This window comes from Salvia miltiorrhiza, chromosome 2, assembly GCF_028751815.1.
Source record: "Salvia miltiorrhiza cultivar Shanhuang (shh) chromosome 2, IMPLAD_Smil_shh, whole genome shotgun sequence".
Taxonomy (NCBI): Eukaryota; Viridiplantae; Streptophyta; class Magnoliopsida; order Lamiales; family Lamiaceae; genus Salvia; species Salvia miltiorrhiza.
In genome coordinates this window covers 64,422,828-64,477,380 of record NC_080388.1, presented here as the reverse complement: position 1 = coordinate 64,477,380, position 54,553 = coordinate 64,422,828, and the positions used below count along the sequence as shown (strand labels likewise).

Genomic DNA, 54,553 nt, shown 5'->3' with positions numbered 1-54,553 from the left:
TTTCCATCAGAGGAGCCAATAAACGCGCGGGAAGGTCTCCCGCGTACTATCGAAATTACCAGCATACCCTTCCACCACGCAAGACGCATGCACCGAAGATGTTTTTACTATTTTACCCCTCCGCCTGTAAATCTATAAATAGGGCCCGAGCTCGTGTATTGTGATTTACGCTATCTCACATTTTCAAATACAATAGTGATTTTCTCTCCTGCGCAAGATTTCCGATCAGCTACTTTTACTCTTTCCGATCTTCACAACTAGGTAGAATTTATGATTTCCCTTTATAGATTTAGGTGTTGGTTACGTTAAACACCAACTGGCGCCGTCTGTGAAAAAATTACTGAATTAAGACGTGAGGTTACGGTCGCCGGCGTACGCAGATCTGTAAATCCAATCGGATTTGCGGGCGTCGGCACCGATCGGTCCGATAATTCGGACATCCAGCTGTGTTTAATCGGTTAATTGCGTTTGCTGGTTTAATATGTTGTTAATTTGCTGAGCTCTGCGTTGATTTGTGTTTTGGGTGCATGGGGAAAGGTGGCGTCGGGCGTAAAACATGATTCAAGGAAATTTACGTTTATTCACCGCTTGTTGGGGGTAGTTATCTGCGAATAAGGGGTTCTCTTGTAGAATTGAGGTTTCCTTCGCCGATCTAATGCTTTGCATGAGGAAATTGTAATTAGGTACTCTGTTCCGATTGTGTTCGTTGTTTCCTTATGGATCCCCGACATTTTGGGTTTATGTTGCTTGTATGTGGTTGTTTTGCGTGTTAATACGATAATTGTAGGCGATCTTCATGTTTTATCTTGTTTTCGGTGAAGCGTGTGGTTATTACTGTTAATTCATGGGTTTGCATCGATAATACGCCGATTAATACTTTGCTTCTGTTGTACTCGGGTTCGCGTTGCTAATCCGTGGGTATTCTTTGATCGCAATTGATAATTACCGTTACATCCTATGTTTTGGAGACTAATCCTCGCTTTGTATCGCTGAATCGGGGGTGATAATCTGTTTTTGTTATGTTGATTCGGTGCCAGGGGTTTTTAGACGTTTTTCGTTTAAGGGAGGGGGTTTACGGGCGTTTTCCATGTTTTTCGTGGTTAATCTTCGATTTCAATGATTGAATTGGAAGTTCTGTTCTGTTCCTGATATATTGGGGTTTCTTGCTGTGGATCTATGGGTTTTGTGGCTAGTCTTCGATCTCAAGAGTATTCATTGTCGTTGATGCAAGGGATTTACCTCAATAATATGATAATTAAACACTTTGTCTTAGTTATGGTGAGATTCATATTGTTGTTTTGTGGACGATCTTCACTTATGGGAAACTATTATGCATGTTCTCCATGTTTTTCTTGCCTAATCCTCGCATTATGGTAGTATTTTACATAATTCTTTTTGTTATCATGTTTAATGAATCGTGCTAACATGTTTTCTGGTGGTTGCTCTGTTTGCACTTATCTCTGGGTATCTCGCGTCTGCTGGATATTACTGAGGGCTCTGTTTTTCCCAATCTATACTCTGGGTTTATTTTCCAGAGTGTAGAATTACTCGGAACTTTTTAACGGTCTTTGTACCGGTGCTCGGGACTCTTTATTGGATTTCTTATATCGGAACTCCAGTCGGCAATAGGGGGTTTATTCTTTCATCGTTGCAATGGTTTCTCACTTTGATTATGTGTAGGTACCATGGGATCCTCCGATGCACACCGCAACCTGGAAAAGGAGTTCGACTCCGCTGCGCTTACCACTGAGGTGCCTACCTCATTGTTCAACAACTTGCAGGGCAACACAACCTTCACTACGCCACCGGGATTCCCCGCTGTCTCGGTTACTCCGCTGATGGGATTGAATGGTAACTTCCAGAGGACTGCTCTGGTGACGCCAGGATCAGAGGTGCCGAGCTTGGCCCCCACATCTGGTGGGGGAAGTAAACCCGCAGGGCACTGAGGCCCCACCTCCAGCTGCTCAGGAGGTAAACACTTTAGCAATCAACAAACAGGCTGCGATGCCTCTGGAACTGCAAGGGGACCCTGCTGACAGGGATGTGGAAAGAAGACCAGAGGGGAGTCGGGTCAGACTCAACAGTGTTGTGAGGAAGGAAAGGGTTGACGAGTCTGATAGTCAATCCGTTTCCTTAGTGTTCGAGGAAGAGAGACCAAGGGAGAAGGCTCGTCTAAAAAACCAAGTGTCTCAGCTGAAACATCAACTCCAGGATCTGGAGGAATCTCTGAGGGAGAAATCCCGAAGGGAGGACAGGGAACAAAGGTCAGGAAAGTCGCACCGGGTAGAGAAGTCCCATCGATCGGAAAAATCGCGCTACACAGAGAGGTCAGAGGAACAGGAACTGGAGTATTCCTCTGGCAGACATGAGTATAGAACTCACAAGCGCCACGCTCATGACGCACCCAGGAACAAAAGGGAACAGGGGAGACATAAGGGGGATAAGAGAGCTAAGGCATCGAGGTACCACCCGATCAACAACCGTAGTCCCTTCTCGGACGATATCTTGGCAGATACCTTACCTAGAAGCTACAAGCCCATCCCATTGGATTATGATGGCACTACCGATCCGGAAGTACACCTCAATCGGTTTGAAGGGTTGGTTACGCTGCACATGTACACAGAGGGCATCAAATGCCGCATCTTTTCAACTACGCTTACTGGACCGGCTCAGTTGTGGTTTGGGACGTTGCCCCCAAATTCCATTCACTCTTTCGAAGAATTACAGACTCGTTTTTTGCGTCAGTTCGCGAGTTCACGGAGGGTAGGGAAGTCAGCCCTTTCGCTGATGGATATTAAGCAGGAGCAGGGAGAAACGCTACGGGAGTACACAGCGAGGTTCAATCTCGCTGCTCTGGAGGTGCCAGAAGCAGAATCGCAAATCAAGAATTGCGCCTATGTCAGAGGACTCAGGCCAGGAATTTTCTTTGACGAATTGCAAATTCGTCCAGCAAGGGATTTTGATGACATCATGGCAAGGCTGCCGGGTTATCTACAGTTGGAGGATGCCAAAATGGCGAGGAAGGTGGAAAATGAGAAACACAGGGTCAAGAAAGCTGAGGAAGCACCCGAAAGACAGAGACATCAGGATAGGGCCCCATTCAGAGGGTTGCCTCCGAGAGTACTCCCACCCCAGGGAGGAATGCCGCCCCAACAACAGCGCATTGTGAATGAGGTTACGCGGTTCACCGAGTACACGCCCCTGAATAAACCACAGGACGAAATTTTTCACTTGATAAAAGATCAGCAGTTCTTTCGGGCACCAGGAACCTACCGGACTGGGCCGCCACAGGAGGGGCCTAATAATAAGTTATGTGAGTATCACAATTATTTCGGGCATTACACAAAATACTGCGGCCATCTTAAGCACCAATTAGAGCTACTGGTACGACAGGGATACCTCGACCAATTCATTGATAGAGGAAATGAGGGTCAGAAGCGGAATGATCAGAGGGATCAAAGAGATCAGAGGGATCAGCGGGATCAGAGGGATCAAAGAAATAACCGAGATCAGCGACAAGAGCAAGGGAACAACAGAGATCGCAGGGTTGATGACAACCGGGATAATCGTAGAGAGGGGGCAGACAGGCAAGCTCCTCCTCCCCCCCCCATACAGACGGGAAGTTCACATGATTTGCGGGGAGAACGGGATACCCACATCAAATAGGGCTAAAAAGCAAGTCGTCAGAGCAGTCAAAACAGGGTATTATCCTAAAAGGGTCATGGAAGTCACCAGCGCGGCAGAGGAGCCGGCGATCACTTTTGGGACAGAGGATATACGTACATTAATGTACCCGCATGATGATGCACTGGTCATAACGGCAGACATCGCCGGTTGCATTATCCACCGTATTTTTGTGGATTCGGGCAGCGTTGTAAACATCTTGTATAAGGAATGTCTCCAAAATATGGGAATTAACGCTCATATTGAGCCGACAAATGCTCCTCTGTTTGGGTTCGGGGGAGAAATGGTCATGCCTCTAGGATACATAGAGCTACCATTGATTCTTGGCAGTACAGTTGCGGGCAACAAAACAAGGATGGTACGTTTCTTAGTGGTGGATATGCCTAAACCCTCGTACAATGTCATACTCGGCCGGCCTGCCTTAACGGCGTTCAGAGCAGTTATTTCTTTGTTTCACCTAAAAATGAAATTTCCCATCGAGGGAGGGAGAGTGGGAGAAGTTTGTGGCGATCAAACGGCATCAAAAGCATGCCATGTACAAATGCTGACACAGTCAGCGGGGCAGAAAAGGGAAAGACTGACAGAGGGGGCGGATAGTCGGAAGAAGGGGAAGGTAGGTGAAGTGCATGCCCCAGCCGAGGAGCGCCAAGAATTGACAGATTTACTGCAAAACAGAGACTCTACAGGGAAAACCGCGCTGGTATCCACCAGTGATATGTGCAACATGATCGAGTTATTTCCAGGGAAAGAGGGTTTCCAGACTAAGGTTGGATCGGCCATGAGCGATCAGGTCAGAGAGGAGCTCATTGGCTGTCTTCGACGAAATGCAGATGTGTTCGCTTTCAGTACCTCAGATTTGAAGGGAATCGATAGAGGGTTGGCGGAGCATTGCCTCAACGTGGACCCTAAGGTCAAGCCGGTAAAGCAACGGACAAGGAATTTTGGGGCTGAAAAGGACGCTGCCATCAGAGAGCAGGTCTATGAACTATTGAAAGCTGGACATATTGTGGAAGTGCAATATCCGGAGTGGATTTCAAACGCGGTAATGGTACCTAAGAAAACAAACACCTGGAGGATGTGTGTAGATTTCAGAGATCTAAATGCTGCCTGCCCAAAGGACCACTATCCTCTGCCGAGGATCGATCAGCTAGTGGATACCACTTCCGGGTGTGCCTTATTGTCCATGATGGATGCATATCAGGGATACCATCAGGTCAAGATGAATAAGGGAGATATCGCCAAAACAGCATTTGCTGTCTGTTGTGGAGTATTCGGATGGAAAAGTATGCCTTTCGGCTTAAAAAATGCGGGAGCTACATATCAGCGGATGATGGAGAAAATTTTCAAAGAACAATTGTCAAGGAACATTTCAGTTTACGTGGATGACATGCTTGTGCGAAGTGTCAGGGCAGAGGATCACGTGGCTGATCTGGAAGAGATCTTTACAGTAGTCAGAGATCACAAACTCATGTTGAACCCAGCCAAATGCACTTTTGGGGTTACAACAGGGAAATTCTTGGGGTATAAAGTCACGCCAGCAGGGATTGAGGTCAACGCCGACAAGGTCAAAGCTATTTTGGAAATGACACCGCCCAGAGGAATCAAGGAGGTACAGACTCTGAATGGACGTATCACTGCTCTGAGCAGATTCATCTCGCGATCAGCAGAGCGGAGCATGCCATTTTTTAAAGTGCTGAGGAAGGGCAGTAAGTTTCTATGGACAGAGGACTGCCGAGTGGCATTTGAGGATCTTAAAGTGTACCTAGCGAAACTCCCTACTCTGACCAAGCCGGTCCCGGGAGAAACGTTATATCTATATATAGCGGTGGGAGAGGATGCGATCAGCTCTGTGCTTATCAGAGAAGAAGGAAGCCATCAGAAGCCCATTTATTTTGTCAGCCGAATTATTCAAGGTTCCGAATTGAATTATACAGAGATCGAGAAGGCTGCTCTGGTAGTCATGATTACGGCAAGAAAGCTGAGGCCTTATTTTTTGTCGCATCGGGTGGTGGTGCGCACTGCTTTACCTTTCAAACAAGTTTTGGGACGCCCGGATTTGTCAGGGAGAATGGTTAAGTGGGCTGTGGAGTTAGGAGAGTATGATGTGGATTATGAACCGAGAACGGCGATCAAGGCGCAAGCGCTGGCAGATTTCCTACAAGAAATAACTCGGCGTCCCGTGCCAGAGTTCTGGTTGCTTTCGTAGATGGATCAGTAACAAAAGAAGGGTGTGGAATTGGGGTTTATATTACTTCGCCGGGTTATGGGACATACCAGTTCGCCATCAAATTCACCTGTCGGTTATCTAACAATGAGGCGGAGTATGAGGCCGTGGTCAGAGGGGCTCACATCTTATCAGAGCTTAAAGCTGAGTGTGTCATTATAAAGACAGACTCCCAGTTGGTTGCACAACAATTCTCGGGAAGTTACAGTGTCAAGGATCAGAGGATGAAGGCGTACCATACCAAAATTAGCGAAATGAAAGAAAAATTCATGGAGTTTAAACTCGAACAGATTTCTCGGGAGGAGAACACGAAGGCCGACCTACTGGCGCGCATGGCTAGCGCAGTAGAGCAAACTTGGAGCGACGAGATTATTTTACTCTGTGATACCAGAGAGATGGAAACTTCGCAGGTGTTCTCGGTAGAGATCAGAGATGATTGGCGGGCTCCGATTATACACTTTCTGAAGACAGGGGAACGACTAAGCAGAGAATCCAACCAAAGGGCCCGCTATGAAAATTACTGCCTAATCAATGATCAACTCTTCAAAAGATCTTTTACTCAACCTCTGCTAAAATGTTTATCGCCAGAGGAAGCTAACTTTGCTCTGAAAGAGATTCATGCAGGTTGCTGCGGCGGGCACACCGAATTTCGAGACCTTGTACGCAAGATCATTCGGGCAGGTTTTTATTGGCCTCACATCAACCAGGAAGCCAGAGAGTTTGTACGCAAGTGTGAGGCTTGCCAGCGGCATGCCGGGAAAATCAACATACCAGGGGAGCCCATGGGTGTAATGTACACTGCTTGTCCGTTTGATAAATGGGGCATTGATATAGTTGGGAAGCTGCCTACAGCACCTGGAGGGAAATGTTTTCTCATTGTGGCAGTGGACTATTTTTCCAAATGGGTCGAAGCTGAGGCCGTGAGCAAGATCGATGAAGTTACAGTGGAACGTTTTATCTGGAGGAATATCTGTTGCAGATTCGGAGTGCCACGCATCATCGTGTCTGATAATGGGACTCAATTTACAGGGCAACGGGTTGCGGACTTCTGCGATCGAATGGATATCACACAGCGGTTTGTCTCGGTGGCTCATCCACAGGCAAATGGACAAGTGGAATTGGCTAATAGGACCATATGTGAGGGCATCAAGAAGAGGCTAAATCAGAGCAGAGGGAAGTGGGTGGAGGAGCTGGATACCGTTCTTTGGGCTTACCGAACTAGTCCAAAAACGGCGACAGGGGAGGCACCCTTCACACTAGTGTATGGATCCAATGCGGTGATACCAGCAGAGGCACGACTAGAATCATACCGGATTACCACGTATGACACTGAGCACAATGAGGAGCTCCGCCGAGCAGAGCTGGACTTGGTGGAGGCACAGAGGGAGGAAGCACGTGTCAGAGCGGCCAAGTACAAGGGCATTATCAAAGCAGGATATGACAAGAGAGTCAGAGTGAGGAAATTGGCAAAGGGTGATTTGGTTCTCAAACGAGCTGATGCGTTGAAGGCGGTGGGCAAGTTCGAAGCCAATTGGGAAGGGCCATACATCATCACAGAGGTCTTGGGAGGCGGTGCATACATACTGTCGGATTCAGACGGCAGAGCTCTCCCCAGGCCATGGAATATAAACACACTTAAAAAGTTCTATGTATAACTGCTTCTTAGCAGGAATGACCGCTTTGTAGACCGGATACTCTTTTTCCCCACAGGGGTTTTAACGAGGTCTGGGGCCATAATATCAATAAAACAGATATGTGGTTCTAGGGAATTCCCTGGTGTCGTTTTATTTACTTTATTTATCATTTTCTTACATTACAAATACCACTTAACATGTTCATGCAGAGCATTGCACATGTCACCAGAGGGGGGAGTAGGGTGTATACCCGTAATCCTCAATTTACAAATTCAAAATAAAAAACTGCTTCTTAGCAGGTCAGAGGGAAAACAAACATCAGGGATGAACACCTTTTCTTCCACGATCCAACACTCCGAGTTCTTCTTCATGGCTGGGACACGCTCACCTCTCAGATCTACTTCAACTCCACTTTGTGTCTGCAGAATACCAAGAAAAACAACAAGTCAAAATGCCAAAAAGAAAGAATACAGAGGAGGAACAAACCAAAGGCCAGATCTGAGGAACCAACGCTCAGATCCGGAAACCCAACACCCAGATCTGGGAAATCAACGTCTAGATCTGAGAAGCCTGGTTATAAAACACTCAAGCAAGGGAACTCCACTCGTTACAACCACAAAGTTAGAGATCTACACCAGAAGCACAGGGGAAAAGGCGGAGCCCTCAGGGATGTGAGTGTTTAGAGGGGAAATTCCCTTACTTGAGTGCCTTACAACCGATCTAGGGAGTCAAAACATCAACAGAATCCAGGGTTTGAAGGATCGGAAGAGGATATATATAGAGACGATTCTGGGCTTAAGAAATGGGCTAAGGAGTAATGGGCCCGCATGAGCTTATGGGCCGGAGAAGGGAGTAAGAAATAATTGGGCCAACATGTTCATAACAGAGTATTGCACATGTCACCAGAGGGGGGAGTAGGGTGTATACCCGTAGGTCCCAATTTTTAAATTCAAAAATTGCTTCTCAGCAAGACTAGGGCAAACCAGAGGAATTACGCTCCACCAGAGCAGAGGGGTCACGCTCAACCAGAACAGAAGGGTTGCTGACAATCGTAAGCCGCGAAAGTTGGTTGTGCCACTCGGGCCCTCCATGCTCCGCGCAGAGGTTGCTGACAATCGTAAGCCGCGAAAGTTGGTTGTGCCACTCGGGCCCTCCATGCTCCGCGCAGAGGTTGCTGACAATCGTAAGCCGCGAAAGTTGGTTGTGCCACTCGGGCCCTCCATGCTCCGCGCAGAGGTTGCTGACAATCGTAAGCCGCGAAAGTTGGTTGTGCCACTCGGGCCCTCCATGCTCCGCGCAGAGGTTGCTGACAATCGTAAGCCGCGAAAGTTGGTTGTGCCGCTCGGGCCCTCCATGCTCCGCGCAGAGATAGCACTTAATCGTAAGCCGCGAAAGTTGGTCGCACCCCCCGGGTTTTCCATGCTCCGCGCAGAGGTTGCTTTAACCGTAAGCCACGAAAGCTGGTCGCACCCCCCGGGTCCTCCACGCTCTGTGCAGGGTGTTCCTGACAATCGTAAGCCGCGAAAGTTGGTTGTGCCGCCAGGGCCCTCCATGCTCCGCGCAGAGGTTGCTGACAATCGTAAGCCGCGAAAGTTGGTTATGCCACCCGGGCCTTCCATGCTCCGCGCAGAGATAGCACTTAATCGTAAGCCGCGAAAGTTGGTTGCACCCCCCGGGTTTTCCATGCTCCGCGCAGAGGTTGCTTTAACCGTAAGCCACGAAAGCTGGTCGCACCCCCCGGGTCTTCCACGCTCCGTGCAGGGTGTTCCTGACAATCGTAAGCCGCGAAAGTTGGTTGTGCCACCCGGGCCCTCCATGCTCCGCTCAGAGGTTCCTGACAACCGTAAGCCGCGAAAGCTGGTCGCACCACCCGGGCCCTCCATGCTCCGCGCAGAGGTTCCTGACAATCGTAAGCCGCGAAAGTTGGTTGTGCCACCCGGGCCCTCCATGCTCCGCGCAGAGGTCCCTGACAATCATAAGCCGCGAAAGTTGGTTGTGCCACCCGGGCCCTCCATGCTCCGCGCAGAGGTTCCTGACAATCGTAAGCCGCGAAAGTTGGTTGTGCCACCCGGGCCCTCCATGCTCCGCGCAGAGGTCCCTAACAATCGTAAGCCGCGAAAGTTGGTCGTGCCATCCGGGCCTTCCATGCTCCGCGCAGAGGTGGCACATAATCGTAAGCCGCGAAAGTTGGTTACACCCCCCGGGTCCTCCATGCTCCGCGCAGAGGTTGCCCTTAACCGTAAGTCACGAGAATTGGTCGCACCCCCAGGGTTTTCCATACTTCGTGCAGGGTGTTCTATTAATCGTAAGCCGCGAAAGTTGGTTGCACCCCCCGGGTCCTCCATGCTCCGCGCAGAGGGTTACTATTTAATCGTAAGCCGCGAAAGTTGGTTGCACCCCTTCTGGGTCTTCCATGCTCCGCGCAGAGTGTTCAAGCTGGGATGGCAAGCAGCTCGGATGGGAAGCAATTTGGAAGGGAGGCGCAAAATCATTGACAGAGAAATCAACCAAACCCTCGTAAGAGGAGGCGGTGAAATCCCTATCATAAAGGTCAACCAAGTCCTCGTGAGAGGAGGCGGTGAAGCCTCCACCATAGGGGTCAACAAAACCCTCGCCAGAGGAGTCATCAGAATCCTCGCTAGAGGAGTCGTCAAAACCCTCGCCAGAGGAGTCATCAAAATCCTCGCCAAGAGGAGTCGTCAAAACCCTCGCCAGAGGAGTCATCAAAATCCTCGCCAAGAGGAGTCGTCAAAACCCTCGCCAGAGGAATTGTCAGAATCCTCGCCAGAGGAGTCATCAACAAGCAACGAAAACAATATAGGCAACAAAGATAAAAGAGGCGAGGAAGGGAAAGAAATTTCATTAAAAACGCGCCCGGAAGGCAGAGCTATACATCAAAAAATGAAGGTAAGTGTTTAGTTGGTACAAATTAAAAGAGTTACAAAAATTTCTTTTGGGTAAAGACAGGAGCATCAAGAGGGAGGAATAGAGGCAGCTTGGGCAACAGCAGAGGAGACAGGAGCAGAGGCAGATGGAGCAGGGGAAGGAACACCACTTGCAGAAGCATGACCAGAAGCGGTTTTCTCTGTGAACACGGGCAACATGCCAGTTTCCTTCACTTGAGGAAGACGAACTCCCAAATCCAACAACTTTGCAGCCTCCTGCACATACAGATCCTCATTTTGGTACAGGTCGAACAGCTGTTCCACTGCAGCGGGGGAAGAGGCAGAGTCGGTGAAGACAGAAGCCGCTAAGTCAGAGGGCAGGGGAGGCTCCAGGCCGAATTGGGAAAATGTTCGGGAGCTCTTGCCAGAAGGATCCCGCAGCCGGTTCACAAAGCGCAACAGGGAAGCAGAGAACGCAGGTGCATACACGGGAGTAGAGGGCAGCGAGTCAGATCCAATCCCAAGAGAAAAATAGGGAATGGCTTTCTCTAGTACTGGGTACCACCACTCTGGCTTCTCTGGAGAGTGCGCAGGGATCCCCATCCGCTTATTTATCTCCTCATCCTGGAGGTTATCCATCAGGGCTCTGAAATTCAAAGTGGCAAGTTGCTCTGGGGTGGCCCCCGCCATCTCCAATGCCTTGGAAGCTGTTTGCTCTATCACATAAGCAAAGAGGGGTCCAAAATCCTCCAAGTATTCGGGAGTCTTTTTGAAAGCCTCCAAAGTGCCTTCCAGCATCAATCCCAGGAAATGTTGACCCCGCGGAGACAAGAAATACTCCAGGCGTTGATCTCGAGCCCCCAGGACGAACGCGCGGTTCTGAGCTTCCATAAGTATCCTTTTCCAGCCCCGCCTGGCTTCCTCGTAGTCTCTTTCATAACCAGCTTTGAACCTGGCCAGGCATTCATGGCCCTCTTTTGTGGCCCTCGACAATTCGGAGGCCAAGGACGCTCTCTCCACCTCCACCTGAGCTAATTTAGCTTTCAACTCAACAACCTCCGCCTCAGCCTTGCTCAAGCGCTCCACAACCCCAGCAACAACATCATCGCGCTTGGCAACCTCTGCCTGCTCTTTTTCTCTTTCCTTCTCTGCCATATCATAGTCATGGATGCACTTAACAGCACCCCATAACCGTGATTCCACCTGCAAGCAAACAGAAGGGGGCCCGACAGAACAATAGAGAGGTTAGTAACTCGAATTTTTTATGGCAAAGATATAATATGCAGGGTACCTGAAGAGCCAGCTGGCATAGCTGAGCAGCCAAAGACGCCCGAGACAAATTCTCCACTTTCTCCTGGTCCTCCGAGTGGACACGAGCTATCAGCGCATTAATCAATTCCTTACCCGATAAACTCGAAATTGGCCCAGGAACAAGATCCTCTGACTCAACAGCCGAGGGCACCACAGCTTTGCCCTTACCCTTTCCACCGGCAGAGGGGAGAACATTGGAACCACCAGCTGACTTCTTCGCTGGCCCTTTGCCCTTGTCCCCAGCAGGAGGGAGAATCTTCACACCACCAGCAGACCTCCTCGTTGGCTCTGAGGACTTGCCAGCCTTTTTTAGGCCCTCCTGTCTCTCCTTCTCACCCACAGAGATCAGGGAACCTCTCTTCCTCTTCTTCGTAAGATCGGCAAGGGTGGCATCGGGAGCCGAATCAGGTGAAGGAACCTCATCGGTAATATCCACGACTTGGATATCTTCTTCACGGGTGCCAGCGGCATCACCAACACTGGAGCGCCTACCTCTGTGAACAAGAGCCCCTGCATCAAAGGGGCGCGAGGCTTCCACATCCCCCTCTGGGATTTCAACTACAGAGGGAATGGGGATCAGTTCGGCCCCAGTAGGCTGCTCCGAAGGACTTGTTCCGGAAGCAGAACCGCCTGGGCCATGTGCTTCGCTGCCAGCAAGAGAAGGGGTGTCAGGCAGATTGTCCCCACATTTCGATCTCCAAGACATATCTGCAAACCAAAATTTCACACCATTAAAATCAGGGTAACAAAAGCTAAATGCGTTTTCTAATGTATATTTTTTACCTATTGATCTCGCTGGATACAGGGGAAACAGACCATTATATGCCAGAGAGGAATTGTTCTCGGCCAGGTACCTACAATCTAGAGGCTGGGCCTTATTCATAGCATTAAGATGAGCTATAATACTCTGGTCACGGGTAGAAGGGACTTCGGGAGAGGCTGGTTTATAAGTAGTGCGACTCGTATGCCATTCCAGCTCCAAAGCACGATAATCGCGCCAGTTGCCAAAAAGGGTGCGCACATAACAATAATATTTCAGGAAGCCCTTATCCAAGGAATTCAGGGAGGAAAGAAAAGTAGTAGGATATTTAGGGTGAGAGGCAAAACTATACAGAGGACTGCCCTGCATGCGAAGGGTCTGGGTTTGACAAAATAGCTTGGCGGTGTCCCCAACACCGTTAGCCCGGCATAAAACATGGAAGGCATATAACCTCCGGATAGCAGAAGGAGCGACTTGAAAAAAGGGGATGTGAAAGTAATTACAAACATCGACCAACAAGGTAGGAGGAGGGAGCCTTAAACCAGCATCTATCTGGGCTTTCCAAACAACTATCAACTTGTGATGGTGAAGTTTCTCGGGAGGCGTTGAATCCTTAGAAAAGGCCTCGAACTTTAAACCTACAGGACGCCTACATTTGCTTTTCAATTTCTCCACCTCCGCGACACTAAGGCGGGATGGAGGAACACTTTTGGGGGGTTGGCGGGGCTTTTTCCCTTTTTTCTTAGGTGGAGAAGGAGGGGGTGCAGTTTGAGATTCGTCAGAAACAGAGGGGGAAGGAAGATTTTCAAGATCTTGCCGCGATGGGGAGGAAGATGAAGGGTCTCGGGCAGAAGGAGAGGGCGAGCGAGAGGGTTGAAGGGCGGAGGTGCAGGCCATGATGGGAGATGCCAACCCTAGGGTTTCTAGCACGCTCAATCAGAGCACCAACAGTTATACCACTACACTACGATTAAACACAAAATTGCAGTGAAGAGGATACGCGAGTTACCTAGACCAGAGAAAGATGGATGGTAAAACCTGGAGCGGAAGGGTCGTGGGAGAATGCCGGAACAGTGAGGAAATCGCCGGAAAATGCAGAAAATTCGCTCGGAAAACTTGGAGAAGAAGAATAGTGAAAAAAGGGGAGTTCGAATCGGCTAAGTAAGATTGTACGCGGGTAACCACCAGCACGCAGGATGAACGGCACGTGGCATACGGAAGAAATCAACGGATGAGAATTTTTACGGAAAGGCGAAAGGACGCAAAGGTTAAAAAGTAACCTCGGGGTACGGGGAAAATACTGTAGACTGGGCAGACATTTAATGCGGATGCCGTCATCCACGCGGGCGAGTCCTCTGACTGGTTGCACCTCTCCAGAGTGAACTAGCCAGACCAGGGGGCGGGAGTAACAAAAACGCCAGAGAACAATTTACAGGGCTTCTTTTTATTTTCTCATAATGTCAAAATGCTTACGTCTTTATGATTCACAGGGGTCAAGGAAAACAACAAAGTGTTGATGCTGGTAACACACCACTGATTGAACACGAAGAATACCCGGTTCAACCAGACTAGAGGGGGGAGTGGTTGGTGAGGAGCAATATATGCAGAGTAGGGAGAGAGTACAAATCAGAGGAATCACTCTCATCAGAGGAGCCGTATGGGTCAGAAGAACCATTTTTACCAGAAGGATTTCATCCATCAGAGGAATGATTCTAGCCAGAGGAGTCATCCGCACCAGAGAAGTCATTCTTGACAGAGGAGCCCTCTTCTCCAGAGGAGTCATCCGCGCCGGAAAAGTCACCATCGCCAGAGGAGACGCCTTTTACCAGAGACGACATGTTTACCAGAGGAGTCCTTCATGCCAGAGATGTCAACATCACTAGAGAAGACGCCTTCGCCAGAGAAGACATTTCCATCAGAGGAGCCAATAAACGCGCGGGAAGGTCTCCCGCGTACTATCAAAATTACCAGCATACCCTTTCACCACGCAAGACGCATGCACCGAAGATGTTTTTACTATTTTACCCCTCCGCCTGTAAATCTATAAATAGGGCCCGAGCTCGTGTATTGTGATTTACGCTATCTCACATTTTCAAATACAATAGTGATTTTCTCTCCTGCGCAAGATTTCCGATCAGCTACTTTTACTCTTTCCGATCTTCACAACTAGGTAGAATTTATGATTTCCCTTTATAGATTTAGGTGTTGGTTACGTTAAACACCAGAACTATTTTGAATTTGTAATTTTAACGTGATTTTTGAAGTGTGACGAATTAAATCACTATCGTTTCAATTTTTGTAATATCGTTCATTCAATTTTTTTCGATCATCAGAGTGTTGAATTAGAGCTTACGTGGATTAATAAATACGACGTTCTTTTTGTTGAGCTTAAATGACGATGTTTCGTACAATTTTAATTAAAAAAATTCAATTTGCATTATAATTTTTAATATTCAATAATTTCATAGAAAAAAAGTTCATAACATGAATATTTATGTGGCGAATTAATCCACGTAAATTTCATTTCATCAATTCGATGATCAAAAAGAATTTGAAAGACGAAATTGCAAAAAATTGAAAAGACGATGGTTTAGTTTACCACAATCCAAAAAGCCGATATTTTAATTTTCAGAACAAACGGAGTCGAGTTGGACTTAGCTCAAGACGGCCGCTGTGATTGTAATTCCGAGCACTGCAATCGCTTCGCTGTTCGAAGTTTCCAATGGTAATGTCTTCCTGCATTCACTGATTTGTCTGTTTCTACGCACAATTTTGTCTCATTTCATATATTTTCTGGTTTCGGCTTGTTAAAAGCCGAGTCCTCGATTCGATTGAATTCAAATACTTGCTAGGCATTCCAAATTAACGCAAATTCACTATACACTGTTTCTGAAGCGTGGTAGAAGTTGATGATACGGTTCTAGAACCAAAGCATAGAGACTAAAAGCAAAGGGGGAAAAATGGTTTCAGAGATGTCGAGCGCGGATGGCGACACAGCTGCGAGTTTGCAGCGCACTTTCAAATACTTATTAGGTTTCTCAATTTTCACGCTCGCCTTTATCTTCGATTTTTTTTTTCAGCTTGTGATACAGTATTTACGTGTTACAATGTGTACTATGTAGCTACGCAGTTTCTGTCGAGGGGAATCCCATTCATATTCAACTCCTGGATTGTCAGACACTTATCTGAGGAAGATTATGCGGTAACTATTTTGAGAGCTTTCATATATTTTTGGGGAAATGAATGTGAATTTAGCGGTTAACTTAATTGTAGAAATCAATTGATTTGTTTTTTGGTGCTGGGGGGTGTCAAAATTGATTCTTTCTTGTTTCATTGAATTTCTAGTAATTTCTGACTTGTAATATTTCAATTGTAAGAATTCATATGACATTTGTCCACTTCCACTTTACATTATTTGAGAAAGATTGTGATGTTCAGAAGCTTTCCGTCCAACCTTTTGTCTATCATTTTAACACTCCCTGTCTTTAATTTAGTGTACACCTGAATTAGTTCAGATGTTTCTATATGAGCTTTTCTTCTTATTTTTCATAGTTCAATATAATTAAAATACATGTAGTTGACTTTTATATTCTCACAATATTTCTTGCTGACTATCCTTGTGTTCTTTGTTTCTTCTGAAAAACTATCTAACATTATGTGTTTCTTGACACAATGCAGGTTTATGCCGTGCAGTTCCATTTGTTTATTACTTGCATATTGTTTCTGAGTAGAGAGGGGTTCCGGAGAGCCTGCATGCGGGCAGATATCAGATGGTATTCTTAAATGCGTTTTTTATAGTTACTGCTTATAACGTGTATTTTAGTCTTGTTGTTGTATACCTGTTCCCTGTGCTCACTTGCCTTCAATATTCTGCATATGCTTGCTTCCCTTAATTAGCTAATGTCTTCCAATGTTGTGTAACATTGCCATCTTTCCATGAATTGTCAGTGTCATTAGGTCACACAGAACAACTTCATCAGTGCATAAAAAATGTTTCTTAATTCAGTTTCTTCATCCATTATCTAGTTCAGTTGTGATTTTTTTTTATTGTGGTAATAGCAGATTTAAACTGATCTTATAACTAGAAACTTATATAGTCCAGATCATGTTTCAGTTTATGTGCTTCTTCTGCTGATTTTCTAAATACATATGTTTGCCAAATGTTCAGGTCCTTGATGATCTTTTTGGATGTACATGTTTCAAATACCAGCACATGCATGGATATTTTAGTTGTGTTTGGTTTTCTGAATGTACTCTGAAAAATTGATTTATCAGTGATGGTGCTTCAGCAACAGGAGCAAATGCGGCTAAGCTTTTGAAAGTGGCCTGGATGACCTTTCCTATAGGAATACTGGTTACACTTGGAGCATGCATATTTGTATTCTGGTGGCAAGATCTAAGTTATTCTAGTCCATATGCACATGCTATCTTGATTAATGGTAAGCTAATTATCCATGCACATACTCTAAAAATCTAATTATCTCAGTGCAGCATATAACCTTGGACATCAGGGATGTGGTGCTTTGGTGTTATACAACAGTAATATTTAGATAAATCTGATAATAGAATGTCTTGCATTTGAAATAATATTTGAATTGCATTACTGACAATTTAATAATGTAAAATCAAGTATATTGGTCTCTTCTGGTCTAATAATTGTTTGTATTTTGTTGCTTCACAATCATTTTCGCTAACTTCTGATTTTGAATCACTCTAAGCTTGTTGCTATAAGCAAAATATATTACTCTTTAAATTTGAGATAAGAAAGCATTAAGTGTTATTTCTTTTAATCAATTGCTCTCTTTGAGAACAAAATGGTTAAGTGGCATATAATAAATTCATATTCCATAAATCCTTCTCACTCTGTTTGAGACCTAGATTTTATCTGTTTGTGTATTTGCAGGTTTTGCATGCATTCTTGAGCTACTGGCAGAACCATTTTATATTTTGTCCCAGACATTGGTTCTTCTGAGATTGCGGCTTCTTGCTGAAACTGCTGCCACTCTTTCACGCTGTATTATAACATATATTCTCATCCTGAAGCAGCCGAGCCTGGTACATATTAGTGCTTGCATTGCATGCTCAAACATAGAGGAGTTTTTACTGTCCCGTCTTACTTTAGTTAAGGGTTAAGCAAAAAAAATTGACTAAAACTATATGCTTTCCTCCAAAGGAGTCTTTACTGTCCTTCATTACTTAGGGAATTAGGTGCCTACAGGCTACAACCTCATACACTATTTCGCAGGGTTGAACTTGACACCTGAACGATTTATTTTTTTGGTCTCACTAGCCCCCTAAACTCTAAGAATTGAAGCAGAAATATGTTTTTAATAATAATGTTTCATGAGATGATTATTTAAATTAAAAGACTAACATCATTTTATACTTGTTGAAATAAATATTTTTGATAAGAAATAAATATTGAGTGTAATATATATACTTTGATATTCAAAACATTAAAATCCTTTATTTATATTCTAAGAAATATATAGTACAACAAAAGAGAAATTTTGAAAAAGATAAAAAACTGAAATAACAATTGATGTAACACTTATGCAGGGGCTCATTTGCTCCAATTTTGATAGTATAGGGGTAGATGGAATAAAAATAGTTTAGGTGTTACGTTTGGCCCTGCCAAATAATTCAGGGGCTTCAATTACCTTATTCCTATTCTTTACTTCAGAGTTGAGTAAGCAAATATGTGCAAGCTGTTTCATTTAAGGAAATTTCTGTTGAGAGATCATAAAGAGTGTGTCTCAGAGTTGCTTAATGATTATCATGTAACTTTTGGTTAGGATAGCATGGAACAGGACATACAGAAATTAACTTTCCAAGTTAAAAATATTATCCCTATGCTGACTAAAAATTGGAACTTCCGAAGGTAAATTACATCTCCTTAACTTTTGGTTAGGATAGCATGGAACAGGACATACAGAAATTAACTTTTGGTTAGGATAGTATTTTCTTTTTGCTGCTTTCCAGCTCTTTTGGTCCTTATTTGATGCACCTTCTTAGTGCCTCACATAATGGTCGTATGTTCTTCTCTTGATTGTGAAAACTAATCATCATACTTGTATTCTCAGAGTGCCTTTAATTAGTAAAATACAGATATTTTCAAGTAAGCATAATTATGGTAGAACTTTTATGTGTTTGTGTGTGGTCTCCAACTGAGTTGTACTATAACTGCTGATTATCAAGTACTATATGAACTACAGGAGAAAGCAGTTGTATTTGCACTGTCACAAGTTGCATATGGAGCATTTATTTTCTTGGGTTACTGGGGCTACTTTCTTCTCTTTCAAGTATACAAATACTCTGTTCTCTTTCCGTTCAGGTATTAATTTCTTTGTGGCCTCCATTATATGAGCTGCACTTATTTTCTACTAAGACTATAACATGGAAAAATCAAATGGCTGACTTCTTAGTGAATTATTTATTGAAGTGTATTGGAGATTATTGTTTTCATTATATGTTCTGATTCCTGGAAAAATTTAGTATCTCTTTTATTATATTCCTTTTTCCCTGTCATACTTGATTATATGGCTCCATCTTTGTTTCGAATACTTAGATATATCAGTTTGAGACTGAATAGTATGATTGTTCAGTAGCTGGTGTTCAGAGGAAGTCAGCCGGCTTCTGAATTATGAATTATTATCTGGTTACAAGATATATCTCTTATGCTAGTGGACATTCTGTGGTGAGATCTCAAAAAGGTGTCAAATTGGATAACATCGTAGCATCCAATAATAATAATGATCTTAATTTCACATTTAGGATCACATTGTAATGTCTATCGAGCTTTTTCTGGCATACAAAACCCATGTTGTCTTCTTTCAACATGCTTAATGAGTGATATGTTATTTGAAGGTGTAGCATATGTAATATTTTGGGGAAGTTTATAATAGCAGCCACTTTTCTCATTTATTTGCTTCCAATTTTACTAAAGTTTCTCTGAGTCTTTTTAAATTGATACTGCTGTTCAGGGTAGGAAATGCAATGAGTTATGATCGACCTCTTGCCAACATGTGTATGATTTTTACTCTTCAATCTTTCCGGAAGTTGATTCTTCAGGAAGGTGAAAAGTTTGTCCTTGTTTGGTTGGATACACCATATAACCAAGCAGTCTATGGACTCGTAGACAAACTTGGTAAGTCGATCATGCCCATTTTCCTTGTGTTCTTTTTATTTGCAACGATAGTATTTTCTTCAAATGGATGCTTGCTTGATAATTGATATGGAATATGCAGGCAAGGTTTAGCTCTTTTAGAATCTTTCATCTGCTATTTAGTCAGTATTCGGGAAGATAATATGTTTTTCTTGCAGGAAGCTTAGTGGTGAGGTTGATTTTTCTTCCATTTGAAGAAAGTTCTTACGTGACTTTTGCAAGGTCTGCGTCAGGTTTATATCTCTTCTTTTATGGGAATATCTCTTCTTTTATGGGAACTTTTTCCAGCAACCAGAAATGTGTCTATCCATTCTGTAATTGACAATGAGTTACTTTATAATTATCAGAATTAACTTGGTAGCGCTATTTGTATGATGACATGCTAAAATATTTGTTGAGATATAGAATGGGGGTACCTTTCCTTATGCTGACTAGTGCTTGTGTTGTTTTTTTGCTTAACTAAGCTATTAATTTAATATAAAGGGATACAGGTGAGCTTAGCTTTGGTAGAGATTATAAAAGAATCCACGGACAATATATTACTTTCTTTGATTCTAGACATGAATTTGGCTTTCTTTGATAAATTAAGTGACTCTTATAGATTGTTCAAAAGACATTGTCATTCAACAAAATCTGATTTCATTCGGCAAATTGTTGAAGCCCAGTTCGGGCCATTTGACAATTTTCAATATTTAGCCTATTGTAGATTTACATGACATTCATTGCTAAGAAGCATAGACTTTCTAACTTTGTATCCATGCAGGAGATCCCGAAAGAAAAGTAAAAGATCTCGGGAGGAGTCTAACAGATGCTCTGAAGCTTGTTTTGCTAATAGGTAGCTTTTGCAGTTACCTGAACATACTTATTTCTTGGTTTAGTATGGTAGGCAATATTCCTTGGGCGGTGACACATCAGTTTATCTTAACAGAATATACTCATAGTAACCAATCAAGCTTGTTAATATATATGAACAAAATTAAATCGGAAATGAATGAGCTTTATAATGGAATGATGATGGGAAATGAATGAACCATGTAATGAAAATTCATTTTGTAGGTATCCAAACGAAATGAAATGGTCATTCCTTAATTTATCTCATTACCACTGTTGGTAATGTGTGAATTGTGATGAAGTATGCTAATTTCAAAGTAATCAATTTACACTTTTAGATATTTGTTGTAGAATATTATTGTATGTGATTCAAATTACATGATAATTATAGTGTAAGCTAATTGCAAATGCAAAATAAAAAGGATTATGTGAAATTAAATTATTAAGGGTTTAAATAATTTAGCGCCATCTTTAAATATATCTTTTTAAAAAAAAGGTCCAAAATTTGATTTTTTTTCTCAGAAGACAAAAGTTCCTAACACAATATACATAGTTTATAAATTGTAAGCCCTTAAACAATCTACGTTAAACGTGCTTGCGTGCTTGAATAACACAAATTTCCTCAATATAATCAATATCTACTGTTTCATCAATTGAAGCCACAAATCATTCACCAAAATTGATTAGTAATCAAGAACATGATCAAGTATGAAAATATTTAAATTAAGGTTAAGAATTAATAATCCGTTATGTGTATTAGGTTTCCCAAGAGGTATAATTTTCAAAGAAAAAGGTTAAGGATAGTTTTGTCGAAAGATGAAGTAAAATCTTGATAATTAGGAATCATAATACCAAATGAGTGGGAGGAATGGCTAATCCTATGCTCATGGGAATACTTCTTGTTACGGGAACGATGATCCCTAATTGCAGAACTATATCAACCATGGAAGTAGGTTCATTTCATTCGCAATGCGTTCCTGCATGCCATAATAGCAAAATAAGTTGTGTATTGAAATCTAGCTGGCGTGTTGCAATGGTCTTGTTTGCTAGCTATGTATCTTTTATTCTTTGCTGAAACCTACGTTTCATTTATTTTGCAGGTCTGGTGGTTATTGCATTTGGTCCGAGTTATTCCTATTCCCTCATCAGATTGCTGTATGGCAGGAAATGGAGCGACGGAGAAGCTTCGACTGCACTCCAATATTTTTGCCTTTACGTGATAGTTGTAGCCATGAATGGTAAATGATTGTACTTTCTACTCTTCCAATTTATTCTCATTCTTTCCTATGGGTCACACTATATTTATTCTGTTTCATTCTTGTTTTCTTTGTGTGGGGTTTTATGCTGCTCTTTAATTATATTTTTCCGTAAGTATCACAGTTTTCTGGAAGACCAATAAATAACAGTTTCTTACTAGTTAAGGGCAACTACATGATTAAAAGTAGTTTGACTGAATCAAAATCTTACACCATGTTACAGAGCTTCTAATACGATTATAAGCCACAATATCTTTCTCTTTTCTATCAGGAACATCTGAAGCATTTTTGCATGCAGTTGCAACAGAGAATCAACTTAAACGATCAAATGACTCATTGCTAGTCTTCTCATTGATTTACCTAGTCCTGAACGTCTCACTTATAAGATCAGCAGGGGCAATTGGTTTGATATTAGCGAATTCCTTGAGTATCCTTTATGATTTTTCTGATTCTTATTAGCTTGCTCCATTGGTAATTCTAATCTGCCATATCTTTTGCTTGATGAAAGTTTATTATGTTAAGTAGCATCACATATGTGACTATGAGGGTGTTTGGCTAAGCTTATGTTAGAGAGCTTATAAGCTCCAACAACTTATAAGATGTTTCAAGAGCCTATACGATGTAATATCTCAAGAGCTTATTAGTTGTCAAAATGTTTGGATAATTGAGCTTATAAATTAGAGAAAGAAAATCCTAGTTAGTGAGAGAAAATTGAACAGAGATTAAAAGGGTATATGATGGAAATAACAAACCATAGTAAGATTATTTTTGTAAAATAATTGTTGCTTAATGCTCATAAAATTATGCAAAAATAAGTTGGAGTTGACGAACTTATATTTTGGAGAGCTTGTAAGTTGGAGCTTATTTTTACGGCTTATGAGCTGTTTAGAAATTATTTTGCCAAGCACTTCTCAAGAGCTTTTAAGCTTGGCCAAATACCCCCTTTATCATTTTTCTATGTGTTTAGAACTTTATATTGTCTGGATATTATGCTAAAGCCTGCTTTAAGTTGAAGCTGTTCAATTTTGAGCTAGTATCATGTGAGCTTAGCATATAGTTTATTGGTTATATTGTTGGGGTGATAATGACCAAAATATCGTGCTTAAATGATGAGATTGGGCTTCCAAGATATTGTAATGGTTAATTTTCTACCTTTGGCAGAAGTTGCATTGTCAGTCATAACTTGTGTTTTATGTGAACACTGTTGAAGTGGCAGTTATCTACATGCTGCTCTCTTTATTAAAGTGATTTCTAGGGCGTCTCAGGTTTATATAATTGAGATTTATTCTCACTTTTTTAATGGGATATAGCAATTCATACTTAAATTTGAATATTTTTTCTTTTCCTTGGTTAGAACTTAGCATCTACTACATTATTTAAGTCAGTGACTTTGCTATAGTAAGAATCAATCAGTGGCATTTTCTGGTCATAAGGAAAAGCTCCATATAGCTCATCATCTCATTGCCAACCTGCAATAATAGTAGTACTTGCACCAACAATGGTGATGATTAATTGATAATTTGAAGTATTTTATTCCTTGACGTCGATAAAGACATGATCTTCAGGATAGTCTACTCAGCAGTTTTCATCAGAAAGTTTTTCAAGGTATGCCTATGTTATACAACTCTATATGGCTATAACGACCAGAATTCATATTACTTTTTACTAATGTATACTTTTCACTCATTGTACGTCATCTTCGCAGGAATCTTCCTCCTTTTCCTTTAAAAGTTGCTTGCCTGGCGGGTATGAGTTTCTTCTGGTTTCAGGTGTTGCCACCTTCATCTTGGAAAGGATATATCTTGATCACGATAACTTCTGGGCCACCTTTGCTGTGCACATCTCTTTTGGTTTGTCCTGTTTCATTGTATCCGCATATGCAATGTGAGTATCACTTTGTGGATGTTCTTTTTCCCACTATATCTCATTGAAAATGCTCTATAACTTTCTTGTTTTATCTAGTCCAGCTTTGCAGGCTTCCTATCTAGTAGTTTTGATATTTCTAATAATAGCACTCTTGCCTTCAGCTATCGGAAGGAGAAACCATTCATTAGCAAAATCATACACTTCCGCGAACATGCTGATTGAATCTGCTACAAATCGCAGGTTACATGTTTATTTGCAGTCAATCTGTTGTAAAAGAGCTATATTTAGTATTCATTCTTACCTTTCTTCACATCGTATCAATACATAGGTTGCAACATCACCATGCACTTCGAATCACAGTTTTACAGAAAGATACTTGTATAATCTTGATTTTGGATTTAGCTGAGTGTAACATTGTAAGTTTAATGGAGTACATAACAATTTAAATGAATTAGTGAGTCTGACAAATTACTAGTAGAATGAGGATCTTGTTCGCTGTCAGATCGACGTGTTATGATTTTTTTTTTACTTTTTAAATATTTTATTTGTTGAGCAATGAAAGTTATCCATCATGCAAAAATTGCATACCGTTGTTTTTTTAGGGGGCGTATTAGCTTTGTTACTAAATACGGGAAAGTAATATTTTCCTCCAGGAGTGTGTTATCTTTGATTGTAAGTTATCACTACAAAAGAAGGAAACAGAAAAGTTGGGTAAATTTTATCACACTTTAGTAGTTCCCACTTTTTTTATTGATGTTCTCTTTGCCCTTCGGTGTAAAAATATATAACAAGAGGGTTGGTCTCTTGTGTGCGGTTGACCGCATCCCATGCGGTGGGTTACTTTTAATAAGCATAAGATATACATTTTTTCGTACAAATGTATACTAATGTAATAGTGCAAGTTTTCATGAATAAAAGTAACAATTATCGTGAATAAATGTAATAATTTAGAAATATTACATTTCATTGTAACAATAATTACTTTTTAGGGCAAATTGCATGAAAATACCCCACTTTATACCAAAATCTGGTTTTTTGACAATCTTTTCAATTGTAGCAAAAATTTGAACTACCTTTCAATTTGTTGCAATTGACTTCCGGAGTAATTTTCCGGCCAACTTAATGCTGATGTGGATTCCCGTAAAGTTGATGTGGCACGCCTCGCCAGCTAATCAAACGACAAATTGCATGAAAATACCTCACTTTATACCAAAATATGGTTTTTTGATAATCTTTTCAATTGTAGCAAAAATTTGGACTACCTTTCAATTTATTGCAATTGACTTTCGGAGTAATTTTTCGGCCAACTTAATGCTGATGTGGATTCCTGTAAAGTTGATGTGGCATGCCTCGCCGGCTAATCAAACGACAACGTCTCTAATTACCTTAAACGATGTCGTTTTCCACGATTTTAAGCAAATTACAATTTCTAGTTTTATATATTTGTTGATTAGGGCTTCAAATGTCCTCATTTCTTGTCCCAAATTTTCTCATCTCAGTTGAAATTCTTGTTCCATAAATTTTCTAAAGAAAAAAAAACATATGAATTAAATAAAAGTAGCGCCTCTCCGGATTAGTCACACTATTTGAAGCCTTCAAGATGCATGGCTCTGGTTCTTCGCATCTGCAAAATTTTGGAGGTAAAGGGAAATTGTATGAGCTCAGTTGTCCCGTTTGAGAAGAAGAATCCACCAGCTCAAAGATTTTTGCTGCAAATGAGAATTTATGGAACAAGAATTTCAACTGAGATAAGAAAATTTGGGAGAAGAAATGAGGACATTTGAAGCCCTAATCGACAAATATATAAAACTAGAAATTGTAATTTGCTTAAAATCGTGGAAAACGACATCGCTTAAGGTAATTAGAGACGTTGTCGTTTGATTAAGTTGGCCGAAAAATTACTCTAAAAGTCAATTGCAACAAATTGAAAGGTAGTTCAATTTTTTGCTACAATTAAAAAGATTGTCAAAAAATCAGATTTTGGTATAAAGTGGAGTATTTTCATGCAATTTGTCGTCCGGCGAGGCATGCCACATCAACTTTACGGGAATCTACATCAGTATTAAGTTGGCCGAAAAATTACTCCGGAAGTCAATTGCAACAAATTGAAAGGTAGTTCAAATTTTTGCTACAATTGAAAAGATTGTCAAAAAACCAAATTTTGGTATAAAGTGAGGTATTTTCATGCAATTTGCCCTACTTTTTATTATGATAATGATTACTCGATCAAATAGTTAAGAATAAAAGTATTAATGAGTGAAAATAACTAAAAGTAAAAGTTCTTATGAATAAAAGTAAACATTATTGTAAGGAAATATAAAATTGCTCCTGGGAGAAATTGAACTCACGACATTAAGGTGATAAGCAAAGTATCTAACCACTAGGCTACCGCAATTTATAAAGAATGAGAAAGGTGAAAAAAAATGGAATGCAACAGGATTCAAACACAACGTCCTTAGGGCATAATCAACATACCTTTACCATTGCGCCACAATTATGTTTGTTTGTTTTTTTTTTTTTTTTTAATATGACACAATAGAAATGGACACGAAAATTAGAATTAAATATTAAGAATGTAAAGTGAGTAAGAACCACTTATTTTATGTGTGTACATCACACTATTTTGGTCGGATACTGACAAAAATTTCCATCGATAAACCCAAAAAACTCGTCGGTAAAAGGAGGCACAAACGGACTTACGTCGAATTTTACCCGACGCTAACATGCAAAAGTAAAAAAGTTGATACTTTTGGTATTAAAGTATAAATTTCCCATATTATGTTATCCTTTGGTACTGGAATTCTGGAAATAACTTCAAGAATCTCATAAATAGTGGAGTAATTTTTATGGTAGTTTGACGAGTTAAAGAGTTTTTTAGGATAATAATTTAGATGAATTTGAAAATTAGGGTAAAAATTTTCGAGCTTGCAAAAGTAGGACACTAATTAATAAATATGCATCCATAGGACAATTTTTGCAAGTTCGGAAATTTTTATTCTAATTTTTAGATCAATCTAAGTTATTGTCCTAAAAAATCATCTAACTCGTTGGTTCACTGGAGTAACCCATTGTATGCTCCCGTTTTAATACCACTGAATGTTAATGATGCTTGTAGTTGTATGAAACACTGCATTCATTAATCTCCTTGCATGAGAAATTTGCCCTGATTTAAATTTTTACCTTGTATGGAGGCACCTAACGCTAACAATTTGGACTTTTTGTTAATTGGGCCATTCAATTAGGAAATGATCTAGTATTTTGTTTTGGTTGGTGCTTGTGTTGATTTTTTGCTTAACTAAGCTATTAATTAAATATAAAGAGAACAAGTGAGATTAATTTCTTTGATACTAGACATGAATTTGGCTTTATTGTTGTAAGTATGAGGGAACGATAAACTAAACGACTCTCATAGTTGTTCAAAAAGAGTTGTCATTCAACAAAATTTGATTTCATTTGGCAAATTGTTGAAGCCCAGTTAGGCATTTGACGATTTACAATATTTAGCCTCATTGTAGATTTACATGACATTCATTGCTAAGATGCATACACTTTCTAACTTTGTATCCATGCAATGCAGGAGATCCCGATCGAAAGAAAAGTTAAAAATCTACTGATGATCCTTTATGTCAAGCTTGAATTGAGTTTTGGAAAACTTAAAATTAACTTCCTAAATCTAATCAAGCTTATTTTGAGCTTAATCGAGATTAAAATGCCTTGTAAATATAATTTAAAAACTTATTAATAATTGTCGAGTATATGAATATATAAAAATATAATATAATTGGTGATATCTAATCTATACCTATTTTTTAATTTATTTTAAGGGCAATAATATAATATTATTTTATTATGATTATTGTTATTATTTTTATTATGATTATTATTATTATTATTATTATAAACATAGAAGAATCCCACACTAATCACAATTCTTTGTTCTTAAGCGATGCTAATAAAAAAATATTCTCATACATATTGTGTACTCATTGAACTCTAAATATGATTAGAATCACTCTTTCTTGCCAAAATCTCATCTTTAATCTAATCCTATTTGTTTCTCTCATTGATTTTCATAGATTAGTCTAAATAACTCAAACATTAGTTATTGGATCTGGGCAACTCTCGTTCTCTTCACATGCACACTCACGCGAACACAATTCTAGAGCAGTAAAAGCCTTTAAGGTATATCAATTAATTTCATTCCTATTATGGACTGAATTAAGATTTTATTAAAAAAAAATCCTAAAACCCTTGAAAGCACAAAATTGCAGACTAAGGGTCCAAGCCTCATTAAAACTTTTATGGTGAGAACCCACACCAATAAAGAGAAAAGAATACTCGTCTAAAAATACAAAACCTCTTTACTTAGCATTCTTTTTGTGTTACTTGTTTGCCTTCACTTTTGCTTTGTCTTTAGTTGACACTCCTTAATTGGATACCTGGGAACAACATTAATTCCTTGAAGCTGCTTGACGATAAACTATCCATTTCTTCCAAGTAGAACGTCGCCTTAGTTTGTCTCCCTACAAAATATATGTATATATATTTCAATGACATGCAACTCGATCACAATTAAATTTGAGGAAACTAATAAACAAATACCAAAAAATAAAAAAGATAACTTTTTTAGCTCCTCTTTAAAACTAACTCTTTTGTATACCAAAATCTGTGAAAGGACTAAAATACCCCTTACGGTGCCCACCACTTGAAGCCAAAGTCAAACCCGTGTCCACGATGGCGGACACGATGGCGACGATCGTGGACACGACCGTCGTCCATCGTGATCACGATGGTGTCGCCGACCATCGTGTACACGCGAGCCGTCGTGTCCAACGTGGGCACGATGGTGGACACGACCATCGTGCCCATCGTGGGCACGCGAGCCATCGTGCCCACCCCGTCCATCGTGTTCACCTCGGACGACGCCCCCATCGTGCCCACGCCGAACGACGAGGCCCCCGACGTGCCCACCCCGCGAGCGCGCAGTCGTGCCCACGACGGTCGAGGCCAATTGCCCGTGGGCACGATGGCCACGACGGGCCGAGGGGACGATGGCCACGACGGGCCGAGGGGACGATGGAAGCTCACGATAAATGGCTCGAACGTGGTCACGACGCCGTGAACTCCGGAATGTCATTAATGAAGTGCAGATTTGGTGAATCTTTTCGGTTGAGACTAGGAATAACTTTTGTGATGAAGAGGTTGTTGGTGATAATAATTGTGGAAGCTTGTAGTTGTTGTAAGAACGAAAGAAATCCAAAACCACGAATTAAAACCAAAGAACGAAACAAAAAGAACCACGAATTAAAACCTAAACCCTAATCAAAGAAATCCAAAGATCAACCATAAAGGAAGAAGAAAACAACAAGAGGCGACGTTCCTTCGTTCATCTCGCTTCATATAAAGGTATGTATGTTTTGTTCCTCCGTCTACTACTCACAAGCATGAAATATGAAAAAAAAAACGTGAAAAAACATTCTAAAAACGGCTTTTATGATTGTTTCGTTGTTTGAACGTTTTGATCTCATGGAAGTATATATGTTGATCATGAATATTGTTTATTTTGTTTCAAATAGGTCACACATTAGAGTTTATGTTTCGACGTCATGTTATTAGGGTTTAGGGTTTAGCCCACATATTCGAAGCACACCATCGTCATCACGATGGCACTCACGATCGTGGCCACGATCGTGTCCACGATCGTGAGTGCCATCGTGATCATGATGGTGTGCTGCGATCGTGGGGTTGACAGTCCATGTTTTAAGGTACTTTTAATGGTTTTCTGACTGTTTATATTACATTTTGTTAATTTCAGATGTCGGGGCGACGTATTATGATACATCATGGCGGTCGTTGGGAGCGATCAACATATATAGATGGGGAATTCTTTGTTGCGTATATCGATTCCGGTACAATTAATCGTGCTAACCTCGTGGATCTTATTAGAGAGGGTTTGGGATATCGAAATGAGACCGAATATACGTTATGGTACGTCACAAACATCAATGGTATTAAAGCAAAAGTTCTATTGAGGGGAGATATGGAGTTGCTTCGATGGTTAGCAGATCCTAGAGAGGATCCAGAAGTTTATGTGATTGAGAAAGGCGGTTCTTCCGGCCCCGATAGTAATGTGAGCCGCAACACTATGAGAGGATGTACCTCGGCTGTACATCATGATCAAAGAATGCCGTATCATGAGGAAGATGATGAAGAGGTATTCGATGAGGATTATGAGGAAGATGAAGCAGAGTCTACATCTGAAGACGATGTGGAAGATCGTCGCAATGAGTTGCGACATTTTTCATCGGATTATCAGACTGCAAGCTATGTTGAGCATGAACATGGCTCGCGCGATTGGGATATTCCATTTCCGTACATTGAAAGTATATTACAGTTGGGGTGGGAAGAGTATCATCCAATAGCCTACGGACTGCTCGAGGTAGGGGCCATATTTCGATCCAAAGTAGAGTTGAGGATAGCTATAGGAATTTATCATTTGGAGCACTATCTAGAGTTTGCAACCGATCGTTCTACAGATTCTCGTGCAGTGTACATATGCAAGAGTGGTAGGAAGAACTGCACTTTTAGATTATGTGCAGTAGAGGCTGCAACTCTTTGGAGAATTACTAAGTTGACATTGGATCACACATGTCAGGCGGATTTGAATCGTGTTACTACAGCACGGTCTGTGAGTGGCGAGGTGGCTGCATATTATTTTGCCAAAAAATTAATCGATGAGAAGGTTGTTTTGAGGCCAAAGGAGATGATTGCTGAGATGCGTAGTAAGTATGGCGTTCAAATGCTATATTGCTTCGCAGTCAGAACTAGGCAGCAGGCGATAGAGAGAACGTATGGTGACTTCAATATGTCATATGTGAGGCTTCCATCGTATCTTTATCTATTGAAACAACGTAATCCAGGGACTGTTTATGATTTGCAGACGACTCGTGAGGGTGTGTTTTGCCACATGTTTGTTGCCCTCGGGCAAAGTATTCGGGCTTTTGAGCAGTATCTTCGACCGGTGATTGTAATAGACGGAACCCACTTGAAGGGAAAGAACAGAGGAGTGTTATTTGTTGCTGTGACAAAGGATGAGAACGATCAAGTGTTTCCTCTAGCAATTGGCCTCGGACCAATAGAGAACGATGAGTCGTGGACTTATTTTCTCTACAATCTACGGCGGTGTTACAATCCTCCAGAAGATTTATTAATTGTGAGTGACCAACATAAAAGCATTCGGAATGCAGTTCAAGCCGTGTATCCAAATGCATTCCATGGACTGTGTTATCACCATCTGTTGAAGAATCTAACGCCCTATGGGAAGACAGTGGCCACGGTCTTCTATGAAGCAGCATATTCTTATCGTCACGAAGTGTTCGAAATTTTTTTTTCATTGCTGCACGACGCTAGTCCGGATGGAGCTCACCGACGACTTTCTCAAATTGGACCGGAGAGGTGGGCTAGGTCAAAGTGTCCGGTGCAACGCTATGGATTTATGACGTCTAATGCAGCGGAATCGTTTAACTCTCGGTTGTGGTGGGCTAGGCGTTTACCAGTGTGCTCTTTACTTGAATCGTTTCGCACACTTTTGGAGGATTGGTTTGACGAGCGACGTACATCGTCTGAATCGAGAGATCATGAGTGATAAAATATGATTTTAAACATAATATAATACACTAAACAAGTCAGTAATCGTATTTAAATTCGAAATTGAATGATTTTAATAACCACACGATGACTACCACAAGCCATCGTGGCCATAGTCGTGAGTAAGACATCGTGGGCACGATCGTGGCAACCTTCGTGTCCAACCATCGTGATCACGATGGTTGCCCACGATGGCCATCGTGTCTGCACGATCGTGGGCACGGTCGTTTGGGCAGGGGAAGTGGAACACGACGGGAGGGCAGGACACGATGGGAAGGACACGACGGGAGGGTCACGACGGGAGGGAAGAACACGATGGTAAGGACACGACGGGAGGGTCACGACGGGAGGGAATGACACGACGGGAAGGACACGACGGGACGGTGACGACGGGATTGCAGGACACGATGGGAGCTTCCCATCGTGCTCACGATGGGAAGCCCCCATCGTGATCACGGCAGCCCATCTCACCTTCACGGTAGCCACCATTACCAACAACATACGATGGCAATATACAAAAATCAACATCAAAAAGTGAACAACATACCAAATTAAAAGCAAATAACATGAAATATGTCTCAATAAATCTCAAAATAAGTCTCAATATGTTTCAAATTTGAGTGAGACAAAATATTCTAGATCCTACAATCCACCTATACTTCTTGATATATTTTTCGTTGATTTGTTCCGAATGTCTCAGCTTTTTGTCAGGAGTGGCAACTAAACGATCAAGATACATGCAAGCGAAAGGGCCGCAACTGTGGTTGTCGACCTGGGCGAACTGGGCACTACTCGGCATCTTACGAAGCTCCATCTCGTCTTCTCTCTTTATCCGAGTTGTGTTCTCCCAATAACCGGAGAGCTCTAATAGACGAGGCATGAGACGAGTAATGGGCTTCATCTCATCGTCGCGCACAGAAGCCTTGCCTTCATCAAACAGGTGTGACAATGAGTCATACAACTCGACCTTCCAATCAACAAGTCGAATTCGCACAGTGACCCAGTGATTTTTGCCCACAAGACAAATTGCAACAATCTGTTGAAAAAAAAAATATAACTTATAGTTTAATAAACCAATAAGAATACCAAATGCAAATTACACTAGTATACTATACTTACAAAATCTACATTCCACCACGGAGTTGAATTTGTCGTATCTAGCCCTTTAACCAAGCGTTCGAGTCCTTCAGGTAAAGTCCATTTGGGATATGTTGGCTTTCCCTTCACCTTCTTAAAATTGGGATCCTTTGGATGCAGTCGGGTAAGGTCGGCATGCAATACAACCTACAAAAAGTTGCAAGATACAAGTTCAATAATAATGATAGGAAAACAAGAATCACAAATGAAGGATCATAGTAAAACTTACATAAAAATCAGTGCCGATGACTAAAGTAGTAGACATGCTTTTTTCTTTGGCTATCCCAAGACGTGTGCGAATAAAAAGCACGTATTGGTCTATGACCTGTGAAGCATAAACTTTGAGGTTAGTTAAGGATGTACATAACACAATACAAATTATGAATTAAAACTTACATCTTGGGTGAAGTCCATGTCGGTATTCTCAAGATCATCGAAGAACTCTTGATTTAAAGGAGCTTCTGTCGCAGTCACAACTGCAATGGAATTAGGTCCACTAATTCTGAATTTTCTGTACTGAGTCCTCAATACCTCAGCAGTAGACGGACTTTGACCCTTAAAAGGAGTCCGAATAGCAGCAGACGGTCTACGCTCTCGAGGCCCCAAACTCTTATCGCCCGTGTCCTCATCCTCATCCTCCCCAAACTCCTCGAGATCATCCAAATCAACACTAGGCTCAGATGTTTGTACCTTATCATGTGGCTTAGACGCTTTCTTGGCCTTGTCAGGAGAATGTAAGGTACAAACCTTATCATATGGGATATAGGTCTGGTAAGAGGCTCCCTTGATAGGAGAGTGCGACACAGGTACCACAGACTTGAAGAGGTTGGTAAACTGTTGCAAAGCAGTAGCCTCATCGGCGGGGGCATGCTGGGGCTGCAAAGGAGTACCGGCCTCGTTGGGGACGTGCTGAGGCTCCCAAGAAGCACTGGTCTCGGTGGGTATGTCCTGAGGCTGAAAAGCAGTAACCTCCTCGGTGGGTATGTCCTGAGGCTGAAAAACAATAGCCTCATCGGCGGGGGCATGCTGGGGCTGCAAAGGAGTACCGGCCTCGTTGGGGACGTGCTGAGGCTCCCAAGAAGCACTGGTCTCGGTGGGTATGTGCTGAGGCTGAAAAGCAGTAACCTCCTCGATGGGTATGTCCTGAGGCTGAAAAACAATAGCCTCATCGGCGGGGGCATGCTGGGGCTGCAAAGGAGTACCGGCCTCGTTGGGGACGTGCTGAGGCTCCCAAGAAGCACTGGTCTCGGTGGGTATGTGCTGAGGCTGAAAAGCAGTAACCTCCTCGATGGGTATGTCCTGAGGCTGAAAAACAATAGCCTCCTCGGTGGGGGCATGCTGAGGCTGCAAAGAAGTACCGACCTCGGTGGGGACGTGCTGAGGCTGCAAAGAAAAGGCCTCATCGGCAGCGACATGCTGAGGCTGTGGCTGGCGGGAGCGACTCTGAGAGTGGTGGGAGATAACATCCTCTTCCCGGAAGAGTGGAGGACTCCTAGAACGCCTCCGGCCGGAAACTGCCCTCAATCTGTCATCGATAACTGCTCTCAATACAGCAAGAAAGCCTGTATCAGAATCATCAGTCAAAACTGCCCTCAATCTATCATCGATAACTGCCCTCAATCTGTCCTCGATATCATGCCCCCTGTCAGTGCCCCCTTCGTTGTCTGGGCAAGGCCGTCCGTGCACACAACACACTCTAGCTCTCTCTCCCCCCTCTGTTGGAGTGAGAAGTGGAGTGCTCTGTCGGGGGCGCTTCGTCCCGCGTCGTGCTTTCTGTACAGGCGCCTTCAATGTTGTCTCATATCTTGAGGCAACGCGTACAGGAGCCTCGAAACGAACATCAAACATATCCCCATTGTCGAAGCTCATCATATAGTACTCATCTAACTCACTAGATGTAGCTTCCAACACAGGATATACCGGCCGCTACAAAACAATATAACATGCACAATATTAGAATTCGAATTTTAATATAAAAAAATTATATAATAAAAAGATAAAACGTACCCGCTTCTCTAAAAAAGTTGCAAAATCAATCTTCCTCATCTGTCGAGTGCTCCATCTCAAACAACGAGGCAATATCTCCTCGCGCTCTCGAAAGCCACATTGGCTTCCCAAATCTGGAACGGCCTCGTACGACCAAATTTGTAAGGCCCAAACCGGACCATAAAAGTGGTAATCTTTTTCAGCTTGGTCCGGGGCAATCCCAACAGTGTCTATGTAGTAAGACAATGCGCCATACGTGTATGAGCCCCATGGAAAGGCATCCCAACGCTCAAAATCCTCAACTAATGTCCATGCCCAATCCTCGATCACTGGATTATCCCGACATAGGAGGAATAGATAGTACACCAAAAGATTGGCAGCCTTCAAATAGTCTTCCACATCCTTGCCAAGGCTCTTCTCATTGAATCTCTTGCGCAACACATGCACCTTCGTGGATACACCATTGAAGAATCGATTGAATATACCATTCCGTGGAGGCTTGTGTTTTGCATATGGATCAAAATCACTATTGCCAAAGTGAAGTCCCGTGACAAGGGCATACTCCGTCGGCCTAAATCGAATGGTCTGTCCACCAACTTGAAACCAAGACTCGTCACATGGTATATCGCTACCTTTCAATTGACGAGCTAGCAAGTGGTGTAGAGCATTACTTGCACTATGGTTTCTCTTGATATCAATCAACCGTCCTACTACGCCTTCTTTAAATCTCTCTAGAGCCAACGGACCGCCTTTATCAAGTAAAACATTCTTGACCTCCTTCAATATATCGGTCCTCATATAAAGATTAACTCCACGGGTCACGTAGATCAATGTAGGCCTTTTCCAATCACAATTAATCTACAAAATCAATGTATTAAAAACAAATTAGAAAGATAATCATGTATTTGAAACAAATAATACAACAATAAAAAAAAAAAAAAAACGAAGCGGGGTAGGCGGACTGTCGAGATCACGATGGGAGGCTCCCGTCGTGACCACGATGGACGCCATCGTGGGCCATCGTCGTGACCTCGACGGCGCCATCGTGCCCACGATGGGGAGCCTGCCATCGTGAATCCGACGACGAGACCCCCGTCGTGCCTACCCCGCCCCAAACCCCCGTCGTGCCCACCCCGCCCCAAGCCCCCGTCGTGACCACGATGGACGCCATCGTGGGCCATCGTCGTGACCTCGACGGCGCCATCGTGCCCACGATGGGGAGCCTGCCATCGTGAATCCGACGACGAGACCCACGTCGTGCCTACCCCGCCACAAGCCCCCTTCGTGCCCACCCCGCCTCAGGCCCCTGTCGTCGTGCCCACCCTGCCCCAACCCCCGTCGTCTCCATCCACGATCTTTCCCCCAATTTCAGCCGAAAAATTCACAAAAAACACCAAAATTCTCAAGTTGTTTTCAACAAATCTCAACAAACTCTAGCTATTTACCAACTAAACATGATTCTCAAAGCATTATAACACATATACATGCATTTAACAATGAATTTAGGCTCCAATTTTTCAAGGGAGGCAAAATTGGGCGAAAATTAGGGCTCACTCACCGGAGGAGTAGGATGTGCGAGACGCTCCTCCTCTTCGGAGCTTGTCGCCGACACCGAGTCGTCGTCGTTCCGGTCGCGGTCGCCCATCTCGACGTCGTGACTGGAATTCGATCGTGAGGTGGCGCCGGTCGTGAGCGTGTCGTGAGTTGGGAGAGAGAGAGAGAATTTGAATTTGGGGGTGGAGGGAGGAGAGAGGAGGGGCCGATGACTTCTCTTTTTTTTTTTTTTTTTTGCTTTTCTTTAATGATATAATGTAAGGGTATTTTAGTCTTTTAACTGATTTTGGTATACAAAAGAGTTGTTTTTAAGTTGAGGCTAAAAGAGTTATCTTTTTTAATTTTTGGTATTTAAAAACTCCGGCCCCATTAAATTTCATAACATAGCATTAGCAAAGAATGAAAAAAAAAGGTCAAACCTCGACTTCGATTGTATCTGAATGTTTCAAGCTGTCCAGAATCAACTTAATATCATCTGTCATCTCTTTTATCTGTCAAGTCAAAGTTTCCATAAATATAAATATAAATATACAAAAACAGAAAAGCATGAGCAATATGCATGAGTCTTACTCGATTAAAATCGGCAATAACCTCAATCGAAACCCATCCGTTGTCGATGTCCATTTGGTCTTTCAGATGAAGATCTTTGGCAAGATTATTGTCACTGCAACACCAAAAATTATTTTCAATTAGTATCTTAGTTAAAAGAAAAAAGAAATATATATATATATAAAGTACAAATGAATTAAATCGAACCAAAAATAATATTCAATTTGTTTGAGAATCTTGTGGCTCAAATCTTCTTCTTTCTTTGGAGGGAAGGAATTGGAAGGTGGACGCAACGGTAAAGGCGGTGCTGATGGTGTTGGTGTTGGGAAGGAAGGTGGATGCATTAATGGTGGAGTAGTATAAGCTAAAGGAAAAGGCGGTGCTGGTGTTGGTGTTGGGAAGGAAGGTGGATGCAATGTTTGAGTATTGTTCCAAAAAGGCAAAGAAGGCGGTGTTGGTGGTGGTGGTGGAGAAACAAACGAAGATAATGAAGGCAATGTTTGAGTATAAACGTAAGTAAGGTTGTCCCAAGAGGGTATAGGTGGTTGTGGACGAACAAACGACCAAGATACAGGCGGCGGCGTGTACGCGTATGGATGGTTATAAGGTAGCATCGGATAAGGGAAGAAAACTGGCTGTGGCGGTGGCGGTGGTGGTGGTGGCGCCACCCGACGTCGATCATTAGGCATTGATCTTGCAGCTGACGATTTCATGGCCGACTCAGCAAATTAACTAATGAATCAGAGAGTTTGTGTGTAGGAAGAGAAGAGGACCCAAATATATAATGATGAATGTGGCGTGGTTTCGATCGATCCTTATAGTTATAGGAGATGGATTTCTAATTAGTATCAATCTGGATTTTGATTCCTTATATACGAGTAGTACTATGATACTAGGAAACCAAATTGATGAGTAATGATATATGAGAGATAAAATAACGCGCGTAGGATCCTAATTGATGAGTATGATAACATATCTCCCATATCTCCACTGCTTGATATATGAAGGAAGCATTATATATGGCATGATATTAAATGTTTTACTCTCACAGTAAAAGAAAGGAAGCTATAAGAATATATATATGTATATATGATGAACTAAAGTTGATCAACCATGGCTGGAATCATCAGATGCAGACTTAGTAGACAGTGCCAACCAGCTTCCTACCTCAGAAGTCGCCGGGCAGCAGCTCGTCGTCGTCTCTGTATAAGCACCGCCACACTCCAACGGCAGCGTATTTGCAGCAACCTTGTGCTACAGGAAAAGAAGATAATAAGTCCCATTTTCATAGCTTTATACATCAAGAATTTCTTGCATAGATAGATAGCTCAGACCGCTTACCGCATCATCGAGATTAATGATTGGGGCATCATTTAGATTGAGTAAAGAAGGGGTGTTAGACAAGGTGGAGACTGTGACTGTAACTGCACGTTTTTCAGCCAATGGCTTGACTATGGATGGCGGTGGTGGCTGATACTGATGATAGTGATGAAGCTGAGGTGCCACGGTGGAGGAGGAAACTGAAGGAGGTGTGGGAACCTCAACTTGGACCTGTACAAAACTAGTGGAGTTATCAATGCTGCTGCTGTCTTTGACCATGTTTGGCCACAGGAAAGTCCCCTGTGGCTTGCAGATTCTGAACCCACTCTTCAGCCTTTGTATCTTTGCTGTCTTTTCCTCTAACTGTAATGTTTTTTTCTCAGCAGTTGCACTTAATGCATCTTGTACTTGCTGTTGTTTGCTCTTGCTCTTGCTCTTGCTCTCTCTCTCCACTGCTGTTTTCTCTCTCACCATGTGTACCTCTTACTACCATTAATGAAGAGCCTGTCTTTGCTATTTCTGTCACATTGGGAGCTAGCTTTTCAAATTTTCCCTTCACCGTGTGAATAAATTGGATTAACTCATACTGTCATGAAAAACAGGTCTATCTCTAAGTCTAACAACAAGTCTAATATTACAGAAAAACAAGATGCATAGATGATGTCTCAAGGCATTAATTTGCTGTTCATTTAATACATACCTCAATGTCTTTCACAAAATCTGAGATGGTCATCAATTGTTCCTTGTACTTTTCCTAAAAAAGCAAAACATCAATGATTTTTTAGCTCAAGATACAGAAATTTGATGATCAACTTACTGAAGCTGAGCAGTATACATATAGTTATATATTAACTATACCACTGAAAGATGCACGCAGCCAAAATGGCGTTTCGAGGATTCCAATGAAGCAGCAAGCTGATCCAGCTTTTGACTTATGTCAAAACGGTTTGATTCTTCTGCGAGTGTTTGATTTTCTAGTTGCTTTTTCTTGGAAGAGATTTCACCAACTTCCCTGAAATCACATAAATCATAATTACTGATTTAAAGCTAGATACATTAATTACCTTTTTTTCACTATTATGTAGGTTACATATATCAATCACCTTCTCAACTTTCCAACTTCCTCTTCCAACTGCATTTTTGTTGCCATCAATTCCAAACTTCTGTTCCAGAAACAAATATTATTAAAAAATAATAGTACTAAGATAAAGTGCATATCTTCAAACAATGATTTAACAGTTGCCACCTTTTTATTTTTGAAACATCACCCCTAAGCAGCTTCAACTCTCTAGCACATATAGGGTCTTGAGTTGGCGAGTCACCGAGTTTCCAGCCAGGAGGTGGCACCCAATATGGGTCAGGAGATGATCAAACAGCCCCGTGTCGCCTATCCTCTTTCTTGCTTCTGCTCTCAACTGAGGCCTCAAGATCGGTTTCTCAGCTTTTGCTCCCTTTGATTTCATCACCTCCAAAAGATTTTGCTCAGCAAGCTTGTACCTTCACATTATCTTGCTTTGATCAATAAAACTAGCAAATTAAAGAAGTAGAAATAGCTAGATACCTTGGAATATGGCTCCTAATTCACATCTACCTTTCAGCAGACCAACGATCTTTTGGATCTCTTGGAATGAGTGATTCCCTTGATCTATTACTACCCTTTTTCTTGACCTGATTCTTCTGTAGGAACCATATTTTGATATACGGTTCGTGTGCCCACGATCCATTTCGGATATCTAACAAGTACATACAAAAACCATAATCCTACAAGGTAGTAAAAGAAGTATACCTGCGAAACGAGAAGTGATCGACTCCAGAGTTGATCTTCCGAATTGTTCCCACGGCAAGATTCGACGTTGGATGGCAACGATCTTCGAATCCTATCTCAACTCCAATGAACAAACACTCTCAATCTCTTTCTTTCTCAATTTCTCTCTTTCTCAAAATTATGTCTAATTGCTACGTGATTGTTCATTCTTAAGAATGATATCACATATTATTCTTATCTTTTACTTTTGATTAAAATAGCAAAAGATAAGAATAATAGCAATTATTATGTTTGCCATTTTACTTTTGATTAAAATAGCAAAAGATAATAATAATAGCAATTATTATGTTTGCCATTTTACTTTTGATTAAAATAGCAAAAGATAATAATAATAGCAGTTATTAATGAGAAAGAATCTAGAGATAATGAATTGTTTGTCCACTTGAGATTTAAGCCTTAATTTGGGCCAATCGGGGATCTACTAGCTCGAATAAAGTTTGGCCTCCCAGTGCTCGATTTTTCTTATTCAGCCCAGAATATAAATCGAGACACTAGTATTAATTTATTCCACTAGAAAATTAATACTGAATTACCTCTTTATTCTTTAGGTGAGTCGGGGCTAGTATTAGACTTAATTAATCTCCGTGTTTAAGATATCGAATATCCATTAATTAATTAATTCCTCTGACGATCAATTAATTAATTAATTAGTCGTTTAATTATAAACGACATCTCGAGTGCTACCACTTAAACTTATTATCGTATCAGAACTAATTCCACCTGCAGGGTTTAATACGATAAACTTATTAAGTTTCTCGAGAGGATATTATCATCCTGTTATTAGCAGGACACGGATCCTTATTGCAATATAATCGCATGTCAAATAATAATTGCTATCACCCAAAGTATCGAGTATATTGAGCTTCAAGAGAACTCTCACCCATGATAAATCAAAGCAATAGTCAATCTATTATTCACACCGATTAATCCAACTAAGGTTAAGACTATTTAAGTCGCCGAGATCTTGATTCTTAATTAGTCAGAATATAAGAATTCATCTCACTGTGATCCTGTTCAATACACGAAGGTACTAGCATAAATAAATAGCCAAGACAAACTATTTATCCATTTATGCTACAATCTAAACCAGCAACTCGTCCATAGTTGCCTCGATTGTGAACTCAATTTATATCTCAACTTTTTCCAATTATATGATCTTCTGTGATCTACAACACACCATATAATCTATAGTATGAGATAAATTGGACTATAATAGGATTATGCAATAACAATAATTCAGATAGGAAAATAGTAGTGAATAAGGTATCAATATATACAAGCATAAAAGTGTTGCTTTAAGTATATAACCCTTCATCTTCTTCTTCTTCTTCTTCTTCTTCTTCTTCTTCTGCGTATGATTTTGCTTTTGCTTTTTGATCTCAAGCTTTGCTTTCTTTGTTTTCCTTACGCTCAAATTCCTAAAAGAGTACCTCTTTCTTTTCAAGTTCTCATTGATCTCCTTAACCTTGATCTTCTCTTCTTCTTCTTCTTCCTCTACTCCTCCTTCTTCTTCTTGATCTTCTTCTCCTTCTCCTTCTCCTTCTCCTTCTTCTTCTTCTTCTTCTTCTTCTTCTTCCTCCTCCTCTGCATTTTCCATATCTTCCCCTCTCTCATCATCTCCACATTTAGGGTCTTCTTCTGTAGATTCTCCACCATCAGCAGTAGTACTAATCCCATCTGGGATTCCTCAACTCCATTGACAAGGCTTGAAGACGAGTTCTGAGCAATGTATACACCATTGTCATCACTCTCCTTATGCCTACCCAAATACTTTAGTTGCCTTCTTATCCCCCATGACTCGAGTGTACAAGAGATTTTGTGGTACAAAACTAGTTCTAATAATATAAACTTATAGAAATATAAATAGACACGTGTATATAATTAACAATAAATCAAATAAATATCATGTTTAGATAGCATAATATGTTATAAAATATTATTTATATTAATTAATTCACAAGCCTTTTTTGACCCAAACTAACTCATAAAGTAGAGATAGATAAAGTAGGGTCTTCCAGAGATTCATAGAAATATATATACAAGCTCATGATCAAACTTTTATCGAGTCCAATTTTGGTCATGTGTTAGCCACTTAGTTAATACCCAGTCCATATACGCTCATAAACATATATAGAAAAACTCTACATTTTATCATTCCAAAATAATGAAAACGTTACTATAATATTATGTTTAAAGAACCTTTTGATTACATTCTACCTTTTAGATTGTGCATGTAAGATGATGGTTGGTATTTATACAATTATAAAATTAAGTATAAAATGAGATAATTTAATTAGTAATGAGATGGTAATGATATTTAACGATTTATATATTTTCAATGTTATTTATGTACTTATACTTTTTGTTTGAACTTTTTAGAACCTGCAACCGCTATCTTTGATGTCTATTGAGTAAATTCATGTTTTCGTGTAGCATGCAATCTCGGTAATAATTAAACTCATGTTCTTGTGTAATAGCCTACAAATTAAATAGGAAGTAAATCGCCATTTTAAAAACTACGTGTGACACAGTCAAATTTACAAATTTATAAAACCATCAATGAAATCTGAATACGAGACATTTGACATCAAAAATATTCATCCCACATCACTAGATATATTATCAATAAGGGGGCACTAGATAGGTTCTTAATCTATACACAAAATCTCATGTACACCTGGGTGTACCATACGTTCAGATTAATCCGTACTCAAATTCTGACCCGCATGCTAATCCAAGCCTGCATTCTTATTCAAATCGTGTAAATGACATTATTCAGTCATACAAATGACATTGTTTATAATTGACATTCAATTATATAAATGACACTGTAACATTTTAAAATATTATAGTATCATTTTCAATCTTATTGTGTTATTTAAAATATTATAGTGTCATTTACAATCTTATAGTGTCAATTATAGAAAATATCATTTATATTTCTGAATAGTGTCAATTATACACAGTGTCATTTATACGTAGTGTCATTTGTATAACAGAATAGTATCAGGTACAAGCAGTGTCATTTGTATAACCGAATAGTATCATTTACACGATTTGAGTCAGGACGCAGTTTTGGATCAGGATCTGGGTATGGATCAACCCGGGTGTACCCAAGACCACCTTTAATCTATATATCATTATATTGTTTTTTTCTTTCTTTTGGTGAATCTTTATATTGTTTTTGTTTGCATTGAGTACCAATAGAATTTCTTCATTTCATGAGAAAGCTAGCTTGAAATGTTACTAATATATAAGACCCACTGGAAGAGATGATTTGGGGACCCAAGTAAAATCCCTGTACATGGATGTTGTAATCTCACTCCTTAATTCTTGGTGAGGCTAAAATGGGTCGAAATCTCTTTATAATCTGACTCTTTTCTTTTTTTGGTCCTTTTCTTGATGGTGCTGGAAATTGCTAAAGATCATAAATGCACAAATATATTGGACCCAAAAAAGAAGAAGAAAAAGCAGAATTCGTGAATAGAATAGAATAGAATAGAGATCTCAGCCGTGACGTGTTCACAAACCCCTATCTCATCGATGACGTCACTCTTACTTGATTCTATTTATAGCGCACCATGCCTCACTCATTTCTCCACCACATCACTCTCTCCCTCTCATTCTCATCAGCCACACACCTTCCTACTTGAATGGCGAAATCAGTTAACGCCATGGGATGGGCCGCCAGAGACCCTTCCGGCGTCCTCTCCCCCTTCAACTTCTCCCGCCGCGCCGCCGCCGACCGCGACGTCCAGTTCAAGGTGCTCTACTGCGGCGTCTGCCACTCCGATCTCCACAGCATCAAGAACGAGTGGGGCAACACCCAATACCCAATCATCCCGGGCCATGAGATCGTCGGCGTCGTCACCGCCGTCGGCCCCAGCGTCACCAAATTCAAGCCCGGCGACAAGGTCGGCGTCGGCTGCCTCGTCAATTCCTGCCGGAAATGCGATCAATGCGCCGCCCATCTCGAGAATTACTGCCCGCAGCTGGTGCTCACCTACAACAGCGTTCTCCCCGACGCCTCCGTCACCTACGGCGGTTACTCCGACGTGATGGCGGCCGACGAGGACTTCCTCATCCGGTGGCCCGACAATTTCCCCATGGACAAGGGCGCCCCGCTATTGTGCGCCGGGATCACCACCTACAGCCCGTTGCGGTACTACGGGCTGGACAGGCCGGGCCTCCACGTGGGCGTCGTCGGGCTGGGCGGGCTCGGCCACGTGGCAGTCAAGTTCGCCAAGGCTTTCGGGACGAAGGTGACGGTGATCAGCACATCCGCCGGGAAGAAGAAGGAGGCCATCGAGACCCTCGGCGCCGACGCCTTCCTCATCAGCCGGGACGCGGCGGAGATGCAGGCGGCGGCGGGGACCTTGGACGGGATCATCGACACGGTGTCGGCGCAGCACCCGCTGCCGCCGCTGCTGAGCTTGTTGAAACCGCACGGGAAGCTGGTGCTGGTGGGGGCGCCGGAGAAGCCGCTGGAGCTGCCGGCGTTCCCGCTACTCATGGGGCGGAAGACGGTGGCGGGGAGCATGATCGGCGGGCTGAAGGAGACGCAGGAGATGATCGATTTCGCAGCGAAGCATAATATATTGGCGGAGGTGGAGATGATTCCGATGGATTACGTGAACACAGCGATGGAGCGGCTGGCTAAAGCCGACGTCAAGTATCGCTTCGTGATTGATGTTGGGAATACGCTCAAAACCGAGTAGCTACTCGACCTCATGATTCTTTTTGAATTACAATTGATAGTATTCTAGTTTATGGCTTTCTTTTAATAAATAAGCACCGGAACTCATGTACTATTCCTATTAAGTTGCGATATTATGGGACTATATTTTATGATACGTTGCAATATAATAGCTGGACCACAAAATTAAATACGATTAAAATCGTTCTTGACTTTTGATTAACTCTCCTTTAATGACACTTCTGAGTTCTGACTAGTGGCTGTGCATTTCACAACGTATAAAAATCGATTCATTAGTGGTGATTATTGAGCAAGCAATACATCCTTGATAGAATTAATTATATATTGGTGTGCTAATATCAGAAACGATCACATGTCCACCGTGGGTAAGCATAACGTGCCCACCAGTGATGTGGTAATTGTAATTAGGAAAGAGAATTAGCAAATCTTACTCTAATTACAATTGCCACATCACTAGTGGGCACGTTATGCTTGCCCACAGTGGGCATGTGATCGTTTCTGGTGCTAATATATCCCTTTTTTAAGTGAAAATAAAGAATAAGAAAAGGTAAAATTTACTTTTATAGAAAAAGAGGAAAATGAAATAATTGTTTGTCACGGATTCTGTCCTGGGAAAATAATCTGATTCCAAAATATTATATTCATGTGTTTGGTTAAATTTTTGTCAGATAGAGAAAGTAATCAGAATCCTGAAAACAAGGAAAGTAGTACAACTTTCCAGGATTCTTATTCCTAGCTTTTCTTAGGTATTCTTTTTCATCATTCTCAGGATTCTTACTTACATATATATCCAATATTATTTTTTTATAAAATGAAAATTATTATTATTATTATTATTATTATTATTATTATTTTAAGAAAATCATAATTTAATTTTTAGAATCATGAATCATACTTATTATTATTATTATTATTATTATTATTATTATTATTATTATTATTATTATTATTATTATTATTATTATTATTATTATTATTAATTAATTAATTCATTCATTCATTCATTCATTCATTCATTCATGAATTATTTTAAGAAATCATAATTTAATTCTTAGAATTATGAATCATACTTATTGGTTATTATTATTATTATTATTATTATTATTATTATTATTATTATTATTATTATTATTATTATCTAAGAAAAAATGAATTTAATTTTAGAATTATAAATCATTTAGTTAATCTTAATAATGTACTTTGTTGTTACTATAAAATTAAGGGTAAATATCACTTTAAACCCCGAACTATTTTCACACTATCAATTATATTCTGAATTATTGAAAATAATTTTTTAAACCTCGAAAATTATATTCTGAATTATTGAAAATTAAGGGTAAATATCACTTTAATTCTTACATATATTAATTAAATATATTTATTTAATGATACAATCCAGAATCCTAATAATTAATTTTGATATTTTCAAACACTGGATAATGAATCTATTAGGATTCATTTTCCATGAAATCATTTTCATGGGAATAACAATCCCAATTCAGATTACTTTCCTAACAAACAAACATGCCCTAAGGGATTTCAAGGGAAGAAATTGGTTTTATCCTATGATTAATTTACAAGTTAATAAGATTTAAGAGAACGCACCCAATGGTTAAGTACAAACTATTTTTCTGGTAAATACATCTCTAATATTGATATAAAACTGATTACGTTTACAAGAAAATAAGGGAATGTTTGGTTCAATATGAAGGGAAAGGGTAAATAATCGAGAAAGGTGAAAAAATGGTTCTCTTTCTCCATTTATTTGGTTCATTATAAGGAGAATTTACTTCTTTTAATTTTGTTTTTTACTATTAATTTGGTTCATTAATGGGAATCAACTTTTTCTTAATAATAACAACCACAATAATAATCATAAAAGTAATACTCCACGAGCATTGTATAATTCAATTGTATTCCTCTCCTTTGTAAGATATCGAGTAAGTATCTCAATGCCAGCTTTTTCCAACCTAAAAAAAATAAAAAAATAAATTTACATTTTTTACGCTTATAGTTATAACGACCCTAAATTTATAGTAGAAGATTTTTCGGCTGTTTCCAACAAAACACAATCAAGAACAACATACGATATCAAATAATCAAGTTGAACTTGAACTTATGGAGTTGGATAATTTGCATAAGTACAAAAGTATGCCCACAAGGAACAAGTTATGAATAGAAGCAAAATGGCGGAAATACACACAGATTCAATATTGAATCTTGTATAATAATGATATTGAACCACACCATCCTCATGCATGCACTCAGGCGCTAAGATTATTACAAATTTGTAGCAATTATTCCATCTTTAATTGTTGAGGAGAATCCACCGTTCCTTTCTTCATCATCGCCACAAATTCGTCGTAATTGATCTTCCCATCCTGTTTTGCCGAAAATTAAGAACAAAATAACATTTAAATATATAGAAAATTAGTCTGCAAAATAAATAAATCTCTGGATTACCTTGTCTGTATCGACATCGTCAAGAACCTCGTCGATCGTAGCTTCATCCCCCATCCCGTATTGTGTCATGGCTTGTCTCAGCTCATCTCTTGTAATAAATCTGATAAATGATTTGTAATATCTATGATGCATAATCATAAACAATATGCAGTAATATAAATTACTCCCTCCGTCCCACGAAACATGTTTTTTTTTTTCCTTTATTCACATTTTCACGTTTTCACCTACCACACTTAACACATTAAATATATTATTTTTCTTAAATCTCATGTCCAAAAGAAACGACTTATGTTACTTGGGACGGAGGGAATAAGTGTTAATATACGCACCCGCTATCATCCTTGTCAAAATACTTAAAAGCCTTGTACAAATTCTCTTCTTTCTCCAGTCTATGCCGATGCATGGTTGCAGTGATGAACTCCACATAGTCTATCGTCCCATTCTTGTCAACATCAGCCTAACAAAAGAGAAATAATATTAGTGTTTAGCTTTGATTATCGCAGTGTAAAATGAATAAATTAATTAATTGTTACAGCTTCCATGAGTTGTTGGAGTTCTGCTTCGTTCAGCTTGGAGCCTAGCTTGGTCAAGCCAGTTCTGAGTTCTTCGTATGTGATAGTTCCACTTCCATCAGTATCAATGTTATCAAACATTTGTTTCAATCCCTTGATGTCTTCTTCCGACATGCTTTCTGCAATAACCTTCAAAAACCCATCCATATATATTAATTTTCGTATCATGCTTTCAAATAGGAGTATATATATATGGCAACTTTGCAGTGGCAAAATATATATATATACCTTGAGAGCGACCTTCTTGAGCTTGTTCATGGCTCTAAATTGCTTCATTCTGATTAGGACAGCGCTGTCGATGGGTTTGTCGGATGCGTCGCCGTCTTCCTTGAGCCATGGATGGTCTGCTCAGTAGAGTTGGTTGAGAATTAAATGTGACGCTTAGTAGTAATGAATATTGTGTGGTGTTTAATTACGTACCAAGTGCTTGGGCAGCAGAAATTCTCATCTTGGGATTTATGGTTAGCATTTTCCTGATAAGATCCTTGGCACCATCTGATATGGAAGGCCACGGAGACATTTCCAGATCTAAACGTCCCTTCAATATTTCTTCGAATATGCCTTTTTCTGTCTCTAAAATGTACAACAATTAATCCAAATATTAATCAATTAACCCAATTTGCGGACGGCATGGAGCTGGTAATTCAAGTTTAAATAACGGATAATTATGGATTCGATGGACTCTTCTATCAACTTAATTAGATTAGCAAATTAATGAGCTAGAATTGGGAATACCAGCCCAAAAAGGAGGAAATCCACTGAGCAGTATGTAGAGTATGACACCAGCACTCCACACATCGATTTCCTTGCCATAATTTCTTCGCAATACCTCAGGGGCCACATAGTAAGCACTGCCCACTAGATCTCTATAAACTTTTCCTGAACAATAAATGTAGTACTTAACTCGAGTTAAAGAGCAAACATAAGCAAAAATGACAACATTAGATGATGCAAATTAAATGGATCATTTATTAACACGTCTATACAAGTGCAAATTAGTTAGAGCCCACAGGTGTATATATGTTATTAACATAGAGTGATTAATTTACCTCTTTTAATAAGGTGTATGTTAAAGTGCCCACTTTAATCCAAAAGAATTAATGGTAGTGGTTACTGACAAACATGGTTTTCGTACCTCAATTCCACATGTTTTGTTGTCATTTCCCTTCATGTTTTGCTTGTGAATGCTTGTTTGTGCCCGAATATTTAGTTTTATGAAGATTTGATATCTTTGTGTAGTTTTGGAGTAATTTCAGGAAAAATCAAGGATTAATTGGAGGATTTTGAAGATATGATATTGAAGTACGTCTCGAGAGGAATCCGTGAGCGCAAACGGCGACCAAATCCGAGTCCGGACGAGGGAGAACGGAGCAAAACGAGCGGACTGTGCAAAACGTCCAGTACCCCGCGGTCACCACCCGCGGCCGCGGGGTAAGACCGCGGGTCAGCTGTTCCCGACTCAGGAGACACCCGCGGTCACCACCCGCGGCCGCGGGGCGGGACCGCGGGTCCCCTGAGCATCCCCCACGTTTGAAGGCCGCGGACGCGGGCCGTGACCGCGGGAAAAGGGCGGGGCTCCCCCAAGTGGACCCCAAACGCGATTTTAGCCTCAAAACTCCATTTTTCTCTTCTTTTCCCCAATCATTCACCACACACACCCACTTCATCTTCCCCAACTCTCCAATCCCAAACCCTAGCCTCCATTCTCTACCATTTTTTCTCTCTTCCACACACAAAAACAACACCAAAATCAAATAAAGAAGGGGAAGACTTGGAAAGGAGCTCATCAAGACTACATGATTGAAGATCAAGATTATAGGATTTGTCTATGAATCTCTATCTCTCTATATCTTTATTTATGTTTTCTTATGACTTGAGATTTGCTTTTATTATGAATATGCTTGGCTAAAATCTCTTATCTTAGGGATTAGATTAGATGGATTTGTAATGGATTGATTTCTTTGTTCAATATATATCTTGATTGTGCTTATTGTTATCTTTTCAAGTCCTAGATTTATCTCTTGTATGATTGGTTGGCCACCTTTTGTGCATTTCTAATTTGTGATTTGAATCGGGAGAGGATAATTACAATAGATTAGGAGTTTGATACATATCATCTCAATAAACCGGGAGGTTGAGAGGTGGGTGAGGGCTTGTTGATCTTTTGTGCTCTTGGGAGTTATAGGTTAGAAATTGACCGGGGACGGCAATTATGACCCGTAATCTACTGTTTTAGTCGTCCGGGAGGGGGCTAAAACTAGTGGGGAGATCGCCCTAGATAAGTAGGCCATATCAAGATTTATATTGATTTAGATTGAAGTTCCTTACGATCCATCGAAATCTAGTCCCTAGGATAACTTTCCTTCGAGTCATTCCCCAATTTATTAACTAAGTTTATGTTATTGTTATTTACTTTGCTTGCTTTAATTTAACTTTGATTTAACCTTCAATATCTCTTCATCTTTGGTTGTCTAAATAGATTGAAAACAACTTATTAATGGTATTTAGAAGTTTGAATTCACCAATCCTTGTGGGATACGACCTTGCTTCCCTTATATTGCAACTACACCGTATACTTGCGGCGTGGTGAAAATATTAGCGAACAGTTACCCACTTTAAAAATTAAAAGGCCAACAACTCGTTATAAAAGAAAATTATACTAAAATTACTTTGATAGACTCAAAGCTTCACCTCAGTGTTCTATATTACCCAAATCGTAAACTTAATTTGCTCGACAGACTTGACGAACTCATGTAGAGCATGTCGAGCACTAGTGACAAAATGCACTAATGCTCGATCGCTGCTAGTGGAGCATGTCAAATATTACTAATACTCAACATGATCGACTATTACGAGTCGAGCATGTAGAATATTGGTGACAAATTCACTAATTTTAGATGCTCGACCATTGAGAGTTTAGCAATCAAGCCTTAGTGGTCGAGAATTTGTAGACAGTGGAACGCAATGGTCGAGCTAACAATAGTGATAAATGAACTAATGCTCGACATAAATGTAAAGATATCTTAAATGGGTATAATTTATATTTTATAAAAGGTAGTATTTTTTATATATATTTATTCTTTTAACATGGGTAGATACCATTTTCATAATATATATATATATATATATATATATATATATATATATATATATATAGGGGAGGGCTACAGTAAAAACACTTCTTAAAATATAAATATAAATATTTTTTAATGTATGAATTTTATCCAACAGGGTTACGAATTCATCCAACATGGTTACGAATTGTGAAAAATGAATTTTTGCTACCTTTGGGATTCGAACCCAGGACCACGAATTCATCCAAAATGGTTACGAATCAACCGTAGATCTTGATGATCTAAGGGCTGAAAATCATTTATATTTTATACACTTAAGAGTGTTTTTATTCTAGCCTTCCCCTATACATATATATATATATATATATATATATATATATATATATATATGTAGAAATGTTCAACAGAGAATGCTAAATATTTAGAGAATAGAGAATTTATGAAACAAAAACGAACAGATCTATAATTTTGATGAACAAATCAATGTACCGCATGAACAGAAATTTGCCCCGAATTCGAATCATGCTGGTGGCGAGTTTTTCTCTATTTTTACTAAATACGTCTGTTCATTACTTATGTTGATCTGTTCGTAAAATGTATAGATTATATTTGTTCATGATGAACAAAAAGATAATTCTCTATAGAACTCAACCCTATATATATATAGGGGTGGGCTAAAGTAAGTAACTTAAATTTGTGCTCTATATTAAAATTCCATAATATATTACATCATTATTGCTCATAATAATAATAATAATAATAATAATAATAATAATAATAATAATAATAATAATAATAATAATAATAATAATAATAATAATAATAATAATAAAACACTTGTAAGAAAATCAAAATAAAAAAAGGTTTAGCTATGTTAATGGACAACACCACATAGATAACGATTTTTTGTCAAAATCGTTATTTTTTCTTAAAATGCGCACATACATAATGGTTTTTTTTAAAAATCAATTATGTATGAGGTGTTATGGATGTGCATTTTTGTAGTAGTGGAAAGAGAAAAAGAAAAACAAGATAGAAGGGGGGTTGACCTGTCATTGTCTAGTTGACCTAGTCGTGTTGACCTGAAGTGGCATCCACACATAAATCCTGCAAACGTCGGATTATCCTACTGTCCCATCAATTCTAAATTGCAATGCATGTCCCAATTCACCCTAATAGTCCATGCAGATGCCCCTTTTTTCCCCCATGCTTCTCGAAATTACTATCAAATTAAACATATTTGTCCTTACTAAGCCGCGTAAAACGTAGTGCGATTCCAATCTCTTCATCTAAATCATTATCCCATATTTGATACAGAATAGGAACGTTTTCGCAAACAATAATCACTTCAGCATTTATTCATATTATAACAAACAAGCAACCCAGCCCCAACTATAAAATCTCCCCTATATTGAAGGAGCTAGGATGAGCTCAAGCGCCCCCAACTATGTATAATTGTGTATGTATATATATTTCGACTTTATATAGCTCCTTCTATGCTATATTTTTGGCTCCATCCATGTATTTATATACTCTATCAGATATAATAGGACACACTTTAAAGATGATCATTATTAATTATGTAAGTTGTAATCTTGTACTACACAAAAGAAAACCGTGGCGTTTAAATAATTAAATTTGCGCAGCAACGAAAACTTTACAGGCAAGCAATCCTGAAGAATCTAATGGCAAATTAACAAGTAAATTAAATAAATAAAAAAACTGACCTGACTCGATGAAGACAGAGAGGCCGAAATCGGTAGCCTTCAAGGGCGAGTGGTCGTCTCTGCTGACCATCAAGAAATTCTCGGGCTTCAAATCACGATGCATAACGCCCATGAAGTGAGAAACGTGAACCACATTCACAATCTGTCTCCCGATCCTGGCAGCCTCCTTCTCGGAATAACTCCCCTTGGCGGTGATCCGGTCGAAGAGCTCGCCGCCGGAGCAGAGCTCCATCACCAAATGCAGATTCTTGCTGTCCTCATATGCGCCTCTGAACTCCACGATGTTGGGCTGCCCGGTCAGATGCTGCAGGATCATGATCTCCCTCTTCACGTCGTCCACGTCCTTTTGGGTTATCAGCTTTTTGGTTGGGATGGATTTGCAGGCGTATTTCATGCCGCTGGCCTTATCTGTGCACAGATAAGTGATGCCGAACTGCCCTCTGCCGAGCTCTTTGTCCAGCTCGTACAGCCTGCTTATGTCCACGTATGGTTTTCCGAGAATGCGGCCCACGGTTGATGGGAGTGGAGCGGGTGGCGGCGGCGGCGGCGGCGGCGCTGCGTCGTGGAAGGGGAAGTGCTGATTGTAAGGGAGAGACGGGGACTCTGTATCTGAGGATGATGATATCGGAATGTCTCTCGATTTCCTGCATAACTTTGAGAAACAGAATCCCATGTCGAGAGAGGGAGAGAGAGAGAGAGAGAATATGAATATGATGTTGGATGGGGAAAGCTGTTGTAGTCGCGATGTTATGGAATAGCGGGGAGGGGTCTACTTTTTGAGGTGCTTTGCTTTGTTGTTTGTTTGTTTGCTTCGGTAGTCTTTGCCTCTTCTTTATCGCTTTCTCTATCCTCCAAATACAATCAATTCCAAATGATGTTTCTTTTATTTCTATATGTTATCATTACATCTATATAATCAATATCTATATAATATATAAAAGAGGAGTTTTTTCCCTCCATTTTTCTCTCTCCTCTCCCACCAATTTTTCACTATTATTTTACTCTTTTCTCCTACTAATTTTCTCTCTTTCTCTCTCCTTTTTTTTGGGGTTAATTACGCCACATGAACTATACCCCCATTTCCAACTTTTTCATGAACTTTTTTTTTTATCAAAAATTCCATGAACTTAATGTGTTGAACAATTTTTCCATGACTTTCAAGAATCCCCAAATTAAGTGCTGATATGGCGTAGCCGGCGGCGAAAAGAAACGACATCGTTTAGTTGGGGGTAAAACGACGTCGTTTTGAGCCAAAACCTCTCTCTCTCGGTTGGGGGTCGAACTCGCCGCCGTGGCTGGGGGCGGTGGATCTGCGAGCATGCTAGGGAAGGCGGCGAAGCTACAGGGGTGGTTGGTGGCGGCAGATCTGCGAGCCCAACCATGCCAGGGCTAGAGGCGGTGAATTTGCGAGTCCAACCATGCTAGGGGAGGCGGCGGAGCTACGGGGGTGGTTGGTGGCGGCGAATCTGGTGATGTTGGTGGTGGAGGGCGATGGAAAGAGAGGGAGCGGTGGCGTGAGTCGAGATGAATAGGAAGATAAGGTTTGATTGCGTCTGCTGAAATTGGGAAGATAGCGGCGGTGGAGTCACAGTGGAGCAGGTACGGTGGAGGAGGTAGGGTTTTGGCCGCATCTGCTGAAATTAGGGGCAGCGAGCACAACAGCGGCGGCCCCTTCGCGTCCCCCGTCTCTCACGGCGAGTCTTCGTGATGATGATGGTGGAGGGCGGTGGAGAGAGAGAGGGCGGTAGAGGGGGTTCAATGCGGCGGAAAAGGATGACGACAATCGCTGATTTGAAAAGGGTGGCGGTGCAGGTTTTGGGGAGGAGGATTTTGGGGATTTCTTGTGGACGATCGGAAAAGAAGACGGCATAGCTCTTCGGAGTCGGCGCGAGGTCTGGAACGGCGCGAGCACAGCAGCGGCGCGAGGTTTGGAACGGCATAGCTTCGGAGGCGGCGCGAGGTCTGGAACGGCATAGCTCTTCGTGTCTGAGATCGAGCGAGGTGACTGTCGCGAAGGAGGAAGACAGAGGTGGTGGTCCTCGGCGCTGCTTCGCCGGAGGAAGGCAGTGGTCCACCGGCCAACCTGGAGGAAGGGGAGGGAAAATAATCGATTTTCTATTTTTTGTTTTTTTTTTCCAAGTAGGAGGCCACGTCAGCTCGATATTACCACGTAGGCGTCATGTCAGCTCGGTATTGCCACGTAAGCACCAACTAAGATCGGACCTTCACCGAAGGTAAAAATCGTGGAAAAATTGTTCAGGCGTTTAAATTCAGGGAATATTTGATAAAAAAAATAGTTCATAGAAAGTTTGAAAATCGCACCAAAGTTCATGATTTTTCACGTAATTAACCCTTTTTTTTTCAAA

The 54,553-nt window shown here is 40.9% G+C and overlaps 5 protein-coding genes and 1 pseudogene across 8 annotated transcripts; 2 read left to right on the top strand and 4 right to left on the bottom strand.

The window, feature by feature from the left end:
- Nucleotides 1-14,995: 14,995 nt before the first annotated feature.
- Nucleotides 14,996-24,117, top strand: LOC131011171 (uncharacterized). Of its 4 annotated transcripts, none has more exons than XM_057938970.1 (16): nt 15,039-15,223; nt 15,394-15,531; nt 15,621-15,700; nt 16,177-16,271; nt 16,774-16,937; nt 17,402-17,553; nt 18,714-18,832; nt 19,482-19,645; nt 19,822-19,896; nt 20,427-20,498; nt 21,595-21,732; nt 22,049-22,177; nt 23,303-23,355; nt 23,456-23,634; nt 23,778-23,856; nt 23,945-24,117. In XM_057938970.1, the coding sequence occupies exons 2-15, from the start codon at nt 15,459-15,461 to the stop codon at nt 23,836-23,838; spliced, it is 1,554 nt and encodes a 517-aa protein (XP_057794953.1). In that variant the 5' UTR covers nt 15,039-15,223; nt 15,394-15,458; the 3' UTR covers nt 23,839-23,856; nt 23,945-24,117. The 4 variants fall into 4 exon arrangements, with proteins under 4 accessions (XP_057794952.1, XP_057794953.1, XP_057794950.1 ...); XM_057938967.1 differs by having other exon boundaries at nt 15,042-15,223; nt 22,022-22,177; XM_057938969.1 differs by having other exon boundaries at nt 14,996-15,223; nt 22,022-22,177; nt 23,778-24,117.
- Nucleotides 24,118-32,599: 8,482 nt separating this feature from the next.
- LOC131009887 (uncharacterized) lies at nt 32,600-34,890 on the bottom strand. The gene is made up of 3 exons (XM_057937289.1): nt 34,408-34,890; nt 32,797-34,326; nt 32,600-32,725 (listed from the first exon to the last, which is right to left on the bottom strand). The coding sequence occupies exons 1-3, from the start codon at nt 34,444-34,446 to the stop codon at nt 32,600-32,602; spliced, it is 1,695 nt and encodes a 564-aa protein (XP_057793272.1). The 5' UTR covers nt 34,447-34,890.
- A 1,463-nt stretch (nt 34,891-36,353) lies between these two features.
- LOC131009886 (extensin-like) lies at nt 36,354-37,202 on the bottom strand. The gene is made up of 3 exons (XM_057937288.1): nt 36,697-37,202; nt 36,532-36,604; nt 36,354-36,431 (listed from the first exon to the last, which is right to left on the bottom strand). Exons 1-3 carry the CDS (start codon nt 37,200-37,202, stop codon nt 36,354-36,356), a joined length of 657 nt encoding a protein of 218 aa, XP_057793271.1.
- A 242-nt stretch (nt 37,203-37,444) lies between these two features.
- LOC131011141 (protein DYAD-like) lies at nt 37,445-41,398 on the bottom strand (annotated as a pseudogene).
- A 1,823-nt stretch (nt 41,399-43,221) lies between these two features.
- On the top strand, nt 43,222-44,487 carry LOC131011140 (8-hydroxygeraniol dehydrogenase-like). Its single transcript, XM_057938921.1, has one exon. It carries the CDS (start codon nt 43,288-43,290, stop codon nt 44,350-44,352), a length of 1,065 nt encoding a protein of 354 aa, XP_057794904.1. The 5' UTR covers nt 43,222-43,287; the 3' UTR covers nt 44,353-44,487.
- Nucleotides 44,488-46,442: 1,955 nt separating this feature from the next.
- Nucleotides 46,443-53,000, bottom strand: LOC131011139 (calcium-dependent protein kinase 29). The gene is made up of 8 exons (XM_057938920.1): nt 52,188-53,000; nt 48,122-48,265; nt 47,807-47,959; nt 47,615-47,730; nt 47,348-47,515; nt 47,144-47,271; nt 46,815-46,914; nt 46,443-46,732 (listed from the first exon to the last, which is right to left on the bottom strand). Exons 1-8 carry the CDS (start codon nt 52,858-52,860, stop codon nt 46,649-46,651), a joined length of 1,566 nt encoding a protein of 521 aa, XP_057794903.1. The 5' UTR covers nt 52,861-53,000; the 3' UTR covers nt 46,443-46,648.
- Between the last annotated feature and the right edge of the window lie 1,553 nt (nt 53,001-54,553).

Coding starts and splice junctions, on each gene's coding strand:
- LOC131011139 (XM_057938920.1), bottom strand. CDS start 52,860: ATGGGATTCTGTTTCTCAAAGTTATGCAGGAAATCGAGAGACATTCCG. Junction 47,731..47,806: donor TTCTGCTGCCCAAGCACTTG/GTACGTAATTAA, acceptor TCTACTGAGCAG/ACCATCCATGGCTCAAGGAA. Junction 47,516..47,614: donor TCAAGAAGGTCGCTCTCAAG/GTATATATATAT, acceptor GGGTTTTTGAAG/GTTATTGCAGAAAGCATGTC.
- LOC131011140 (XM_057938921.1), top strand. CDS start 43,288: ATGGCGAAATCAGTTAACGCCATGGGATGGGCCGCCAGAGACCCTTCC.
- LOC131011171 (XM_057938969.1), top strand. CDS start 15,459: ATGGTTTCAGAGATGTCGAGCGCGGATGGCGACACAGCTGCGAGTTTG. Junction 17,554..18,713: donor TCCTGAAGCAGCCGAGCCTG/GTACATATTAGT, acceptor TATGAACTACAG/GAGAAAGCAGTTGTATTTGC. Junction 21,733..22,021: donor GATAGTTGTAGCCATGAATG/GTAAATGATTGT, acceptor CTTTTCTATCAG/GAACATCTGAAGCATTTTTG.
- LOC131009886 (XM_057937288.1), bottom strand. CDS start 37,202: ATGAAATCGTCAGCTGCAAGATCAATGCCTAATGATCGACGTCGGGTG. Junction 36,605..36,696: donor CAAATTGAATATTATTTTTG/GTTCGATTTAAT, acceptor TTGGTGTTGCAG/TGACAATAATCTTGCCAAAG. Junction 36,432..36,531: donor ACGGATGGGTTTCGATTGAG/GTTATTGCCGAT, acceptor TTGACTTGACAG/ATAAAAGAGATGACAGATGA.
- LOC131009887 (XM_057937289.1), bottom strand. CDS start 34,446: ATGAGGAAGATTGATTTTGCAACTTTTTTAGAGAAGCGG. Junction 34,327..34,407: donor CAACTTTTTTAGAGAAGCGG/GTACGTTTTATC, acceptor ATTGTTTTGTAG/CGGCCGGTATATCCTGTGTT. Junction 32,726..32,796: donor ACATGGACTTCACCCAAGAT/GTAAGTTTTAAT, acceptor TATGCTTCACAG/GTCATAGACCAATACGTGCT.